We start from the raw sequence: 72,089 nt of genomic DNA on the forward strand, positions 1-72,089 counted from the left end.
TTGCATAATCGTTCAATGATTTCATATGCAGTAATTTTTTGAATGATTTCTATGCTTCAAAAAACGTACAGTACCTAAATTTCATGTATTTCAAGTACGCCTATTTCGAATGCATTTATGTATTTTGGGGTGGGCAATGTTACACATGCATCTAATTGCTTTAGTTTTAGTAATTTTGATGGACATGAATACGTGGAGTGGGTGTTATGTGTTTATCTAGGTTCCTGATCGATACTGTGACCTTATGCCCCTATTCGGCTATAAATCCATTTATTCCCTATATTGGCATAACCGTTCAAGTGCGATTTTCTGAAAAGTCATCTCTGGCCTCACACGAACAGAGCCACATTCCAGCATAGCTCTCTGCTACTTCCTTTGCGACCAATTAGTGCAATGACAGAGCAGAAGTCACTATCTGATATTCCTAGATTAACACTCCGAGTTCTTCAACAAGATAAAAACTCAGCAAACCTGGAAATCCCCGCTTGCTGTGTTTTGATTAGTAATGGAACTCTAATGAGCAACTGATAACTATCACTTCCTAGTGACATCTTTAATTGACGTCTTATGTCCAGCAAACTTGCGTCAAACCCGGCACCTGTAAATATTACCAATGTTGCCTTAAGCAATGAGCTACTGTTGCTGATGCCAGCTGCCTGCAAGACCCCGTGTTGGTGAAGCTAGCACTCTGTCGCTGCAGCCTGCTGTCCCCTTGGTGGTGAAGCTACTGATACCATTATCGCTGCTAAAGCGCGAACTATGGTGCAGTACGCTTAGGAGCTGAACAGCCGTCCCTCTGCGAAGACATCCAGCAGATTCCAGCTGCCCGCGGACGCTGTCCCCCCTCCTTCCTCGACGCGCTGAAGAAGAGCCGCTGCCTTTCTCGTGCAGAGAAATCCAGCTCCGGCGTTTCCGGTCTACCCTTGCGGGTGACTGGGATATCGAGCTTCCCCTGAAGGAGATACCAATCCTCCATCATTCTATTCAGAGGTATGGTGTTGACTAAACCCTTAGACGAGAATTCTTGAAACAAACCTTGGCAAAACCAACTTAACTTAAAGCTACTTACTTACTTCCCTTCCACGTGTTAGGCTTAGGTCAGGCACACTGGGGTATGCGTAGTTAGAAGCACCAGTTGAGTATTTTAGCCTAATGTATATATGAATGTATATATGTTTTATTACTTTCAAACCATTGTATGGCTAAGAAACCATATCAATGCTTTTACAGTTCTATTTCGCAATCCTTATCTTACTGTACGTACTTTTTATAATAACAAGTCTTGCAATTGTGGCAATACATTTCTCTTGTACGAGAAGAAAGACTGTTCAATAAATGTTAACCCTTTATTGACAAACGCCCGTCTCTCTATTCTCTACATCTCGTGAAAGTAAACTGCACTAGACTGACTGAGTGAAATACATGTCTATTGTTTCACACGACCCTAGAGATTGACTCTTGATCTGAGGAGCAAAGTTGTCATGTTGCACGGTTGTTGGAAAACTGAATCCCTTCTTGTCTGTGCCAAGGAAGCTGATCACTTCCCATGCAGAGAAGAAAGTTTCCAGTGACCTCTGAGCTAGTTGGTAACACAACCCAATTAAGTTTAGCATAGTCAGTGGAGGCCTGGAATATCCGCAGTTCCACGTCGATACTACTGTTTATGTTATTCCAATGCGCAGGGCCTAGTGGGAAACTAGGAACTACACTACAGATTGAGTTGGCTACCTGTGTGTGCTGTTGCAACTCCAGTCAGCCAGGTGGGGGCGGCAGTGAATAGTGCACATCCACACCTTTTGGGCCGTCCTCCTATGTGCACTATGTGACTCCCCTATGCCAGATGGGGGCTGCAGTTAAGAATAAGGGCCACCACTGCAGTGCCGCGCCCTGTCTAGAGAAGGGCTGTTACCATGCGCAGCGCTGTAACCCAAAGTTATCTTATTTGTGCTGCTCGTGACCCCCTTATGACAGGTGGGGCTGGGTGAAGATTAAGTCCTGTGGCCGTGGTGTATTGCAATATCGAGGGTGGCGTTGGCCTCTGCAGTGCTGTAATCTGAAGGGGCCGTCGCCCAAAGTGCGCTGTCACGACCACCCGTATGCCAGGAGGGGGCCTTGGTAAGGCGAGAGGGCACTGTGCAGCTGTGAAGATGGAGCAGGTTGTGACCCACAGAAGAAGAGCAGGGATTCAACTACCTGAATCCAGAAGTACCCAAGACATGCTGCCGGACTCAGAGAAAGACATACCACAGGACCAGACGAGTGCTGTAAATATGTGCTGTCCCCACTGCAGCATTCAGGCTTCTGCTCACCGCCATGCCGCAGACGCTCGGCCGGGCACTCTGAACCACCACTCTAGTGAGTGCGGGTAATACTAAATACTAGGCCCCAGAGCTCTGACTGACGCACTACAGCGCAGAGACACTTTGACTTTCATGGAACTTCTAAAATTAGAACTCACTTGTAGGGCATAGCTTGAATATCGCATCACATAGCTGGTGAATAACAACAGTCCTTAAATGGAAGGTAGGACTGGAAAATCTGAATCCAGTGAAGGTAATGCCAGTGAGCCTGCCTTAAGTAGACTGTATATAATTTTTGTGGTGCGTCATATTATACTTTGTGTTCATTAAAAAAATACTAGTTTTACATAAATTCAAGTATTTTTTTAGTTTTTTAAACAGATTTTATTTTTAATAGGCAAACGTATACTCAGCCTTCCATCACTCCATCCACTAACACCCGCCTCCTCTTTTTACCAGTTAACACAACCATACAATCCTTACACGCCACTCCACCACACAGGTTACCTATTCCAGTGATCAAATCTAACACAAACACTCATAACGTGTGTCCATCCCGCCTTACCCACCACATACTCTTCTCCAAAACACATCACTATCCCTGTACTATTCAAATACCGCTCACCGGCAGTGCTGCACATACAAATTGTTCACAGAAAACCACTACATCAATATCTCCTCTCACTACTCCACAAAAACAAAACACACAAATCTCAATATATCATATTCGTTACACATATATTCCCTTACTATGTTATCATCTATCTATTTATTATTTTAGTCCGATTGTACAAGGAAAAAAATGCTCTCTGAAAAGCTTTACTAGGTCCCACCATCACCCTACACCTCTATCAATTGATCCTCTCCCTTCACTCTCTCTCATCCCAAACCCTGTCTACTACTATGATCTCCAAATACCCCTTCCTAGGCTGCTCCCTCCTATGCATCTCCTGGCTCACCCCAAACATCACTTTACTACTGTAAAAAAAAATTTGATTGACAGAGCACAACCAAATAAAGTTGCAATAATAACTTGATTGGATACATGGTTTTTCCAGTAACGAGCGGCTTCCAATCCTGACGGGCTTTCCGACCTTGTGAGCGGCCAGAAGAGATTCATTATCAAGTGAGGCTTCCTGCCCAGACGTACAACTGACAATTACCGTAGCACACGTTTTTTAACATTTAAATACATTACTGTGCGTACCTGTTTCTACACGTATATGGGCTCTGTTTCAAACAGTGGATGGATGGGATACTACTGTTTTTTTAATATACGGACATCGTGATTTAAGAGCCCGGCTAATTTGTTATGAACACATCGTGTGCGATTCCGAAAGCGTCACTACACATCAAGTTCTGATTAAAACTTCAGTTCCTAGCCTTGAAAAAGTTGTTTCAAGACGAAACACGTGTCAGCTGTTCTTGTTTCTGTCTCTGCGGGTCAAAAGAATAAGACCTGAGAATAAATGAATTATGGCTACATATACTATTGGATCTGTTCTTGTCTATGTTCTTGTTGACTCACTGGAGTCTTGTTATTGCAACTTGATGGGGTTGTGCTCTGTCAATCAAATTTTTTTTTACATTGTGTTTGTATGTGGGTATCCCACATACATATTAACATTGTGGGTGGCACGGTGTCTGACATTGAGCACGCTGGAGAATATCCTTCTGACTTCTTTAACCTTAGGGCATAACTTACACAGAAGTGCTGGCTGCAGTTCACCACTGCCACCAAGTTCGCGTAGAATCGCTTTACTACTATGATATCCCAAACAACCGTACTACATTCTCCCTCATGTTATCTCTCATTTAAATCATCCCAAAACCTAATTTTTCCTCAGATCCTCTTTCTCCCTAATTCCTTTCTACAGGCTCTTCCCTCCAAATGTGTGACACTTTCTCACAAGTAAAACCAAGCAATGAAGTGCACGGAAAGAGATAAATATCAGAAATTTCACCCTTTTGAGCAATGAGAAGATCTACAATATCTTGAAACTGCTGCAAACTCCCTGAAATGGAAGGTTAACACTTCTTTTATAATGAACACTAAGGGACAGATGAATGAAGCTTTTTTCAATCCGCAAATGGCCCGACTCGAATCGGGCCTTTTGGACCTGAAAAAAGCTTTTTAAATGTACATAGCCCTGTTTGTGTTACGATAGGCTATTCCAGAATTGCATATTGGCTTTACAAGTCGCTATTAGGAAGGGGCGTGCCAAGGGCGTCCCTTCTTAATAACGAGTCTCAGGAAAATTTATGTATGAATGTTTTGCGACCGAACTGCAGTTGCAAAACATTCATACTTTACCAACTTCATGAAGGTGGTGGTAACCCATTCCCAAACGGGACCCCTTCCTCTTTGTGTATGTGGGCGCCAACATTTTTTAAGAGCACGCAGAACAACTGCCTACTCTTAAAAACTGAAAAATAAATGTTTCCTTTTTTAAATGCATCCAGTTGTCCTATAAGGAATAGAGGTTGCATTTCAAAATAAAAAACTGCTTTTTTTAGAAAGAAATCACAGACATGGTAGTCTGCTAACCCCAGCAGGCCGAACAGTGTTAGGTTTGGGGAACGAGATCCTGTTCCCTTACTAGAAGCACAGCTTAAAAATGAGTTTTGCAAAAAGAGTACCACAATAAAGTTCAGTTGTTTATCTTTTTAATCAAATTAGTTCCAAAGATACTCCATTTTAATCTGTCGCAAGAGAAGCCATATTTATGTATGTCTGATTCTGATACAGTAGACGTGTCCGACAGGACTTTCAATTTCTACGATAGGAATTTATACATAATTCATCTTCGGTAGTGAATAATATCCAATGCATTTCGGGCCAAACTTTCAGGCCCTTCGTCAGGGATTTCACTGAAAGTATAAAAGGGAACGTTTAAGTCTTATGCATATGCAGACAGCGAATTGTGCAGTTTCATGAAAGGTTCATTTACTCGTAGATTTTTAAAAAACGTGCTACACTCAGCATTTTCCCTCTAATTACTCATTATACGACTCTAGTGAGATGACTAACCTTTCTAATTTCCTAGTACTATTTCGAGAGGGAAACCCCTGTTGTAACACACATTATACCCATCTTTTCAACCTTACACTCCACTTATCATACCTGTTTCGCGTGCCGTAGCCTCGCCTCATCTGGGTTGAACTGGTAATCTACTTTCTAAACACCTATTCTCATTTTAACCTCATCAGTCGTAACTCCTCCTGTGTACGTTCCCCAATCAACCATAATACTACGATACCCATAATACACCTTAGTCGATATCCGTTGCATTACGTATTTCATAATCAAAATTACCCCGCCCATCCTTATGATGTTCATATCTATGCCGTTGTGCTCAACATATGTAAAAGTACAATTCAAAAAGTACACACATATATCGTTTGATCATTCTCAAAGTATGTAAACAAAAGCTGTTAAAATGTCATTGCCGATATTTCTTCCACGATGTCCGTGTCCTTCAAAGCTGTTTTAACTCCCTCCTGCGAAGAGAACTGGTTATCCATGCGACAATCCAATTTCCTTTGTGTTTTTCATGTAAATTGAGTTCCGTGGGTGCTACCTCGAAGAAGGGCCAAAGTAAATTCATCAAGAATGGAGAGGTCCGGTGCACACCATTTTAATCCAATTTATCGAGTTCATAGAGCAGGTCACCATCCCTGTGAGTGCTAGCCATTCCCAATGGAAAATTTTGGAAAAAAAAGAAGAAAAATCGTGCAAATTTGAGAAAGCAGGAAGGTTAATAAAGCAATTGTGAAAGTGCAGTTATTACATTAATAGATGCTATAACATAGGTAGCTGCTTATTCAGTATAACCACAGAGCTTCATACATTCCGTCCTATTATGCTCAGGTGCTGAATTCAGACTATAAGACTTTCAAGGAAATCTCAGCTCTAAGAGTAGAAGAAGTTGCACAGCAGTGTAATGGTTGCCAGGCACGTTCCGCAGGAGCGTCAGGAACTTGAAGAAAAGTCCACAGTCTTCCCCTACGGCCTTCCGACTCTATTAGACTCTAGAGTAATGAATGGCACACAAGGGGAAAACAGGGAAACAAAACAAGGAAAGGTGGGGGAAGAAAAACAGGTCTTGAGCGTGGGAACCTCTTCGTGAATTCTTGAAGAATAGGCACTGGCAGGCTGTAAAGGAAGATGTTACACTCTATTCTTATCTATACCAGAGAGAGTATGAACCAGCACACAGTTGTATATACAACCTACACAGCTTTCAGTCTTGGTTCTAGTAGACAAATGGTTAACATAGGTTGTACCCCTGTGCAACAGAAGGATAAGATTATGAGCACTATGGTCCAACACAATGTCAGTATATACAATGATAAGGTATGTATGGCTCACCACTCTATTCCTGGAGAGGAGTAAGAGGAGTGCGTATTCTTCTGTAGGTTATACGTTCAAAGAATAATCTGCCAGGAGAGAGTGGTCATAAAGGTCACATGAAAGTCTTACAATATACTGAATATAAAAGAGGCAGCGCAAAGTGCTGTTACCGTGATTCTAGTTGAGCTGAGCTTTGTACACACACTTCACATAGGTCCACGCAAGTACCCCAAACATAAATGGTATAAAGGTTTTCGCAATTTGCCAAGGGGAAAGGTTTGATAGGCAACAGAAGCAACGAATCGTTCACCCTGTGGGAGACAGGTCCGGCCAGTGAACAAAGGTGAGCAAATCTGTGTAGTCTCCAAATAGAACAAACACTACAAAACTTTTAAAAACAGAGATAACAATGCATTTCTTACCTCAATCAGAATTTGTTGTATTCAACAAACAAGTAGCAGCATTCACTTTTTGTAAATGAAATCAGCACGTCTGTCTTTCAGTGTTGCAAACCTGTCAATTACTTTCATGTTGAAGTTCGGTATCTTTTGGACTAGCTTGCTCTCTACAGATAGCACCGCCAAAGCATTTAGTCTTTCCTCTAGCATGGTGTTCCTGAGGAATGTCTTTATGCGCTTTAAGGCTGAAAAACATAGTTCAGCTTCTACTCTTGTCATTGGAGTCGTAATCACAATTTTTAGTAAAGTCACTGTCTCTGTAAGTGAGTTTTCCATATGCAGTTTATGAATTAAACTCAGCAAAGTCAAGGCGCTTGTGGCCTTCCGGTACACAGGCATTCTGTAGAGTACAGTTCACTCAGTTCTCAGCTGCTCTTTTTTTAGCATAGGATATGCTTCCACAGCCTGATTCAGAGCAAGCTCAGGGAAGGATTCATCATATTGTGCAAACTCTTTACTTTGCAACAAAGTGGCACTCACCAAATGTTTTGTGAATGAAAAACGTTCTTGTGCCTGCACAATTACAATGTCACATAACTCCTTTCCAATTCGAACCAGAGAGGTGATGTTTTGTCTGCGGTTTGCAAAAATAGAATGCTCCGGCAGTTTGCTCTCTGTGGGCCAGATGTAGGTGGGAGAATTTGGCCATTTACCGTCCGGTAACGGCCGAAATCGGCCGTTACTGACCGGTAAATGGCCATGGAGATGTTGGGGGATAAAAAAACATGCATTTTCGGTAATTTTACAGAATCTGTAATTTTACCGATTCGGTAAAATTACAGAATCGGTAAAATTACCGATTCTGTATATTTTACCGAATCTGTAAATATACCGGTCGCTAAAATTACCGAAAATGCATGTTTGGTATGTAGGTGCCAATTTTGACATTGACACAGGGCTTTGAAAATCGGTATTTTACCATGCAATACAATTGCATGGTAAAATACAGATTCAGGTGTACATGCACATCTGTGCATGTACACCTGTGCCATGTGGCACACACACATGCCCTTAGGGCATGTATGTGTACCACATGGTAAACAATCAACAGAAGAGAGGTTACATGTGTGTCTTGAGCCACAGTGACAGAGCCATGTAAACAACAGAATTGCCAACCCAATTTGGGAGGGTAGGAAGGCCCTCACACACCGACCTGGTCAGTGTCATGCTTCATCATAGGGCCCCACCTCGGAGGCCGAGTGCCTCCTCGGTGTGCTACGACGCCAGGAGACTGCGGAGCAGGTTTATGTGATAAGGCGTGCAGTGAGAAATATAGGTAAAAGTGTCTAAGGGTATCTCAAAAATTTTTTATTAGTAGACCCCTATAGCACAATTAAAACTTAATGTATGTGTCTGAATTTACAGCCAAAGTAATGAATTGGTTTAATTCAGTATTTATTAGTCAGTCAACATGTTTCAGCCTGTTAATTGGTATAAATTTACCTAGGCATTCTTCAGGACTAGTGTAACCCCGGCGGTATGGACTCTCTAATCGTCCACCCTAACCAGAGGACGTGAAAGTGAAAAACGAAAAATAGGTGAAAAAGTGCAAAAGATAAACGTAAGGGAGGGAAAAATGCCCAGTCCCAACAATCCTAATTAGGATATTATCTGCACTTTAAAATATGGCGCTAAATGCACAATGGGTCTCGGGAGGGGGGTAGGAACGTCCCTGACACATCGCCCTCAGCGCTCGCTACCCGCATCGGCACCTAGCTTCTCCTCACAACCGTACCAAATGGCACACAAGCCTAAAACAGGGGTGCCAGAGGGTGTCAAAGTGACACCCCCTGCACACTTGCAAAATTCGGTATTTACCGATTCAGTAAATACCGAATCGGTATTTGATATTGAATCCTATGGGCTTCAAGGCCCTTAGGATTCAATAGCAAATACCGATTTTTACTGATTCGGTAAAATTTACCGAATTGGTACCTACATTAGAAATACCTACTCTTAATTACCGAATCGGTAAAATTCGGTAATTAAGAGTCGGTATTTCTGATTTTGCTACATCTGGCCCTAAATCGTCAACCCCATCTCTCACTTTCATAATCTTTTGTACAAATGTAGATGTTTTGGCTTTCACAGAGACAGTATCTATGTCTTTTCTTTGCAACTGATCGGATAACACATCAACATGACTCATTATGTCATGAAATAAAAACAGTAAGAACTGAAACTCTTTGCCTTGTAGTGTTCTAATAAAGCCATGGGCTTCATTCTGACTTGTGTGATCAAAGTCTTCTCTGGATGCTATGGCGACAAAACATTTCTCAAGGCCCTCCCTCTGTTCAAAGATTAAGTTGATTGTACGAATGTGAAAGTTCCAACGAGTTGAGAATTCCCTTGGTACGCTTTTGTCCACAATCTCATGAAGGGCTTCTGTTCTTTTGGGGGAACGTGTGAAGAATGCTGCTATGCCTCCGATATCCTGAAAGAAAACTCGTGTCTCTCTGATCTTTGATACCGCCTGTTGCATAATAAGATTGAGTTGGTGGGCGTAACAGTGCACAAAATGAGCATTAGGGTACACATCTCTAATTCGTTTCTGTACTCCACTAAGGCTTCCATTCATTACGGACGCACCATCATAGCTTTGTGCGATAAGTTTTTGTTTTTGAGACAGGTCCGGGAAAATTAAGTCCAGTTGACACAGTATAGCTTCAGTGATGGTTGCTGCACTAGAGTCTCTTAAAGGCATGAAGCCATAGAACCTCTCCACAACGTTTCTGTCACTGTCAAGGTACCGAAACACTAACACGGACTGTGTTTTAGTGGCCACATCAGTGGTGTCATCAGCCTGAATAGCCACAAAGTCTGTGTTTCGCAACTCTTGCACAATATGGCTTCTTATAATTTCGAGCATACAGTCAAGGAGTTCATTTTGTATTGTATTAGAGGTGCCCTTAAAGACTGTAGCACGTGCTAAATGTTTTTCCAAATCCTGGTCTATCGTTGACATCAAATCCACTAGGCCTAGGAAGATCCCAGGTTTTGAGGAAGTTTCTGATTCGTCATGGCCTCGCAATGCCAGTTCGAAAGCACCACAGAAACGAATGCAATCAATGATCTTGGATAGATTTTGTCTGTTCTTATCAACAGCTTCATTGTGTTTTTGAATGGATTTGCGATATGCATCATTTATCTGCTGCTCAATTGGTGCGTCTTCCCCCAACATTCCCAGTCTTGTCAGGTTTTCCAGATGATTTTTTGTGAGCGCATGCTTCTTTATTTTTTCAGAGATGTGCTTCAGGTCAACCAAGCCTTGCCTTGTCCATGAAAAGTCACCGCCAAACAGCAAGCAGAACAGAGAATTTTTTATAGGGCACCCTGTAAGCCAATCAGCTTTTGTGTACCAGGCATTTGAGAATGTACGTTTTGACATTTTTCCTCTGTCCTGGGAAGTTTGCTGTAGGTTTATTTCAGGCTGATGAGGTCCTAATTGCTTTATCTGTAGTTTTTGTTCAAGTGGCCGTGACTGGAATGACCTTGTAATCAGCTCTTGTACTGTATTCATGATGGTGTGTTGCTGGCCTTACCAATATATAACTATTAAAGAAACCTGTCAATAATCAAAATACAACGTATAAGGTGCAGTGCAATAATATGAAATTTCAGTACAAATACATATATCTTGTGCATCTCGTAATACATCTCCAACCGCTCCCCTGCCCACAAAATGACTGCTAAAATACAGCCGTACTGCCTCCTGCCTCTCTGTGCCATAGTGGTTGCTGGAGGCACTGAAAGAGACACTGCTTGAGGGCCTGGAGAGTGACCACATACTACATAGCCCTAACTCCCATGTAAAAAAATATATAGCATCAGTTTGCTTACCTTTAACACTGGTGTTTGCTGGGTGGTAGATGGGGTGAAAGAGCAGCAAAGGAGGTTGGGGTCCTCTTGTTGTTTGCTGATAAACCTGTCAATAATCAAAGTACAACGTATAAGGTGCAGTGCAATAATATGAAATAAATACATATATCTTGTGCATTATCGTAATACATCTCCAACAGCTCCCCTTCCCACAAAATGACTGCTAAAATACAGCTGTACTGCCTCCTGCCTCTCTGTGCCATAGTGGTTGCTGGAGGCACTGAAAGAGACACTGCTTGAGGGCCTGGAGAGTGACCACATACTACATAGCCCTAACTCCCATGTGCAAAAATATATAGCATCAGTTTGCTTACCTTTAACACTGGTGTTTGCTGGGTGGTAGATGGGGGGAAAGAGCAGCAAAGGAGGTTGGGGTCCTCTTGTTGTTTGCTGATAAACCTGTCAATAATCAAAGTACAACGTATAAGGTGCAGTGCAATAATATGAAATTTCAGTACAAATACATATATCTTGTGCATCTTGTAATACATCTCCAACAGCTCCCCTTCCCACAAAATGACTGCTAAAATACAGCCGTACTGCCTCCTGCCTCTCTGTGCCATAGTGGTTGCTGGAGGCACTGAAAGAGACACTGCTTGAGGGCCTGGAGAGTGACCACATACTACATAGCCCTTACATACAGAGAAAAAAATCCTATAGGAAATCCCATTGGAAGCTAAATGGAAAACGATATTGAGCGATAAATATAAATATACATGTCCAGCCATTTTAATAATTTGCACCAAAATTTGGCATGCTGTAACGTATCCTACTTCATATTTGGTTTTTCAATGTTGGTAATGATTAGTCAAGAGGGTCAAAGGTATTAAGGGTGCAAACATTTGATTTCTTATTCAGTGTGGTTTCAACCTTAACCACAAACAAAAATGATGGACGAGTGCTTGAAATGATCTCTTTTACTCAGGGCAGAATTATAGTGCTTTGTTTTCTGCCCACCACTCCCTCTAAACAGAGATAAGGCATATATACACATCAGTCGTTGACCTGATCCAATAGTCCAGCCTGAAATCCAGGCCAGGTTCCCTTCAGGTGGTAACACAAGAACCTATAGACCAGTGTGGATTTTTAGGTCTTGTGAGGTTTACTTTGATTCCTGTGGCACAGTGAGCATAGGGACCTACGTCTTGGTATACCCATCACACCGAGGGCATCTACTGCCTCACTGGATTTAATTTTAGCAAACCTAAACCCAGTGAAACAATATTTTTGTAAATAATATTTGCAGCATGATATTTATCTCAGAAGCACTTGCTGGCACAAGAGTCTTCCTGTATGACGACAATGCCCTTACTCGAATACAGAAGATCCTTGTAAAGGCAATAGAGTTAGACTGTTTCTGAAAACATGAGCAGGCTACAATACTTGCATAACATTGCATACAGACCCCAATGCCTCACTGCTGTTAACGTCAATGACACAATAGTAAACATCACGTAGGTTACACTACACATGCACTGGGCCCAAGCAGCATAATAGACAGCATTTACTCAATCAATTTGAATTATTTTGAACATGGCAGACATTCCATGAACTCAGAGTTTACATTGTTAGGGTGAACATAAAATGCAAGCTATAAATGTAAGACGCTATTTACAGACCATATAAACAAGCAATATGAGCAAGAGTTTATCCATCACGTTTGTACTTTGTTCCAGTGTTCACACCTTCTTCTTTTTAAGGTAAAGGGAAGATAATTCCTGAGTGCAACATCGATTTGAGGGCCTTTGAGGGGCACAAATTAAACGCAAGCAGGATTGTAGCTTAGTTCCTGAGAGTCAGGGGGAGGAGTTGTGAATCTCAAATTTCAGTAGGCTGCAGGTGTGGAGGTGTGAGATGACAAGGATTTCTGATGATGGACTGTTTCCATGAGGAACAGGGTCAGTGTGATGTCAGGTCAGAGCAGCATGCCCAGCGCCAGGGTACCCAGTAAGTTAGTAGTAACCCAGCCATTTGTTGTTCGACTTGAGTCGTCACAGTGAGTGAGAGAGAGACGAGACCGACCGACGAGACCACTACTAGAAACCAAACCAAACTGCATTTCATTTCGTGGGGAACGGCCGACGGCCCGAGAAGTGAAGAGTCAAGACAGAGTGGCAAGTGCTGTGATTTTGTGAACCTCTGAATTCCTACGTTCCTCAATAGGTTTCACTTTCAGGCCCCGGCCTGATCAGTGTGTGTTTCATACAGCAGCCAGTGTATTCACAGTACAAAAGGACTTCGGGAGTATGAGGCTGTGAGGCACTTATAAAAGCAGTTTCAAATTCTCAGTGACAGAAGGCATATTATCTATTGCGTGCGATATATTATTGCAATGCATAATAATTTACATAAATCGCTGTTTTCATCTAATGAGAACCATGCGGCTTTTGGGGACGGTTAAAAACTCAAGACAAAAATGTGTGTGCCATAAAGGTCTTAACGTAGGTCTTACCCGTTACCTGCTGGGGTGAGCCAGAGCAGACACGCACACCGGCTGCAGTGCACAGCCTTTATTAACTGATTAGGGCTGGGCGGGTGCTGCTGCTTAGTTGTACCAGAAACAGAACTACCAGTACTGGTTGATGCCATCACCGCGCCACGGGGGAATGGGGAGGGGTGTGGAGCTTCGCCCGCACATGGGCGGGGGCAAGCAGCATAGATTCATGGGGGATATTTGAGTGTGGGTTTGCAGTTCTGCAGCACAAGGGGGCATGCAGCATAGATTAATGACGACGTTTGAGGGTGGGGTTTCTACAGCACGAGGGGCATCCGAAGCATGGGTTAATGGGGGTATAGCTGGGTAGGCACTTCTACAATAGGATGAGCTCTGGAACCACACAACTATATTTTAAAGTGGGGGGGTTCTGCTACAGAAGGAGGGGGGTGTGCACCATTGAGTAAGAGAGAATGTGGCCTTACGGCTTGAGCTGCCGTTTTTGGAGCTGGTGAACCAGGTTCGATTCTCCACGTGGGCTCAAAATCCTGTGATTCTAGGCAAATCACTTAATCTTCCTGCGCCTACCAAAAAAGCTCGCCAATACCTTCGGGTCAAGTTCGCGCTATATAAAACCGCAACAAAAAAAGTGTTATTAAAAGAGAGGGAACATACTGAGCGGGAGTGACTGCGTCATAGACTTGTGAGGGGGGGTCAGAGTAATGCTTCATCATGGTCAGTGGGAGCCTGGGTGTTCCTGTTCCAGTGGCGTTTTGGGTTGATATTTGGTTCTGACAGGTCAGGGCGACATGCTGCAAAGATAAGTTCGAGGGAGTCGGCAAGAGTGCCCACGCAGGGTAGCACAGATGGGATCGGGGGTGAGGGTCCGTGCCGTGAAAGCTCGCTGTCCAGCCGGAGGGGCATGCAGCGAGCAGTGAATGGTTAACTGGCCACGGTCGTCGGGTCGGGCTTTGGGCGGCCGGGGCCAGGGGCAGACTAGTTGAATGACTCGTCGTGGCCATTACCCTTCCCTCCAGCCCACTTCTGTCGCAGCAGTGCAACAGCAGCAGCCAGCAGGCCTCCCCTCAGAAGCTCGGAAGGGCAGGCTGGTGCCGGACCTACCTACTTTATTATTAATCGAACACCGGCACAAACAGGGAATCGACGATCCCGCACTTCGTCTTCAGTCAGCGAGTGGCGAGTGCGACTCGTGTCTCACAGATGACTCCAGAGAGAGAGCGCCCCCGTTAAGTCAAGCAAAAAAAACAGGTAACACTAACGGCGCGCATGGCCAATCACTGAATGGCTTCACAGGCTGAAGTCACAGTGATTGGCCAGCAGGATATAGTGCTGAGCGGCCTGCCTGAGCCACCCACGCGCGGCATCCAATGATGGATTGCCTGTCCTTGGCGCGGTGGACCAGCCAATCCTGGTGCTGCATAAGCGCCAGGATTGGATAGGGGGGCACACACAGCACTCGCCCTCTCGCCTTCCAAACGACGGGGCCGGCTACAGCCGCACCCCTTGGCCCCTTCGGTCTGTCTCAGCGTCTACATGACGCTGACGCGCATGCTCGGGCAAGTTTCTGCCCATAATTCCACATGCGCAACTCCGACTCGAAAACTTAAACTGACACAGTGTTTGTTTAAGTTTAAATGCCAGCCAGCCAGCCCGGCAGCCCTACCCCCTGCGCACTCCCTATTTCAGCGGGTGTGTCCTGGCCGGAACCCCTGCTGAAAGCGCTTTATATTTATATTTATTTGGGCGCTCGTTGTGCCGCAGCAGGTGCGTCCACCGGGCTTAGTGGGGCTACGCCCCTACGCCCCAATGGACGCACCGCTGCTGTCGCAATTTGAGAATTCGCAAATATTTGCGAATTCTCAAATTGCGAGGGCCTTCACCCTTCATGCATTTCAAAAGCAGATTTTCCGATCGCAAACGGCCGATTTTTGCGATTCGCACCGTTTGCGATCGCAAAATCCTTTGATGCATGTGCATGTATGTACATCTGGCCCTAATTCTCGACATATTTTGCGGCAGCCTATCTCATACTGTATGCAATACACTTTGAAAACAATGTGGGTAAACACAGTTAAGGTCATACCAGTAGCCCTGTTTGTTACCTAGAGAATTCCCCAGACCAGAAGAGGGGGCTGTGCTCCTCCCTTGAAAAGGCCAGGCACCTCTCAAAAACATCTAGCCAGGTCATGCTACGAATATAAAATCCTCTAATGCGGCATCATTACACTTACTGTGAACTTAAATATGTGTGTTGTACTGATTATTCTGAACTTGGAAATGCGTGCAGGCAAAAGAACGCATTTAAGTCGAAACCGTTGCATCAGTTTTGGAAGATGCCATTTCTACAACTACGACTGGGCACCGATTTCGACAAAGGAACTCTTTATCAACAGAAGAAGTAGAGGGAATTTTGGAGGGGAACACAACTGTGGTGCAATACTGACACCTTGTGGGCAGCCGCAGTACATACTTTTTATACTTGGAAGCGGCCCAGAGATTATATCACTGGGTAAATACTGCATGTTTCCCTTGTTGCCAGTTCTTAATGTGGGAACAAAAAAGCAAAGCGTTTTCAATATAAAATAGTTCTCTTATTTGCGAGCGTTTAAGCTATTCACATTGTAGATGACAATGCCTTTTATTTGTGTTTTTAAAGCGACACATATATAAAAGGCATTGGCTTTTTTTAATGCCAATAGCTCAAACTCTCGCAAATAAGACAGACCCCCCAGGATATAGCGGCATGGATTAGCAAATTTAGCCGCACAAAAATGGAAATTTAGCGGCACAAATATGGAAATTTAGCGGCAATTTTGCGGCATTTTATTTGGCCACTTTTCCTACAACAAACACAGATATCTTAGTTTTTTGAGTTATTTAACAACATGAATCTATGTATATTTGGTTTATTTACAATGTAGACACTTTATATTGGCATAGACACAGCTGTAGCTAATAAGACTCATGTTTAATAATGTTAACATGTTCAATAAAAAAAATCGTAATAGAAATAAATACATATATACCTAAAGAGTGACTTTCAGGCCGTCTCCATCTAGTGATCTTTTCAAATGTCATTCACGTTTCGGCCCCGCCCACCTATAGAATATGGCCTGAAACACTGCCCTTTTAACCATTGCCTAGCTGCGTTATCAGTGATGGCATTTTGCTCCAGCACATGTCTATATCTGCCTAGAAAGTAGTCCGCATAGCAGAGGAGCCGCCACTGTAATTGGTATCACTTACTACAACAGCATTTGTTTCATGACTTGTGGGAAGGCATTTCATCCTCTACACTGGAAAAATGTTTTATGATATCACTACTGTTTGGGGTTCATCATTTTAGACTGATGTAATCTGCATGCTCTCTGATCTTTTAAGCGCTAAATGAGAAGCAGAGTTGTTGTATCAGCCAACATGATTTGGCTAGCACTGCTGCATTTTGCGCATGATTGTTAAAGGTGAGGGAAAACACAATATTTTGTAAAGTAACCAACATCTTTGAAGACTGGAGGGTCTGGCCAATGCTCATCACCCATGAGACCCGGCCCACTTAAAGCCCTGACAATATCAGCAAACTGCAGGTCCTCCAAATTCTTCAGCTTGATTTCTGCTAAAGATTCCCAAATTCTGCTCAGTGTCTCTGGATATAAAAAACCTGCACTGGCTTCCCATTAAGCAAAGAATCGTTGGAGAGCAGCTGTGTGTTCTGAAAAAAGCAAACAAGGATTATGATGAATCCAGAGGATGGTTATGCTGCTGCATAACTATTTCACTTTGTTCTCTCCATTACATGCAGGAAATGGAATCAAGCATACAACACAACCTCCTGGCAAAAAAAAAAAAACGATATTTCAAGGCAATGCTTGCTGGGACTACGAAGTGCAAACAAACCTCAGGCACAACCACAGAGAAAGGAATTCAAGTGCAAGGTTTTGATTCAGGTGAAAAATCAAACGACGTGGAATGTATGTCTCCAAACGGCCAAGACATGTGGATGTCCCCGTGGGATAAGAAAATGTAAAGCCCATTGAGTCCGATGGCCAACTAGACAAGTTACATAAACAGGAACAAGGCTGTGGCAGCGTTAAGCATCCACTGCAGAAGGCTGCAGCACGCCAGAAATAAAATAATGGAAAGAAAGGGACTTACTCAAAAACAACTCATTCACGGTCATGCAAAATCATAAATTGCGAGTTTCATTGAGTTACATCTAAGTTAGATGTAACTCTTTAGTTCCCATTCCCAGCCTGTCCTTGGACATGCCTCCAGAGCCAGGCTCTCTTTGGAGTGACTTTAGTTCCCTTTCTCAGCTTGTCCATGGGCATGCCTCCGGAGCCAGGCCAGCAGTCTTGGTTTCTTTTCTTCTGCCTGTCCCCGGGCTTGGACCCTGGACAGCTGTGCAGAGGCTCAGGTTCCCCTGTCCAGACCTGCTGCGCGGTGTCTTTATTTCCCGTGCACTGTGTGCCTGGACATGCCTCCGGGGCCAGGCCGGCCGTGCAGTTTCTTTCACTGGCTGATCTTGGACACATTCAGCTCCTGCAGGGATAAAAAGGGCCCCTGTCAGATAATCCTGACTCTCCTTTGTGTAATGGCTTCGGGATCAGGGGGGAGGAGAGAGTTAACTCGCTGCGTGGTAATGGGGGGGTTGTGTGTTGTGTGTTAAATCATTAACTTTCCGAGTGGAGAGGAGGCGGGGCAGCGTTTATAAAAGAGGCTGGCAGAGGGTGGTGCAAATGCACAGATATCCTAACTGGGCGCTGCATTTTGTTTTCTGCAACAGGTCTGAATCCGGAGTTAACGACTGCCGACGATCACATCACACATTCCGCTGCTTGGGCGATGCTGGACTGTTTACAGACCCCCCAGGATATAGCGGCTTTTGTAAAAATGCAGCGATTTCTACGAAAGTGCCGATTTCGCGGGCACTTTAGTAAAAATCGCGGCATTTGTACAAAAGTGCCGATTTCGCGGCAAATCGCGAAATCGCGAAATCGCGATATCCTGGAGGGTCTGATAAGAGACCACTTTAATGGTGGCCGCGCCCCTTTCTTTAGACGCTGCTTGCCGTGTTGAGGTTACAGTTAGCAGCACCTAAAGAAAGGGGCACAGCCAATATTAGAGTGAAAGCATGCATCGTGCGCTTTCACCCAAAGCAAAAAAAATGTCATTCATTTAAAAGGTACTGTAGCGCTGCCATAAAGTGAAAGCGGCCCACGCTGTCAGTTAATTAAATAAGCGCGAGTGTTATAGCTAAAGCGGACCGTGCTATGATTTAAATACAACTAATATAAAAACAGGCGGCCTGCTGCGATGTTGTGGGTGGAATAGGGTAATATCATTAAAGAAAATAGTGCTCACCGACTTATAAAGCAGACCGTGTAACAACACAAGTAAAAAGTCCAGCCGTTATGGGAGGTTACAAATGCAGGAATTAACTGGCATGACCAAAGATGTTAGAGTAACATCCTGGGGCATCCATTTTGTTGGATATAGTTGCCTCACACACCCCGAAGGATGTCATGCTTCATCATTGGCGGTTGCTCCTCGTCGGGGAGGCGGTGCAATCCCCGACGGGCTCACCTCAAAGAGGGGCTCTTTGGCGGAGATCTTTTTCCAACAGCCTTATGGTGAGGTGGGGGTGTGTGGGCAGGGCTAGGTGTAATGATGTGAGGGATATTAAAATGTAGCAAGGGGTACCGGAATTCAGTTTATTCTGGGGGTCCCCTGGCTGTAGTTAAAAAGTGTGGGTTTAGCTCACTAGGTGTCAGCAGGTTAGGTCGGGTGACCCTAGATGAGACTAAGGGTGAAGATGGTCGACATGTTTCTCGCTGTGGGTCTAGTCACCCGCGATTCATCCGGACCTTTACAAAGTGAAGGGAAAGCATGCTAGTGTCATGTGTGCGATTATTGTTACCTCTGTGGGTTCTCCTATGCCTATACATAGAGAAAAAGGGGGAACAATGGTTAAATACAAATCTGCATTTAAAAAAAACAAGTCACGTCAATGCCAGGGCGTGTGTGTTTTACTTATAGCCACAGTGTATTACAAACGGTGCCTGTCACACTATTCCTGCCCATGTTACACTAGAGGAGCAGAACAGTCCTCCTAAGCTGCTGCAACTTTATGCTTTTTATTATTCTTTGAAACCTTTGTTTTTAAGCCAGCACCCCACCACAAACCTCCCCACAAACCTCCTCACGGACTCAGCAGTTGTGTGTGCTCTCCACTTTACACTTTGCACACGCAATTTAGATGGCATGCAGTGTTTGTGTTAAATTGCGATTCAGCACCAAAAGCATGCCACATTGTTTATACGCCCTGGCATTGACGTGACTTGTTTTTTTTTTTAAATGCAGATTTGTATTTAACCATTGTTCCCCCTTTTTTAAATGCAGATTTGTATTTAACCATTGTTCCCCCTTTTTCTCTATGTATAGGCATAATAGAATAAACTGAATTCCGGTACCCCTTGCTACATTTTAATATCCCTCACATCATTACACCTAGCCCTGCCCACACACCCCCACCTCACCATAAGGCTGTTGGAAAAAGATCTCCGCCAAAGAGCCCCTCTTTGAGGTGAGCCCGTCGGGGATTGCACCGCCTCCCCGACGAGGAGCAACCGCCAATGATGAAGCATGACATCCTTCGGGGTGTGTGAGGCAACTATATCCAACAAAATGGATGCCCCAGGATGTTACTCTAACATCTTTGGTCATGCCAGTTAATTCCTTCCTTTCTCTCCATAGGAACAGTTCAGCAACCCCCTATTGTATTCCTAGTGCAAGATACGGACACAAGCTGTTACTGGACCTTCCACCAACCTGTGTGGTAAATCGTGTCCGTTGATCCATTGATCAACTACCTTACCTCCCTCCTTTTTGATATAGGTTACAAATGCAGACAAGTCGGTACCAAGAAAGGACTACTAAGCCTATTTACAAATGAAAGGCAACGATTTCACAAGGACAGTTACAGGAGCCAATTGAAAAGATGGGCGGGAAGTGGGCGGAGCTTCTATGCCGTACCTCAATACAGCATGCCTCGCAGAGCTGCACGTGCGATGCCCAGGCTCGACCTAAAAATGGTGCCTGGGCTATCGTCAGGAGGCCACTGCAGCTTGCACCACATATTGCCCCTGCCATGCCACCAATGATAGCACCAACACAACTACTAATCATCACACTCCTACAAGTGTGACAATAAGGGCTATATCAGGCCCCCAAAACTAGAAGAATGGCTTGGGCAGCAGGTAATTTGTAATGTATTTTGAATTAATAATTAACTGATTTTATGGTCATCTCTAAATTAGCCAGACAGCACAACCTTGTGGCAGACTGTCCCAAACGCCAGTGTTCACAATTAAGTACCAGAAACCACTGGCTTAAATTGAGCACTGCTTGTTGCTAGCTGCAAAAGCTGGAATATTGTGGCTTTTTTGGAGTAAATTCTGTTAGTGCCCAAAACTTGATTACATAGGGGTCTTGAAGATTTGCACAGATACTCATGGGAAGGAAAGGCAGTTCTAAGTTGGCCCATATTTTCATTACTGAAGGTGTGACTAATGCATTTTAGAGCAGTGATGTGGCCACCAGCACTAAAATGTGTTAGTCTAACCCCAGATGTGTTGTACTTGGCAGGGCTGCGACTCGTGGGCACGGGCAGGTAGGGAGCTTCTACCCACTCTTTTCACAGGGTGGATGCCGTCTCCCCTGCCAATAAGTTGGGCCCCACATCATTATGGTGAATGTAGCATTTGCACGTTGTCTGCTTTCATTCTGAGCAGCAAGGTGCCGGCATGCAGGCTTTGTTATTTTGAATTCCAGCTGAGCCCACAACAAAAGCCAAAGTTAAGAAGGCAGTCATGCCTCCTATTTATTGAGTATCCTGTCTGTGAGCTATGTGGAACTTCACACCTAGCTGCAAATGCAATGGAGGGGAAACAAAAGCTCACATCTTGGCATACGTTTGGCTTTTTTCAGTCCCTGTATATAAGACATATGCATCCACTGTAAGAATGTCAGTTGTGTTGGTCTGACCCAATATTTACACAAATAGTAATCTAACTACCACCCTTTTGTTATTTTCCTTTATAGTGCTACTTATCCCAATCCAGGGCGTTGGAGCACCTTACATCACATGTACACATTATACATCGTAAAATTAATCATATGTGTACATCAATGTGCAGGATGTGTTACATAAGACAGTGAGAGCTACAAGGTGTAGTGACATGTCCTTCATAGCTCACTGTGCTGTATTAGAAGGATTCCAATTTATGAACTGCAAGAAACAAAAGAATCTCTGAGTTAAAAGGAGTAACTCACTTACCCATCTAGATAAAATAAAAATCGGTCATCTGTGTGTCACATGATGTGCTTTGCAGGAGACACATTACTCTACATGCTATTTTGGTCAAAACTGGGACTACACAAAACACAGATCATACCAGAAAGTGCATTTATCTCCAAAGTCATCACACCATTTTTATAATTCCCTGGGATTTGCTTGGTGTACAAAGATCTATGCGGCAGGTGCCTTAACCCCATAGGATGCTTTGGAATGCAGGCTTTGCAACCAATTAAGCAGACCAGATTTACTGCACCATTTCTTTTTGTTACCAATGTCTTTGTGGCAGAGTTGAAAAAAATAAGGGCCACATTTATGAGTGCCACAAGTCACCTTTCTGCGTGACAGGGAAAGGGAAGGATTTCACCGTAGTTAAAAGAAAACGGTGCATTCCTGCCTTTTCCCCTGCACTGGTGCCATTTTGGCAGCTTAGCACCAATGCAGGCACCCTTGTATCATGTTACGGTAAGATGGATTGTTTTTGTGCAGGATGGGTCACCTACCTGCACAAACACAATCTTCTTAGGCGTTTTCCTCCTTCTGAGGGGCATATTCTCAAGGAACTATCGCCAAGTTAACAGAACTTTATGGCAGCCAAAGTGGCGATAAATTTATCGCCCCCTTCACCAGCTGGTGCTAACAGCCCATATCACCAGTTTACCTGCGATAGCATAAGCAAAAAACATTGCCACAGATGACCCCCGTAACTATAGCTAATGAGATGCAGGGAAGGCGTTCCCGTGCAAAAAGCAGCGACAACAGAACTCCGCAACATTCTCAACGACCAGCCAGATCAGCGATAAGATCACAAAACGTGATAAGGCGCGTTAGCAGCAGGAAATCAACACCTGCTCTGACTAGGTATAAAGTCGGACAACAGTCTGCACCACAAAAGGGAGCCCAGCCCAGAGCCAGACCTGAAGGACAACAGATGCCATGGAGCCACCGATCATGCAACTGGGAGCCCCAACAGGGCCACAACAAGCACCGCCACCACCCCCAGGACCCCCCCACCCGAGCAAAGACATGTCACATCAACTTCACGAAATCATGTACCAAACATTTGACTGATGTTGCACAATCACATGTAACATGCATGTGTCCTCACAAAAATGAGCATCATACATTCACCTTCGAATTACAAGAAGAAAATGTATTCAAAATAACTCAAAAGAACATCAATGAAGACTCATGGTGGCTCTCCTAGGGACAATCTGTAGCTCACAGCCTGCAAGACAAAAATCCAGATGAGAAGGTGTGTCATGCGGCCATCAAAGGACAGAGAAAGAGTGAAGGAGCGACAGAGAGAAAGAGAGAGAGAGAAAGAGGGAGAGAGAGAGGAAGATGGAAATAGAGGGGGGGAGAGGAAGACGGAAAGAGAGGGAGAGAGAGAGGAAGACGGAAAGAGAGAGAGAGGAAGACGGAAAGAGAGGAAGACGGAAAGAGGGAGGGAGAGGAAGATGGAAAGAGAGGGAGCGAGAGAGGAAGGCGGAAAGAGAGAGAGAGGGAGAGGGAGCGGAAGATGGAAAGAGGGAGAGAGAGAGGAAGACAGAAAGAGGGAGCGAGAGAGGAAGACGGAAAGAAAGGGAGAGAGAGAGACACACAGAGAAAATAAGGTAGGGACAGGGAGAGAGAGTGCCGACACTGCGCACCCAGGCCTCACTGCTCACCTGCTGCCACTGGTGTGTCTTCAACCACGTGCCGGTATGTAGTGCAGTTCACCAGGTCCCTCATCTGAAACAGAGTTGAGAAACATAAATGGCAAAGAACATACAATTGCACATGACATCATCACCCGCCCCTGCGTACCCAGGCAGCTGCACCCGAGCCCCTCCCGTGGCCCAGAAACATGGCACCCTCCACATCATGCAGCCCCGTTCCGCGGGCCACCAGGGCGCACACTTGATTCTGGGTCTTGATTTCGCTATGGCAGAGGACATATCACTGCACAGGGCATCATCCCAGGCTACACACCCGCTCAGCCCTTTAGGTGCCACCAACTCTGTGACGCGCGAGGCAACGCCACGTAGCGGTAGGCCCGTGCTGCCCGCTGGTTCTGGCCTACACTGCGGTCCAGCAGGGCACACAAATCCTGAGCAGTCCGTACCGCTAGGACAGGGCTTCATCGCAGGCTGCACACCCTCTCAACACTTAAGGTGCCCCTACCTCAGTGCACAGAAAGTCACCGTCCCGTGGCGGTGTGCCTGTCCCATCCGCAGTGTATCTGGTGCCACCAAGTCTGTGCCCCGCAAGTCATGGACCCTGTATGATTGAGTATCATGGTGCGGACGACAGCATGTCACCTCCGGCCCTGGGGAATGTGATGTTGCAGGGCCCTAGGCCCTCATGCCAACATTAACACCACACGAACACACGCAGATAGAGAGTGGAAATGGGGTTGAGCATGTGTGCCCGGCTCTTTTTATTGGCTGGCTCACATGTTCTGTGATGCTTGTGCTGGATGGGTGTGGTGTGGGTGTACACCAGCCCTGAGGGAGTGGCTGTGACATGCTGGCATCTAGACCTGTGACCAGCAGATCATTACAGGGAAGACCTGGAACATGTAGTTTTTTTGCCCCCCCTGTGAGCATAAGCGGAGTGGACTGGCCTGGCGTATGCCAGTCCAGCGTAAGGGTTTGAACAATTACCCCGGGGCAGTGGCATGGTTCCATACTGGGCTGCACAAGGAAGTACTTAATGTGTGTTTCCCTGTTGTAGTGCTGGTGCCACCCGGTGAAACATTTGGCAATGTTTCACCCTGTGACCCAAGTTCAACAACATGAGCTACATGGACGTAAGGGGAAATCATTGAGCCTACATTCATCCATATATCCACACTTGAAAGACCATAGACATGACACATTTGTGTGATTATGAATGTTTAATGCACATTCAGTGGAGTCTTGCATCTGGAGCAGTACAGGGCCATGCAAACCTCACAATACAATGCTGGCCCGTGGAGGGCCAGCCAAAGTCCTTCAGGGAATGACAAGTCCAAGGGAAGAGAACGAGTTCAGTCCACAGTCTAATTGCAGTGTCATTGGTGATCAAACAGAATATGGCAGTCCATGTCGAGGTCCAAGGTGAGTGTCGCAGAGTGCATCGGGGGACAGTGGAAGTTGATGATGCAGAGGGCAGAACCAAGCAGAATCCGGCCATATGGCGGAGAGGAATGCTACTGCCTCCTTCTTACCATGAAGGCAGATTCATCCATATCTTTGTCCACTGCTGTTTTATGTGCCTCACGTGTGGGTGGTGGTGACCTTTCTCCAGCACTGTGTGGCAGTGACACCTCAGGGGCCGGAGGTGAAATGTCTGCTGCACTGTGTGGCATTGCCACTTCAGGGGGCGGAGATGTGGATGTTGTGGTAGCAGCAGCATGCATCAGCGCCAGGTCTTGTGGCAGCAATGCTATGAGGATGATCTTGAGGTCATTGAGGAACCCAGCTGATGTGCAGCCGTGGCAGCCGCTCTTTCCGCCTGCACCCGCTCCATTTTCTCCATTAACCTCCCCATGTGTCCCAACTCCGGTGTGACATCGCTAGAGCCACTCTGACTGGACAGTTGTTCTATTCTCTGAGTCAGGGCTCCAGCGATGTCAGCCATGGTCCATTGGAGAGCATGGAGCGGACTGTGGGTGTTCATTAGGGACCGTGAGTGGTCTTAAACACCCACGTATGGCATCTAGTTTGGCTGCCATGCGGTCGAAGCCCACCCGCACCTGTTCAGCCAGATTCTCCTTACACCCCAACACATGGCGTTGGAAGGCCATGTGTCCTTCGTGGGGGTCCTGGGAGGCAGCTGTGGTGGTGGGTGCTGCCTGCTGTGTAGTCTGTGCAGGGTGTGGGGTCTCCTTGTAGCATCTGGGCTTTCCTGCTCCTGGAGGTGGGCTGTGGAGGCTTTCCACAAGCTGTTGGAGGGCGTCAGAGTTGAAGCTGTGGTGGTCCTCTTGGTCATCAGAGAAGAGAGGTTTGTGCTGCTCTGCAGGAGGTGTTGCTGCTCCCTCTGCAATGTGAAGGGGCGATGCAGTTTAACAATGTGTTCACATGTATGTTGTCGCAAGGCCCTTACTTGGATTACATCTTTCCTGAAGGATAGAACTTTCCATGCGTTCGAGGGGGAGTGTACTTCAAAATGTTTACATCTCTTTTGCAGAGTCCCCCAGGGCTCGTCATTGAGTCCCACTCTTTTTAATATATACCTTAAACCACTGGCCGAATTAAGCCTACCTTATGGGATTCAAATTGTCACCTACGCGGATGATGCACAATTGGTGGTAGCCCTAAAGCACCCAACAAAGTCACCGATCAATATTGAAGCATATATGGAAGCGGTGGCCTTGTTGATGGATCAGTCTTGTCTCAAACTCAATGGAAACAAGATGGAGCTAATGATTTTAAGTAATCGCCCCGGGGTGGCTGTAGAGGCAGCAGGAATAAGCTGGCCCAAATGCCTTGGTCCTCCACCAACTCTGAAAGAGCAGATAAAAGGTTTAGGAGTATGGTTAGATCAAGCTCTTAACTTTAACAGCCAAGCAATTAAGCTAGCCGCCACATGCTTTCGAATTATCAGAAAGTTAAGGAAAATCCTCCCACTGCTCCCAGTCTAGGCTCAAAGAGTGATAGTACAGGCATTGGTACTCTCATTGCGGGACTATGGGAACTCTCTTTACTTGGGCACCACAAAAGCCACTATAAAGAAAATACAGGTGGTACAAAACTGTGCAGCTAGGCTTCTCCTGCCTGTGCCCCAAGATGAGTCAGTGAAGCCTGTGCTAAAAAAACTTCACTGGCTGCCAATTACAGAGTGAATCAAGTTCAAAGCTTTGTGTATAGCTCATAAAACGCTTTGGGGAACTGGTCCCAAGATAAATCAATCTCTGGTGGCTTTTTACCAACCCACGAGACGCCTCCGTTCTGCAGATCAATTTTTGGCAGTGGTCCCAAAAATTAAGAGAGTACAATCTGCATGTTCTCCTATAAAGCAGCTAAGCTCTGGAATGCCCTCCTGTTTCCATTCCATTCCATCCCACACCATCTTACCTTTAGTAAACAGTTGAAGACTTGCTATTTCAAATCTTGCTATAATCAGCCTGCCTTCTGACTTTTCTTGTCACTGATAGCGCGGGGATGTCTAAGGGTCGCCGGCGCTCTATAAATACTTAATAAGAATAATAATTGTACATGTTTTCATGCAGACTGCCTGACTGTGTACATTGTGGCTGTTTGGGAGGAGCTGCCTATTTGATGGGGGTCAGTGGACATTTCGACAACATAACGGATGTGTGTACTAACTCACATTTCGCTACAATGCCAAATGTGATTGGCCAGTGTGTAACACAAGTGGCACCAGCTGTGTCCTGTGTTCTGTTGTGGACGTGTTGCGGTTTGTACCACATTGTTGTCAGTGTTGATGTGCTCTGCATGTTATGTGTGTGTGCTGCATTTCTGGGGAATCACCCCTGCAGCTCTGATTTTGCTGCCCCTTCTCTATTTCATGTGATGTACCTTTGACTTCTGTGCCTATGAAGTGCTGGGATGTTGCATATTTGGGTACATTGGTCTCTTGGTGGGAGTTGGGGCCTGGGACATGGTTTGTCCGCAGATGTGCCTTACTCAATTGTACATGTGTGCCATTGCCCCCATCCCCCCAGTCCCTGGTCGTTACTCACACTGGTGCTGTTATGTCCGGTCCCCCAACTCCTGCCACCGTCTCCCTGCTGATGACTGTGGACAACATTTCCTCCATATCGTCCAGCTCCTCCTGTGGCGCTGGACTCCCACCTCCAGTCTGCATTGCTGCCTTCAGTTGTTGGCGAGTTTCAGCTTGGTTTTTCACTTTACATCATTCCAGCGCCTCTTGACCTCTTCCATTGTCCTCTTCAGCACTCCGACTGCATTCACCTTGTCCACGATGGACTGCCATAGTCCATGTTTGGTTGCCAATGGCACAGTGGAGGTGACGAACAGTTGTTGATGATGTTCCACCACCTCCCTTATCAGGATCCTGTTTTCCTGCGGACTGAACCACTTCTTCCTACTCTTCTTTTCCTTGGCCTACCCCAACCCGAGGTCCCAGGCAGGTCCTCCGGGGGGCTTGTGGGGTTCTGGTTGTCCTCCGTACTTGCTCCGGCAACATCCATTGTGCTTTGCTGTTGTTTGGCATTTGTTTGTCTGTTTTTATTTTTTTTATGGTGATTTTTCCCGCCTGACGGGTGCGAATTGCATGCCTGTTGCTGGTTTTCGCTGATATTTGTATCGCGATTGGCCTCATCGCAACGTTTTTTGTGTTCGTGTTTCGCATTTTTGCGGCATCGCATTGATTTAACACTGTCATTTGACGCATTATCCTGAAACTATCGCATGGTACCACCACCATGTTGAGAATACCACGTTAACATGGCGTTATTTTCCCACAATAGACTGCAATGTTGAAAGTTGCGTTACGCTAATTTTGCAATAGTTATCACACGTTCTTGAGAATATCCCCCCATGTGTGCTGCAGAATGCAGAAGATAGAAGACATAGAATGAGGAAAAAAACGAGGAGAAATAAAGATATTTCTCCTTGTTACACCTCACTTGGGGAGGAGTAGGTTTTGATGTATTCCCAGGTCTACCACTTCTGATAAATGTGGGACTACGTCAAAATCCATGGATGTTGCATGGGAACACCCATGGAACGCCTCACTGGTGCAGAGTAAGGTTTCACAGTGATTTCCACTGCGTTGCTTTACTCAAGATTTATGAAGCCATTCGGGGCCACGCAAGGTGGGCCTGTGTGGTTTCATAAATCTCAATTTTGAGTTGCGTCGCTCTTGCACTATGTTGCGTGGTGCAAGAGCGACACAACAGGGCTCGAACATATGCCCCTAAAAGTTGTGACCCAGATTTTGCATCTAGGTTGTGTCACTTTTTTGAAGCAACTCCGACACAAAATCTTGTTTGTTAACCCCTTGGACGCTGATGACGGAACCGCTCCGTCATCAGCTGCGGGTGCGCTGTGCTGATGACGGAGCGGTTCCGTCATGGCCTGCTCGGAACGCCTGCGCGGTGCGGATTCCGCGCCTGTGCTGAACGTTCTATTGAGCGGGGCGGGCCATGACGGAACCGCTCCGTCATGAGCAGAGCTCAACCGAGGCTGGTGACGGAGCGGTTCCGACACCAGCATGCGGCCGCCACGCGGCCGCCCCTCCCCCTTAGCACTGCGGCGGAATAGCCACCGCAGTGAAGGGGTTAAATATTGTAATGCACTCAAATGTCCTCATGACAGTCCTGCTAAACATAATTGTGAGGTCTTAAGATATAATGTCAGTTCTTATGATGCCGCCTCCTGTGAGGTCATAGGTTGTGATGCCACTTCATGTGATGTCACTTGCTACTATCACATAAGGAGACAGGTTGCACACCGTTTTTTCCAAAAACCATTTTTGTCGTAACTTTTTTCAACCATTATTTAAGTATATGGCGTGCTCACTGATTCGTGCCAAGCCCACGTAGCACGTGTAATACATAAACACAAAAGATGGCAGGGTATCATTTAGACCCCACCGCAGTGGCGACAGCCTCATTTTTAATGATGCCAATGCTTCCAATATTTTTTGATAGTCCTTGTTCTCATATCATATTTAATCCTTGTATATTACGCTGCGCGATCATTTTTCTTATAGTCATCTTTTTCAAAAACTCCTTATCATGCAAGGTAACTGCCAATTTCCAAATTTTCTCTTGTAATGGCGGGCCATCCGAACCTCTCAACCAAAAACACGTACTGATGCATGGTTCCATTTTAAGCAGTTTATTTTTCCAATGCATTTCGGACCCTTTCTGGGTCCTTTGTCAGGGAACATACTGTAAATGATGATAATACATATATTAGCAACCCATATTTTCAAACACGAACTCTTATATTCTATAAGAAAGCATTCTTATTGTGTACACCATGTTAACCATACGTATTACAAAACATCCTTCTTGTTACACTGTCTCAAGTGCCCTATTGTTAAAAAAACCGTCTACTGCCCGGTGCTCCTTTAGATTGTTTACAAAGTAATCAATAAAACCTGGGCTTCTTAACTCTCCCTGCGGGTCTTCACAATATCCTCACCGCTCTCTTTCCATCCTCGTTCTCCCTACCCTCTTCCCTCGACTGGTTTTCTTGCTTCTATTAACAAAACATAGCGTTTCTGTTAACAAAACATGGCGTTTCCCACCATCTATCATCTATGCCGGTTCCCTCCTGCTCTTTAACCACCCCCATCCTAATTTCACCAATCTCTTTTCATTCAACGTACCTGCTTAACTAACGACATCTACCTCTCCTCGGTGGGAATGAAGACTATCCTGACTGAGTTACTCGTTAACGTTTTTAAGTTGAGAACTTCCGCCTTCAAGACTAAGACCCGCCCCTTCTCTTAAACCCACAGTAAACACCTAACGCCTAGGTGAACAAACAATCTTAGGATGACTACCTTTCCCATAATCCTTCTGGTCTCTATGTGAGCGATCATGAGAGAATAACGTCACTGCACTCGAAATTATAATTATATGTGCACAATGAAACAGGATGGATAATAATTAATAAGCAAAAAAATGTCCACAATAAGTTGATCGAGAGTCCACAGTAGTATATATGTTATCACATTTTTCGCTGACTCGTTTGAAACAAACATGCTGAATGAACCACGATGTTCTACCTTGCATGCTGAGCTCGATATTTACTCATTGTTCTTATCAGAAAAGCTCATTTCTTCGCTGGGTGCTAACCCGTTAGGGCTAGATTCGACAATATCACATAAGGAGACAGGTTGCACACCGTTTTTTCCAAAAACCATTTTTGTCGTAACTTTTTTCAACCATTATTTAAGTATATGGCGTGCTCACTGATTTGTGCCAAGCCCACGTAGCACGTGTAATACATAAACACAAAAGATGGCAGGGTATCATTTAGACCCCACCGCAGTGGCGACAGCCTCATTTTTAATGATGCCAATGCTTCCAATATTTTTTGATAGTCCTTGTTCTCATATCATATTTAATCCTTGTATATTACGCTGCGCGATCATTTTTCTTATAGTCATCTTTTTCAAAAACTCCTTATCATGCAAGGTAACTGCCAATTTCCAAATTTTCTCTTGTAATGGCGGGCCATCCGAACCTCTCAACCAAAAACACGTACTGATGCATGGTTCCATTTTAAGCAGTTTATTTTTCCAATGCATTTGGGACCCTTTCTGGGTCCTTCGTCAGGGAACATACTGTAAATGATGATAATACATATATTAGCAACCCATATTTTCAAACACGAACTCTTATATTCTATAAGAAAGCATTCTTATTGTGTACACCATGTTAACCATACGTATTACAAAACATCCTTCTTGTTACACTGTCTCAAGTGCCCTATTGTTAAAAAAAAACGTCTACTGCCCGGTGCTCCTTTAGATTGTTTACAAAGTAATCAATAAAACCTGGGCTTCTTAACTCTCCCTGCGGGTCTTCACAATATCCTCACCGCTCTCTTTCCATCCTCGTTCTCCCCACCCTCTTCCCTCGACTGGTTTTCTTGCTTCTATTAACAAAACATAGCGTTTCTATTAACAAAACATGGCGTTTCCCACCATCTATCATCTATGCCGGTTCCCTCCTGCTCTTTAACCACCCCCATCCTAATTTCACCAATCTCTTTTCATTCAACGTACCTGCTTAACTAACGACATCTACCTCTCCTCGGTGGGAATGAAGACTATCCTGACTGAGTTACTCGTTAACGTTTTTAAGTTGAGAACTTCCGCCCTCAAGACTAAGACCCGCCCCTTCTCTTAAACCCACAGTAAACACCTAACGCCTAGGTGAACAAACAATCTTAGGATGACTACCTTTCCCATAATCCTTCTGGTCTCTATGTGAGCGATCATGATAGAATAACGTCACTGCACTCGAAATTATAATTATATGTGCACAATGAAACAGGATGGATAATAATTAATAAGCAAAAAAATGTCCACAATAAGTTGATCGAGTGCCCACAGTAGTATATATGTTATCACATTTTTCGCTGACTCGTTTGAAACAAACATGCTGAATGAACCACGATGTTCTACCTTGCATGCTGAGCTCGATATTTACTCATTGTTCTTATCAGAAAAGCTCATTTCTTCGCTGGGTGCTAACCCGTTAGGGCTAGATTCGACAATATCACATAAGGAGACAGGTTGCACACCGTTTTTTCCAAAAACCGTTTTGTCGTAACTTTTTTCAACCATTATTTAAGTATATGGCGTGCTCACTGATTCGTGCCAAGCCCACGTAGCACGTGTAATACATAAACACAAAAGATGGCAGGGTATCATTTAGACCCCACCGCAGTGGCGACAGCCTCATTTTTAATGATGCCAATGCTTCCAATATTTTTTGATAGTCCTTGTTCTCATATCATATTTAATCCTTGTATATTACGCTGCGCGATCATTTTTCTTATAGTCATCTATGTTTTGTTAATAGAAGCAAGAAAACCAGTCGAGGGAAGAGGGTGGGGAGAACGAGGATGGAAAGAGAGCGGTGAGGATATTGTGAAGACCCGCAGGGAGAGTTAAGAAGCCCAGGTTTTATTGATTACTTTGTAAACAATCTAAAGGAGCACCGGGCAGTAGACGGTTTTTTTTAACAATAGGGCACTTGAGACAGTGTAACAAGAAGGATGTTTTGTAATACGTATGGTTAACATGGTGTACACAATAAGAATGCTTTCTTATAGAATATAAGAGTTCGTGTTTGAAAATATGGGTTGCTAATATATGTATTATCATCATTTACAGTATGTTCCCTGACGAAGGACCCAGAAAGGGTCCGAAATGCATTGGAAAAATAAACTGCTTAAAATGGAACCATGCATCAGTACGTGTTTTTGGTTGAGAGGTTTGGATGGCCCGCCATTACAAGAGAAAATTTGGAAATTGGCAGTTACCTTGCATGATAAGGAGTTTTTGAAAAAGATGACTATAAGAAAAATGATCGCGCAGCGTAATATACAAGGATTAAATATGATATGAGAACAAGGACTATCAAAAAATATTGGAAGCATTGGCATCATTAAAAATGAGGCTGTCGCCACTGCGGTGGGGTCTAAATGATACCCTGCCATCTTTTGTGTTTATGTATTACACGTGCTACGTGGGCTTGGCACGAATCAGTGAGCACGCCATATACTTAAATAATGGTTGAAAAAAGTTACGACAAAAATGGTTTTTGGAAAAAACGGTGTGCAACCTGTCTCCTTATGTGATATTGTCGAATCTAGCCCTAACGGGTTAGCACCCAGCGAAGAAATGAGCTTTTCTGATAAGAACAATGAGTAAATATCGAGCTCAGCATGCAAGGTAGAACATCGTGGTTCATTCAGCATGTTTGTTTCAAACGAGTCAGCGAAAAATGTGATAACATATATACTACTGTGGACACTCGATCAACTTATTGTGGACATTTTTTTGCTTATTAATTATTATCCATCCTGTTTCATTGTGCACATATAATTATAATTTCGAGTGCAGTGACGTTATTCTATCATGATCGCTCACATAGAGACCAGAAGGATTATGGGAAAGGTAGTCATCCTAAGATTGTTTGTTCACCTAGGCGTTAGGTGTTTACTGTGGGTTTAAGAGAAGGGGCGGGTCTTAGTCTTGAAGGCGGAAGTTCTCAACTTAAAAACGTTAACGAGTAACTCAGTCAGGATAGTCTTCATTCCCACCGAGGAGAGGTAGATGTCGTTAGTTAAGCAGGTACGTTGAATGAAAAGAGATTGGTGAAATTAGGATGGGGGTGGTTAAAGAGCAGGAGGGAACCGGCATAGATGATAGATGGTGGGAAACGCCATGTTTTGTTAATAGAAACGCTATGTTTTGTTAATAGAAGCAAGAAAACCAGTCGAGGGAAGAGGGTGGGGAGAACGAGGATGAAAGAGAGCGGTGAGGATATTGTGAAGACCCGCAGGGAGAGTTAAGAAGCCCAGGTTTTATTGATTACTTTGTAAACAATCTAAAGGAGCACCGGGCAGTAGACGTTTTTTTTTTAACAATAGGGCACTTGAGACAGTGTAACAAGAAGGATGTTTTGTAATACGTATGGTTAACATGGTGTACACAATAAGAATGCTATCTTATAGAATATAAGAGTTCGTGTTTGAAAATATGGGTTGCTAATATATGTATTATCATCATTTACAGTATGTTCCCTGACGAAGGACCCAGAAAGGGTCCGAAATGCATTGGAAAAATAAACTGCTTAAAATGGAACCATGCATCAGTACGTGTTTTTGGTTGAGAGGTTCGGATGGCCCGCCATTACAAGAGAAAATTTGGAAATTGGCAGTTACCTTGCATGATAAGGAGTTTTTGAAAAAGATGACTATAAGAAAAATGATCGCGCAGCGTAATATACAAGGATTAAATATGATATGAGAACAAGGACTATCAAAAAATATTGGAAGCATTGGCATCATTAAAAATGAGGCTGTCGCCACTGCGGTGGGGTCTAAATGATACCCTGCCATCTTTTATGTCACTTGCTACTGCCTAACTTGGTTAGTTCCCTCACATCTGTTTTAGGATTTGTAACCCACATGAAAGTAATTTCACTTACGTAAAAAAGGTGAGAATTCAATAAAGAGAGGCTTTCTAATAGCAAAGCGCTTCTCTTAGTTTCATTCCTGTTTAAGTAGCTGCCATCAAGACTGCCAGCGACTGTCCTACTTCCACTGACATTCACTAGACATTGTAGCCATTCGTGGCCACTCCACTGTGGTATACAACTTCTGAGCCGTGCTTCCATATGTGTCCACTCACACACCTGAAGACTACCAGCAGGGGGCGTAGCTTCCATTGGTGCAGGAGGTGCAGTGGTACCAAGGCCCACTAAAGCCCGGTTGTTGCTCTATTTGCAGTTCAAATTGAGGCCCATTTCCTTCCAGTAAGGCCCGGGATGCCAAGGCTACAGTACTGACTACCAGCTAATTTACCTGAACAATCGGATTAAGGGCCAGTCGCCCAAAGGCAAATGTCGTTATCCTTACCAGGTTAATGGAATGATGGTTTACAACCCCCTTAGGGATGTTGAATCCATCCTTCTTTCCACATCAGGCAAAGTGGCCACTTGGGTACATTTTCTCCTTTTTATTTTTTATTTTTGGGTGGGGTTGGGGTTGTAGAGCTGATAAAATGCCTTCCTTCAAGCTGGGGTGGGTTTTGTGAACAAAAGAAAGGTCGCTCCAGAATTAGGTTAGGCAAAATACTCCAACCTGACCTTGACCTCCAACCGCCCTACCTCGGATGCCTCCTCACTGGCACTTAACTCAGGCTCTTTGTTCCCCCCACACAGTGCCTCGAAAATGGGCCGTAAGAACTCTGCTTCCTCAGCCACTCCCAGGCTTAGAACCTTCAGGCATGTCCATGAGAGGCACAGATCCTGCTCTCTCAGCCTGAGCTAGCTCCCTAAAGACACTGAGGCAAGTAATGGTTCCGTTGTTCGTGGTCTCCACAAGTGCCAAGAAACGCTCCTGGTCATTCACTGCGTAAGGAACACCAGTACAGGCAACGCGCTGGTGTTTCTTACGCAGTTACCTACACATAGGTTCTTCTGTACTGGGAGGGGGGTGCTCAGACGTCATCTGAATATTAGCACCCATTCCAAGGTGCAGAGCTCCAGAACAGGAGGTAATACCACACCTGGCAGAATCATTATTTAATGGGGTGGGGTATTGCCTCATATAATAACCGAAAAATAGCGCTTTGATGCCCAGTCAGGGGTCACAAGCGGGGCATAAATACATTTACAATTTAGAACTCCTGGAGAGGCCTAAATACGCTCAACAGTGTGGGTTAGCTGGGCAGAGGAAATCCAATAACCCAACCTATCTTAGAGATTGGAAGTTACTTGGGAAAAAAAGTGAGCCAGGGAGTGTCTGCGTGTGCATATCTTCTATCTTCTATTTTTGAAGGTGGCATGTGATGCACACACATGCCCATAGGGCATGTATGTGCGCCATATGCACACTCATGTACATTTCAGGGGTGCAGCAGGGTGTCTTTGAGACACCCCTGCACCCTTGAAATAATTCTCAAATTGTGATTAGCAAATTGCGAATTTGCAATTTGAGAATTATTTCGCAATCATTCCTATGGGCCTCCTGGCCCATAGGAATGCATTGGAAATGATTCCTTAATTGCGAATTCACAAAATGCGGTTTCGCAAATAAGGAAGATTAAGGAATCGCAAAAACAAAGCGAATTTCTTCATACATACCATTTTGCGATTCCTAAATAGCGATTCCTTAAAAATCGCTATTTAGGAATCGCAAAAGGGTTTGATGATACATATGGCCCTCTGTCTGTGGATGCAGGTAGGGGCTTGTGATGTGTAGAAGGGTTAGCATGTTCACTCTGTGACTGGGTTAACTGATAGATGAGTGAGTTGGGGTAGATAGGTATGAGGGTAGATGAAAATAATGAGTTTCTGTGGATAGGTTTTGGGTAGCTGTGTTAGTTTATGTTAGTGCGTGTGCATTAGTTGTGGATAAACAGACGAGTGTGTGTGGGGGGTGATAAGTGGGTTATTAGATGATGCATGTGAGTAGTGTGACAGAAGGAGGAACGTTACTCACAGTATATAGATATTTTGCAAACACGTTTGTGCTGCAAATGGCACAAGGCCATTACAATCCTGCTTTTGACAACGCCAAACTATGAGAACACTATCTTCTACCTTTGACAACACCAAGACCTGTGGCTTCCAAAACCTCTGCACCACACAAGTTTCAAAGGCAGAATACCTTTATTCACGAACACCAGTACAGTGGTGCAGTCGCGGCTGGTGACATTTGAAATAGGCGGGGCGTAAAATTGGCGGTGGCTGGACAATAATAACAGACAGCCTCATAATAATAAAATAATAAAATAAATGTAAAAAAAAACTTACCTTGGCTTGGCTTCCCGCTCTGGCTCTCGACTCGAGTCCTGTCCCGAGGGCCGAGACTGCAGACTCCTGCGCGCCATCCTGGATTTTTTTGAATGCCTCGTCGTCACTGAAGGCTGCAGGCAGCCTCCCTCCCCTCCATGGCAGCCGGCGCTGATTGGTTCGGCCGGCTGCCCTAAACACGTCATTCCTCTTGGTCTGCATGCTGCAGAACGGAGAGTGGGAGGAGGCTTGGGGGAGCGGCTTGCCCACTGTTGCTAATACTGTCTGTTTGGACAGCCTCTCAGGCAGGCTGTCCAAACAGTCCGTATTCACAACAGTGGGCAAGCCACTCCCCCAATCCACTCCCCCCTGCCCTGAGGCTCGAGCTCGAGGAAGTTTGCTGACTGATTTCTCGCCGTGCGAGAAGGGCAGGCAGAAACAAATGGTAGTTATAAATAAATAACTACCATTTGTTTCTGCCTTCTTCTCGCACGGCGAGAAAACAGGGGGGGCGGCGCCCAAACGCCCCCACGGTAAAACCGCCACTGCAGTGGTGTGATTCTTCCGTCGCCAGCCACAGAGCTACTGACTCAGGTAGAATCCCACATCCACAACACGCAAGCATGACATAAGATAATGATCTCATCTATACTAAGATCACTGAGTACTACACCCTCCTCCCTTCTACCCAACAACAAACCCAAACACTAACAAAAATATATATTTGAAAACAAAAGAAGAAAGATATACAAAACGAGCAAATAGAATGATATCCTCAATAAGCATCAAAGGGAAAAGAGACAAAGGAAAATTGCAACATGGAATATACTAACCATACATCACAGGAAATAAAGCCCCCACCCACCAAGAACACCCACTCCAAGAACGCCATCACACAGTTTGCACATAATCTTCCAAATACTGCGGGGACCTGCAAAGCCTGGAGGAGTGAAGTTCTCTGGCTCTATCATAGGCAATGGTGCCATCAATATTGGAAGCCCAGGCAGCAGAAAGACCATCGGAACCAGGAGGATGAGCATCTCTTACCCCACATTCTCTGCAGTCACCCCTGGTATAGTCTTACCTGCTGGTCAGCTCATCATCACTCATCAACATGAAACTGTTCAAGCCCCCCTAAAGACTGGAAGAGTCAGGCCCAGCCACCTTATTGTCCACACCTTCGCTTTTCTGGTATAACACCACTCTGCGTTTGTTCTACTTGTTACCATTGGTCAAGTGTCGCGGTTACAAAACCCCGACATCAAGACCACATAGCTGTCAAATACTTGTTTGTCTTTGAACGGGCCCCAAAACTTAGACAACCCTTTGCAGACCCGGTCATGCTTTAATTTTGACCTAGTCTCCCGCACTCACCCTTGACACCAGCACCACCATCCTCCTCATCAATCTTCTCATGACAATAACCTGTTAGCCACACAGGATTTAATTTTGTGTCTGGCTTACTCCCACACATTTTCTCGAAAGAAGAAATGCCAGTCAAATCATGCGCTGTAGTGCGAGGAGCCCACATCATATCATTCATCATTACTCTGACACCCTTCCTGCTTTGAAGAGCCATGCAAATGATACCCTTGACTAAGCGGTTGGCCCGTTCCACCATGCTATTGGCTTGGGGTTGTAAAGTGCTGTGTGATGGTGGGTGATACCACAATTTACCAGAAAAAAATTAATTTCAAGTGAAACAAGTTGTGTTGCATAGTCAGTGACAAGGATACGAGGCAGCCCCTCCTCCAAAAACACTTCTTTCAACACCTCCACTGTACGTCTGGTAGTCACATCTTGCATAAATCGGAACACCAACCACTTAGAGTGCAATTCCATCAAAACCATGGAATTCTTCATTCCCTCAGCCAACATTTGCCTAGGCCTTATAAAATCTAAGCAGACTGCTCTCCAGGGTGCAGGTACTCAATACGTTTTTGTGTTCTAAGGACCCCGGTCTTAAGCCTTTTTTCGCTCTCCTTACTCACTGCAAAATCCACAACCCACAACGTGATCTGATCATCCATACCAGGCCACCAAACGTTCTCCCTCACTCTTTTTCTTGTCATAGTCTGATCTAAGTGTCCCTTGTGGGCTAACTTAATAATTTTGCTTCTCAAACCCTCAGGTGATACAAACATGTTGTTTCTCATAATAACTTCTGTGCCACTTAAGGTTAATTCCTCCAGAACCTTAATGAATGATCTGCCAGAAGGGGCAACTATGCTGTCCCTACTCTCTCCATTCACCACCATCTGTTCAACACTCTTGAAGAGTGCATCCCGATCCATGTCCAAATGCCATTCATCCACCAAGAAAGAGCCCCCACTACACTCTTCCACATTGCACAATGAAGCCACAGACCCTTCCTGATCCTAGGCAGACCCACAGTGGTCATTTTCCACAGGACATTCCACAGACGTACGGGAAAGGCAGTCAGCTTGTGCGTTCTTCCATCCTGGTATGTGAGCAACATTGTAACAATACACCTGAAGTCTGGAAGCAAGTCTAGCCAGCCTAGCTGAGCCGTTGCTAGCAGCACCAGGACTCAGAACTTTCACAAAGGGTTTGTGATCATTGCGTATGCAAATACTTAAACCCCCATAAGAAGGTCCTAAAATGCTCGACAGGTCTTCAAATGCTCGACAGACCAGTCAGCTGCTAGGGCCTAGCATTCTATAACAGAATAGTTGGTTTCACATTCTGTCCATAAGCGTGAGGCGAAAGCCACCATTTTTTCTGTACCCACACGCACCTGGGCTAACACTGCCTCCAAACCATGCGCGCTGGCATCCATCATTAGAAAAGTTTTAAGTTGTATTTCAAAAAGTGCAAGGATTCCAGCCTCACAAATATCTCTTCTTACAAGATCAAAAGTCCTTTGTTGAGCATCGCCCCACATGAAAGTACACCCCTTTCCCAATAACATTCTAAAATCTTCAGTCTTGTTTGCAAAGTTGGGAACACATTTTGCATAGTATTCAATCAAGCCCATTAATGACCGTAATTGGTCTGTATCACATGGTATGGGTGCAGACTTGATAGCTTTCACCAAGTCAATTTTGGGTCGGTCGCCCTTCCCTGAAATGGCATGGCCAAGATATTCAATTTCCTCTACAAAGAAGGTGCATTTCTCCTTCCTTAAGGCAAGACCAGCCTCCCTTAGCCTACCCAACACAGACCTTAAGATGTTATTGTGTTCCTGAATGGACCCTCCAAAATCTAGAATATCATCTTGGAAAAACTTTACAATTGCTAGACCCATGAAAACCTCCACCATAATCCTTTGAAAAACACTTGCAGCTGAGGATAACCCAAACTGTATCCTTGTAAACCGAAATGTCCCCTCCATGGTGATAAATGCTGTGAGGTCCCTAGAACCCTCATATAGCCTGATCTGGTGGTGAGGATTTTTCAGGTTGAGTTTAGAAAAGTACTTTCCACGTTTAAGCAACAACAACTCATTTATGTTAGGAAGTGGAATTGTGTATGTTACCACATGCTCGTTTAAGCTGTGAAGGTCCACACAGAAACTGAGCTTCCCATCACTCTTCTTGGTAATAACTACTGGGTTGACTCACTCAGGCGCTTCCACAGGCTCTATGACTCCATCTCTAAGCATACTATCTAACATTTCGTGTACCTTGCCTCTCAGCACTACTGGAACTTACCAGCCGGAACAGCTGCCAGGGGAGGCTTTGCACGCCGAATCCACCGCCAAGAGTCACTTTGAGCGAGACAACCACACCATCGCCACTTGCGCAGCCGCCCCGGGACTGCTAATCCCGGCAGCCTCTGCGGCGGCGCGCTTCTAGTGACGCCACTCGAGCGCCAGGAGGCGCATAAAGACGCCAGAGACCCGGCGAGCACAGGGGAACTTACCAGCCGGAACAGCTGCCAGGGGAGGCTTTGCACGCAGAATCCACCGCCAAGAGTCACTTTGAGCGGGACAACCACACCATCGCCACTAGCGCAGCCGCCCCGGGACTGCTAATCCCGGCAGCCTCTGCGGCGGGCTTCTAGTGACGCCACTCGAGCGCCAGGAGGCGCATAAACACGCCAGAGACCCGGCGAGCACGAGGGAACTTACCAGCCGGAACAGCTGCCAGGGGAGGCTTTGCACGCCGAATCCACCGCCAAGAGTCACTTGGAGCGGGACCACCACACCATCGCCACTAGCGCAGCCGCTCCGGGACGGCTAATCCCGGCAGCCTCTGCGGCGGCGCGCTTCTAGTGACGCCACTCGAGCGCCAGGAGGCGCATAAAGACGCCAGAGACCCGGCGAGCACCGGGGAACTTACCAGCCAGAAGAGCTGCCAGGGGAGGCTTTGCACGCCGAATCCACCACCAAGAGTCACTTTGAGCGGGACAACCACACCATCGTCACTAGCGCAGCCGCCCCGGGACTGCGAATCCCGGCAGCCTCTGCGGCGGCGCACTTCTAGTGACACCACTCGAGCGCCAGGAGGCGCATAAAGACACCAGAGACCCGGCGAGCACGGGGGAACTTACCAGCCGGAGCAGCTGCCAGGGGAGGCTTTGCACGCCGAATCCACCGCCAAGAGTCACTTTGAGCGGGACAACCACACCATCGCCACTAGCGCAGCCGCCCCGGGACTGCTAATCCCGGCAGCCTCTGCGGCGCGCTTCTAGTGACGTCACTCGAGCGCCAGGAGGCGCATAAAGACGCCAGAGACCCCGTCTCGCGGGACGCCGGGCGAAGCCCGGGCAAAGGGCGGGCCCTCTGTGGCCCTCAGAGGCCGGAGAAGGACGGGACGGGCGCACCCCCTTAACATCTTTAATCTAAGGTACTTGACTGCCATCTGACTGTTTGCTTGTGCAGACGTACTGTGGATTATTGACATTATCTTTCCATATGTGCGTTGGGAGCACTAATACATTGATACATACCTAACTGATTTGCTTTGCTCTGCACATTGTGTGGCCGACTATACCTTTTGCTAGCATTTGTTCATTGAACTGTTTAATAGAACTGATACTTGATCTCATACTGTGATTGGTTTAGTATATTACTTGTTAATTTCAATATGTCTCCAAGGGGCAGCCGCAGTAGAACAGCAGCCGGGGGAGGCTCAGTGACTGGCCCTATTGATAATTTTATAATTAAGGCCAATGATGCTATAAACCAGGGTATTTCACTTCTAGAACGTAGGGTTTCACAAGATCTAGCCCATGCTAAACGTTCATCCCTCGGTCTTATTGCATCTGCCACCACACCTATCCAGGCTATGCCCAGTAATATTAGACCTTTAGTTGATGTATGCGCTGATATCCATACTATCCCATGTGAGGTAAATTTATCTGCCTCAATCCCATTGATAGATTCTGAGACAGATATAAGCATGGATTTGGAGAAGACCCCAGACCTGCATATTAATCCTACTCCAGAAGTAATATCAGTAGATAGCACGAGGCAACTAAGAGGTAGACTGGAGGGTGCTATCCAAAAACAAATACAACATGCATCGAAGCCCCGCACTCCTAAGGTCAGAAAACACGGTCTGCCCAAAAGAAAGACTAGGAAAGGTGCCAATTCCAATTCCCACCTAAGTACGAGCAGGACAAAGGAGACTATCGAGGAGGATGATAGAGAGGAGCAGCAGGGTGGGACACCAGATAAGGATGGCAAACTTGATGCCAACATTGCAAATGATCGCATGCTGGAAAGATTGGGTGAGCTACTCAGCATTTATTTGTCCCCCATAGAAAGTAGGCTCACCCGCATAGAAAAGCAAATAGCTGAATTAAGCATCCCCATTAAGAATTTATTCAAAGAAGGTGCTGCAAATGGCGCAGCAACTAAACCTAGTTCTACTAAAATAGCAGGCACTAAACCGAAGAATCCACAAGTACCAATTACAAACACAGTACCTAAACCCCCGCAGGTCCCACCTAAAGGGACTACTGCCAGCCAGTTAACAGTTAACCCTAGTACTACTAATGTAGCCTCAGATTCAAGGACGGATCAAAATACTAAACAATCAAATGGGACCACTGTGAGTCAACCTCATAACCCCTCAAATAGTTCTCCCATGGTCCAACCGCCACAAAAAACTATAAGGCAAGTCCCCTCACGTATCAACCTTCCACCTGAGTGTGGGGCATATGTGCTGGTCCTAGTTAATGTTTCAAAATTAAGGAAGGACCAAGATGAAACCCCTATATCCCTCAAAAATAAAACCTTACACTGGTTAATTGCAAATTGTAATTTCCCCATAGAAGGGGCAAGGGAGATCATCCACACCCAGAGAGTGGGCTGGATAGGCCCACTGAGGAAACAGTTTGAGGGTGACTGCGTATCAATAAATTTTAAAAATCCTCAATGGGTAGAGAAAACATTGGCAAGTGCCCCATTACCCTCACCATGGGAATTTAATACTACACTCCTTCCACTAGGCTATTTTTATAGACACTTGATATCCCCCAAACAAACTATGGTAAATAATCCTATAATTTCACATCAAGATTTGAATTTTGGAGCAAGGATTAAATCACCGCTCTATTCCCAAAACCAAGATTTTAATTACCTGAATGGCCACAATTGGCGGAATCAGGCCCCAATGTCAGCACCTTTTTCCCATCCCCTGCATTACCCGCAATTCCCAACTATGCACCAGTATAACTATAGAGATAGGTCTTATCCAGTTCCTGCTTCCAATCAGTTCACACCGATAATTGAAGCTAGGCCATTATTTAATATCCCTACTCACAATCGGTTTGAATACTTTTCCAACCTAGATGAGCAGGACTGACTGGACAAAATGGCTAAAAGTAATACTAATAGCCAAGTTATAAATAATAGACAAGAGGGACATTCAGCACTAGTTATAGAATGTCAGGATCTGAATAGTCCTGCGAACATCACGCATACTAACAGTACATTGCCTGTTGTTGTCAATACAACCAATGATAAAACAGGGAGTATTGGGGGCAAACCCAGTAAACGTTGTATTACCCATGGTCTATCAATTCTCAGCTGGAATGTGGCAGGACTGGAATCTAAGTTATTGGACCCTGCATGGACTGAGATAATTGATGACGAGGATATTCTTATGTTTCAAGAAACATGGGCTGTTGGGAACCTATACATAGAGGGCTATCACTGCTTTAGCTTAACATCACCTAAACCCAGTTTTGGCCGAGCAGTGGGTGGCCTATTCATTGGGATCAAGATCTTGGCAGGTGGTACAATTAGAGACCTGCCCAGCGATAACCTTAATATTCAAATCCTTGAATACAAGTTAAAGTCAAAGACCACGATTTATTTAATCAATTTTTATAATAATGATTTTTATTATGTACCGAATAAGAATTTTCAGGCATTATCAAAGGTTTTAAGCAAATTGGAATGTTTTTTATCATTAGACACAGAGTCAGGAATTCTAATAGGGGGTGATTTCAATGCTAAATTAACAAAGAGTCATGGGTTTGAGAATCAGACTTACCAAGATCAAGCAGAATGCAGGGGTACTGAATTGTTTAATATACTAACTGAATTCGACCTTGCTGACGCTATGAGAGCAGGGTATAGTCCTAGCTCCCCTCACGCCCCCACGTTCATAAGTAGGAACAGTAGCTCCACTATTGATTATGTATTCATGTCACCACTGCTAACAGATTGTATAGTAAAAACTTCTGTGGTAGTGACATCTTTCAGTGATCACAATCCATTAATTGTAATTTTGAATCTTGCACGGAGCCCGCTTTTTATGAATTTAAATGGTGCAAGGGACATTACACCGTCAATTGACGGTCTACGATTAAAATGGAGGGGAGTTGACTGTGGGGCCATTTTAGACAGTGTACAAATGTCACACCCACACTTGATTGAGTCCTGCCTGTCTTCAAGTGGTAACCATGATAATTTAATTGCTGACTTTGAAGTACTGTGTTCAACTATAAAAACCCTCCTGTCAGTCCCATTACCCAAGGAAGGCAAAGAGCCAAGGTGGTTTGACTCATCCTGCTCTTTGGCGAATAGGGAGCTAAGAAAGGCACTTTCTGCCAAACCTAGGTGCAAAGTGACGGTTCAAGCTGCCAGAAAAAATTATAAAGCCAAAACAACTGAAAGGAAGGCTAATCTGCTTTCTGAACAGTGGGAATCATTGGTGACCAGCGCAAATTTGGGTGGCAGCGGTCCATTTTGGTCCGCCGTCAGAAAAACGAGGGAAATGGGAAAGAAGCTTACCCAAATTAGTTGTAATATAACAAGCGTTGTATGGGAGACCCATTTCTCTAGAATTTATGCAGCCCCATTAGAGGAGCATCCTATTTTAAATCGAGGACAATCGTGTGGCCTACAGATCAAGGACCACGAAGTTAAAATAGCCATAAAAGAGAGTCTGGGAAATAAGGCGCCCGGACCAGATGGTCTTCCCATAGACATTATTAAACACAATGCTGATTTGTGGACACCAATACTTCTAAATGTTTTTAACAGCCTTCCAACAGCAGCTATGCCGGCCACATGGGCAACCAGTATTATCGTCCCAATCTATAAAAAGGGAGATAGGTCAGATCCTGCCAATTATCGCCCAATCTCCCTTTTGGACAACACCTTAAAAACTTTGGGACATATAATCTACAATAGAGTATTAGAATGGGCGGTAGACACAGACTTCCTGGACCCTTGCCAGATGGGGTTCCGGAGTGGGGTAGGAACAGTGGAGCAATGTTTAAACTTGAAATTAATAATTGATAAGTATAGCGTTGCCCGATCATCTCCTACCTACCTCGCTTTTATGGATCTTTCATCCGCTTTTGATCTAGTGAATAGATCCAAACTCTGGTCAATCCTTTCACTTAATGGCCTAGATGATACTCTTGTGAGATTTCTAGCCTATCTCCATACCGACCTGAAAGCACGGGTACGTATTGGGATGGGTGGAGAGGTCTCAGGAGCCATTGACATAGGTAGGGGGGTGAGACAGGGGTGCGTTTTAGCACCCCTGTTGTTCATCATTTATATTAATGGTTTATCCAACTGTTTGAAAAAAGTCACCACAGATGTTCCAATAATTTTAGGGAAACCTCTACCAGTGCTTTTATACGCAGACGATGCAGTGCTTATGGCCCGCACACCTAATGCTCTTCGTCTGCTTGTACATAGGTTTGTTAATATTATGGAGGGTCTGGATTTGAGGGTCAATTTAAAAAAATCTTTTGTTATGTCCTGCGGCCCTGGCAAAAGGAAACTCAACACTATACAGATAGGTACAGATAAACTTGAATCTGTTCCTACATATCCCTATCTAGGGTTGGTTTTCGCTGCGAACGGCTCGTGGAGTGGGCATTTGGCCCACGCCACAAGCAAGTTCTCGAAAGCCAACAACTCTGTTTTGAGTCTTCCCCGCCCAAAGAAAATTGGTGCCACCAAGGCTATTTTAAAGATTTTTAAATTGCAGTGCTCACCTGTTGCCTCGTATGGAGCGGAGGTATGGGGGTCGGGAAGCAGCCTTTGTATTCAACGAGAGGAAAGTCGCTTCTGTAGGAAAGTGTTGGCCGCCCCGATCTCTTCCTCTGATTTTATTTGCCATAGAGAATTAAATCTTCCATATATAAGTGATTTTATTAGAGCCAGACCAGCACTTTTTTGGATTAGAGTCTGGAGGAATGATGCTGCCGTTCTCACACAAAATATTATAAAGGACTGTTTAAACTGTGATTATGGAATGGCGATTCCATGGCTCTCAGAAGTTTCTAAATCACTTATTGCAGTGGATAGAGGCATCTTGTTCACCGGTCCTACGACAATTGAAATTAAGGATAAAGTCGAGGTTAAAAATGCACTGTATGCACTTCATAATAATGAACGGATAGGAAGTGAATTACAGAAATCAAGTGTTGTGAAATACCTAGGAAATGAATTGTATAGACAAACTCTCCCGACCTATCTCTCCCTTCCTATGACTAGTTGGGAGAGATCACTTTTGTTTCGTTTAAGGGCGGGTACTGTAAAATGTTTGTTGTCTTTTCCTTTGGGGTATCGTCATAGCGCTGACTTTAATCCGTGTCCCTGTGATGGTGTGAGTCCACAGAATGATTTGCACTTCCTATTTCTCTGTAAATTTTATCTTAGATTCATCAAATGGCTTTTAACTCCTTATTTTAAGAAACACAGACCACTCACACTTAAAGAATCGTATAGCATGTTGGTTTCCCTGGATACTGATGAACTAATTTTTCGCACCAGCACTTTTCTAAGATTGGCTATACGAGTGCGCAAAACGATGGAAAATCCCTGAAAATAGAAACTAGTCTTACTGGAGCCATAATGTAATGTACTGTATTGTTACTGTATGGAACCCTATATTATGAAATATTTTTATATTATAACACTTTTTCTTTTTGTATGTATGTACATTTAAATGAATTGTTGTTTTTGTCTGCGGTACTTTTATGAATTTTATGAAATTCGAATAAAGGTCTTTTGAACTTGAACACTACTGGAACTCTCCTTAATTTGTGTTTGACAGGATTGGTACCTTTTTCTAACACAATTCTATGGGGGTACCCCATCATTTCTCCCAGCTTCTCACTGAACACATTCTTCATTTCACTCAACACCTCATCAGTGGTAATATCCGTCACTGACAACACCTGTCCAGGAGCATGTGGATTAATAACAATATGTAAGTCAAATTGATGCCCCCACCCCAACATGGATGGACCATCTTCCGTCACTTAGACTTTTCCTACATTTTGTTGTTATTTAAACTTAATGGGAGACGACAAATATCCCAACACTTCTATTTTTTTCTCCCTGATACTCTCTAGGATTAATGTCTTTGGGCAGAAGAGTAACACGAGGCCACTCGTTTCCCCACATCTTCTTAGGTACGATTGTATATAAAGAGCCAGAGTCCACCATCAGTTCCACCTATCTGTCCAGTATCTGGAATTATGCCTTTGTTCGAATCCTTCTGACATTTTCCTCCAAGCCAAGGAGCACCATCAACAGTCGATCTTCATTCTCATCTTCCCAATCCGCACCTGGAGAAATCTCTCGCTAATGTCCCTCTCTGTGCTTTACTTTTATATTTGCTGGTTGTGGCTTTAGTTGCTTCTTCTTTCTTCCAAACTGCAGCAACCTCTCCAACAGGCTATTTCGTACTCATTTCCTTTATACAACGCCCAGATTCTTCAACTACTTTAGCAATGGAGATGGCATCCTTCAAATAAGGATTTTTTTCTACCCAAAGACGCTCTGGTGTTTTATTTTACTCATGCACTGGACGATAAGTCGGTCTCTGATCAACTAGTCGGTCACTTGACCGAACTTACATTTTATAGAAAGTTTGTGTAAGCCTGATACAAAGTCATCTAGTGATATGCCTGGCTTTTGAGGTCTGGTATACAACTTGTAACGTATCAAAACAATATCTTCTTCCTTGGCAAACCTTTTTTCCAGATGCAATTTGGCTTCCTGGAACATATCTTCAACAGGCTGATTGCCTGTACCCAGCATCTGAGTTAAATATTTGAAAATATGATGAGCCTCCTTGCTAGTGGTGCCTAACAACAATGTTTTCTTCTGCTCAGAAGTGAATTTCAACCCATCCAGTGCAATATTATTCAAAACCTGACACAATGAGGGTACTAAACCGTGTGCACAGTGAGATATTTAATCAAGTACTTTACACTTAGTTTATCCAGAATTTCACATTGACACTCAACTTGGAGCAGCCCACCGTCAAAGCCACTATGTTATTTATTTATTTATTTTATTTATATTTGAATTTATAATGCACATCAGCTACCCGCAGTGGGTTTCCCGGCGCAAGGGATAGACTGAAGAAGAAAACAGACACCTCAACAGCACCATAAGTCAAACAAAGCGGCATGAAGATCATTGAAAAAGTATAGTTTTCAGTTTTTTCCTGAAACAGAAAAGGTTGGTCTCTGATTTCAAAGTGATGGGTAGCGTGTTCCAGTATTTGGGGCCTAGATGAGAGAAGGCCCGACCCCCCCATCCTTAGAAGCTTGAATCTTGGGACAACAAAGTCGCAGTTGGCAGAAGATCTTAATGTGCGACTAGGCTTGTAGGGTTGGACAAGACTCTGCAAGTATTTTGGGGCCGAACCCTGCTTGATTTTAAAAAGATAACACAGGGCTTTGAATTGAATACGGCTAGAGACCCTGAACCAGTGTAGATCGCGTAGAGCCTGTGAGGCCGATGATCTCCTCGGGATGTTACAAAGAAGTTGGGCCGACGAATTTTAAACAACCTGGAGTTTGTTAATGGTAGCAGCGTCGGCACCTATATAGAGGACATTACCATAGTCCAGGCGAGATGTTACTAACGCCTGGACAACGGTTCTCCTGGTGGCATGAGGCAGCATCCATAGAATTTTCTGGAGCCATCGCAAGGTGGCAAAGCAGATGGCGGCCACCTTAGTGGCCTGCTGTTTCATAGTGAGTTTGTCGTCTATGAGAAATCCGAGGTTGTGAACCACAGAGATTGGCTGGGGGAGGGGTCCCATGTCACTGGGCCAGTGTTGGGGGCCCCAAAGATCTTTATGCTTCCCTAAAATGAGGATCTCGGTTTTGTCACCGTTTAGTTTAAGGAGATGCCACTGCATCCACTCAGCTATACGTGACCATCCGGTCTTCAGGATCGATACACTGTTGCACTCACTGCTGGAAAGGGAGAAAACAATTTGGGTGTCATCGGCGTATGAAAAAATGGTCAGCCCAGCGTCCTCCGCGATGGTAGCCAGGGGTCTCACGTAGATGTTGAACAACAAGGGGCTGAGTATGGACCCCTGCGGAACGCCATACGCCGATGAACATGTGGCAGATGTGGCTTTAGTGGAGAAGACCTGGAAAGTGCGCTCACTTAAAAAGGAGGCAATCGAGGCCAACGCCGGACCGTCCACTCCCAGGGACCAGAGAGAGTTCAAAAGGATGGAATTTGACACGGTATCGAACTCCACGCTCAGATCCAAGAGGATGAGTGCAGATGTTTCCCCGCGGTCGATACCGTGTCGTAAGCTCTCGGTCACCCCGAGTAGAGCGGTATCGGTGGAATAATGTGCACGAAAGCCAGACTGGGAAGGGTGTAAAAATCCCAAACTTTCACCGAGATGATTTAACTGAGTGTTAACATGCCTTTCCAGCACTTTTGGAAGAACAGGCAACAAGGATATGGGTCTGAAGTTGGCGAGATTAGACACATCAGCTCCTGCTTTTCTTAGGAGAGGAACAGGCCCGGACTGGTGCTTTCGGGCACCGGGCAATCCCCCGGTCGGCTGGAGGGGTTGGAGGCCGGTTTTGAGTCAGGAAGGGGCCGGTTTTGTGAGTGAGGGCCGATTTTCGTTTTCGGTCCGTCCGTCACAGGCCAAGCGTCAGCATCAGTGTGTCAGTGTCAGTCGTGTTGTGACTGCCTGCAGGCTGCAGCGCCGCCCATGCTACAGCGCCACGCAGCAGCAAGAAGCCTGATCACAAGCAGCAACCTAAAAAAAAGCGGAAGAAGCGTTTCAGGAGGGAGGAGGGACCGAGGGAGGTGCCTGTGCGCAGCGCGCAGTCATGCCCTGCCTCCTCCGGCGCGTCTGCGCGCCTAGGGTGCCCCCCCCGCATGCGCATTGCATTGTGGGCAAAAGAACTGCGCAGTCATCACCATCATGACGAGAGAGTCAGCCCGCCCTGAAAGGACCTCACCGGAGCGGGCGCGGCCATAATTTAATTATTACTGTGGTGGCTAGCCCGCTCCCGCCCCTGGAAGTACTAGCCTGCCCTCCTGTGTCTGCCAGTGCCACCCACCAACAGCAGGAGCCGGGCCGGCCCGACGTGACCGTTACTGTGACTGAGTAAGTGTATTTTAATTTTTTCCGCCCTGGGCTGGCTCCCGGGCCGTACCGACAATTACAGTTACTTTCTTTCATCATTAATGACTCATGATGACTTTGTCGTTAATGCCTGGTCTTCACTGAAGTTGGCGGGAGGGGCCGCGTCGCGCAGTGGTGGTGGTCAGTGGCATGGGTCCTGACTACAGGGTACCCGTACGGAGGGCTCGGAAGTTGGCTCAGCAATATTTCTTGGTTTACCAGGAACCAATTCCAACAGCGCAGCTAGTACAGCGAGTTGCTTCAGTAATGCAAGAGTACACACAGTCAGGTGGTGTTCGCCCATTTGGTGTATCATTGTTAATTGCTGGTTGGGATGAGGAAAGGCCATATTTATTCCAGTCTGATCCTTCTGGTGCCTATTTTGCATGGACAGCAACTGCTATGGGGAAAATTACGTGAATGGAAAAACTTTCCTTGATAAACGGTATAATGAAGAACTGGAACTTGAAGATGCCATTCACACAGCCATTTTATCATTAAAGGAAAGCTTTGAAGGACAGATGACAGAAGACAACATTGAAGTCGGTATCTGCAATGAAGCAGGATTTAAAAGGCTCACTCCAGCTGAAGTAAAGGATTATCTGTCTGCTATAGCATAGTACTTGTACATTAGAATAACTGGGAATTTGTAGAAAAACATATATTTCTACCACAGGAGAATTACAATGTATAAAATGTTTAATTTGCAGCTTTTTTGAATACTTATTTCTACATGGTTTGTCTGACGGACCTTTTTAAAATGGTATGCGTGCAAATCACAATAAACGAAAACCTTGAACTGTACATTCAGGGAGATGACTTCCGCAGCTACAGCCAATCAAAAAGCAAACTCTGCCCGCTGTCACCGTTAATACCTCTCTAATACACAGGAAATAAAGAGGGAAGAAACTCAACTCAACAATGCCTGCATACTGTAAGCTATAAGGAAATCCATGGTGTGAAATGGAAACGTAGAGGGTCGGTTGTAATATTTGGTATGAGAAACTGTTTTTCAGAGTTTACCAATAGGTATCAAATTATTACCTCCTCAAACAATTTTCCAGAGCAACATTCACAACCTGAAGAATGACAAAAACTCCAAATTGTTGCATATTCGAATTTTAATGCAAAACTAGGAGTGGCTGCTGATACTCTGGAACCAAAACTCCATGGACTCAAGGTTCCCCATATCCAATCTATAACATGAGACAAAAGTGGACGGGGTAGCGCAGGTGGCTGCTTTAATCTATCTAACATTGAAGCCCCACAAGTGTCAACCCAGGAAGCAGCCATTCCTCGAATGGACATGCCGTCACCTTGCCTGGTAAAACTATGTCATGTGAAACATAGGCCATGCTCATAGGAGTTCTAATCCAGTTACTCAAAGTCGGGGAGGAAGCTTTCTGCCCATATTAAAATATATCAAAATGAAAATATTTTCACACTATCTACAGTCTTGTGACCTCGCCAGATAAGACACATAGATCTACAGTGTCCTCAGCATATGCACTGTGTTTAAAGTATCCTTCTCAGGAATTGTAGATGCTGCAAAAGAAGACGGAAACATATTTCTTGTCTTCATGGAAAGAAGACATAACTTTAGGATGGAAACCTGGTCCTAATCTAAGAATCAGTCTATCTGATAAAAATCCTCAAAAAGCAGGGTTTAATAGACAACAGACCCAACTCACTTTGTCTACAGACTGATGTTATGGATGCGAAAGAGAACACCTTAAAGGACACATGTTTCCAGTGTCTACCTCCACCAAAGGCTCACAAGGATGAGACTATGAAGCTTTAAAGACTAGAGGTAGATCCCAAGTAGGACATGTTGATTTCATAAATGGTCTCATCAAAGAACGATCCTTTGAAACCTTACTAATCAAGGAATCCATGTCCAGAATACTCCAAGGAGCTCTTGCTGTCCTTATTGCTGTCCTTATTGCTGTCCATTGAACCATTAAAGTATTGAGTAGTGGCCAGACCTTTATCCAGAGCCAGCTCTAGGATGGTGCGACTGGTGCAACAGGGGGTATCATGTTTGCAAGTATATCATGGTTTGAAAAGCACCTGTTGCCCCGTTTCTGGCCTCCAGCAATTTTCAGGCAACAAAAAAATGGCAAGATAACACTGGTGATTAATGTTATTTCTAGAGAAAGATTGGAGGTTTGTCTAGTGGAAGTTTTGACTCAAATCAAATCCAAATCAAAACAAGCTTTATTCGATTTAAACGCTTAAATCATAAAAGCATAATACTTAAAAGAATAGAATCATATGTGACAAATCCATTAGATTACAAGTTATGACTCATGGTAAGGTAGCACAGTGAGTTAATGTGCCGGCTGCAAAGAACATGCACCGTGCAGATCACAGAGTGCCTATAATGTAAATAAGTCCTTGGGTTACTGCTTTTGAGAGATCCTATTGTTACTTGTTGAGTAAACACTCACCTACGTCGTCTGATATGATCTTTATAATAGTTCAATTTCCAGCTAACCCAGCCTCGGACTACGTCCCTCTGATGCAGGCCAAATGGACGTTAAATTGGGTACATTTGTTAGTAAGAACTCCTCTTATTTAAAACACTAAGAAGCTGCATAGGATTGGTATGAAGCGCTATATAAAAAAACTGATTATTAATGACTGCCAATGAGTATTTAATCTATATTGCAAGATTGAAAATACATTAGCAGCTGCAGAGCAATGTGATTCCAATCCGACAGTTACTGCAGTGTGTAACATACAGAGCTGTGCTGTGCATATACGGTCAGTGGTAAGTTGCCTACCACTGACCGTATATGCACAGCACAGCTCTGTATGTTACATGAGGCCTCTAGTCTTGGAGTCCCTCGGAGTCGTCAGCTAGAGCCTGCCCATAGCTGCCAAGGTTTCAGATTGCTATGTGTGACATTTTCATAAGTTATGCATGTTCTCAAATCGTAAAAATCTCTCTAGACTGCAGACCCTTGCATCTTTATTTCCAGCGCATTACTTCTGGATGTGTTTTCTACCAAGTGGAGGCTCTAGTGAGCTGCTTAAATCTTAGACGATGGCAAAGGAATTTATTTCGGCCCGCCGAGTTATTATTTCACTGCTTAAACCATGCTGAAACTAGTCCAGGCTGGCTGGCTGCTTTGTTCATGCTCCTACTTTAATCACGGCCTTGGCATGGGTTGGATTAATATTAGTGATCAGCAATTGCTGTAACTTTGAGGGATTGTGCATGGAATCTGTAGGCTGCACCAAGCTATTTTTGCTCTTAGTTTGAGAAACTATTCAGTGAGATGCAGACACACTTTATTGTTGTAAATCACTGGCAGAGCCAGAAAGGCCATCTTTGTAGTACAACTGTACACGGTGGTGCATCCTGCAAACCTGACCCCATTGTGTCCATTGAAATTGCCATATCATGTGCCTTTGTGATAACTCCTAACAGTGAAATCTACTTATTTTTGACTAAAACCCCAGTTGTGTCTAAACATTGGAGTTAATCGCATGATCACGCATTTGTTTGCACTTTGGGGACCAAAGGAAAGTGAGGCTGACAAACGTGCTGTAAAAAAAAGTTGTCTCTTCTTTTGGATCAGCTGCAGTTCACAACAAGTTTTGAAATGCTGACTCAGAGGCGTCCAAGTTTGGTCCAGGAAGGCTGGATCCTTGGCTGGTGTTGGGATAAGCACAGACTGCGTAATGTGTTCCATTTCAGACTCGGTGGATGTGCATTTATCTCATGCCCATAACCTTAAAACGTCTCTATGACTATGGACCTTTTGGTTTAAGTGTTGCCCGCTGTCAATATTGGGACGTACAGGTAGCACAGTCGTGCTCTGTCTGGCATGCATGCATGAAGCGGAGCCAGTCGGGGGTGTAGAGATGAAAGGAAGAAGAAAAGACAAATGCGGACAGAAAAGGGAACAGTGTGATCTCTCTCGCTCTCTCTCTCTCTCCCTCTCCCTCTCCCTCAGCTCTTTCTCTCTCTTAGCTCTTTCTCTCTCTCCATTGCTCTTTCGCCCTCCTTCTCCCTCCCTCCCACTCTTTCTTTCTCTTGCCCTCTCTCTCGCTCTCTCCCTCTCTCTATTTCTCTATCCCTCTCTCTCCCTCACACGCTCTCTATTTATCCCTCTCAATCTGTCGCTATACCTATCCCTCTCTCCCCCTCTAACTCTCCCCCTCTCTCTCCCTCTCTATCCACATATGTCTCTTACTCTCTATCCCTTTCTCTATATCCTTTTCTCTCTCTCCCTCTCTCTATCCCTCCCTCTCTCTTTTATATCCCTGTATTTCTGTCTCCCCTCTCTCTCTCTCCACCTCCCTCTCTTACCTCTCTCTCTCCTCTCTCTCTCTCTCCCCTCCCTCTCTCTCCTCTGTCTCCCCCTCCCTCTCTCTATCTCTTTCCATCCCTCTCCCCATCTTTCTCTCATTCCACTCCTTCCTCTCTCATTCTCTTCCTGTGTTTCTCCCTCTACTTCTCCCTTTCTCTTCTTCTGTCTCCCTCTCTCTCTCTCCCCCTCCCCCACCCTCTCTCTCTCCCCCTCCTCCACTCTCTCTCCTCCCCACGTACGAAACATAACCAGATCTATTGCTGTTTTGGCCTTTCTGTCTCCCAAATTTTCTTGGGGGGTAGAAGTTCAACCCCCCAAACTCCCCATAGTGGTTGCTCACGGCTACACACCATGTGGGGGGCTGGTCTCACTTTTACTTTGCTCTTTCTGATTCACTACTTGTGTCTATTTTTAGTGCTCTCTGAAAGAATGCCTATGGATACATATGACTGGGTGGGTAACCTGATGTTCTTTAAGGTCATCATCTACTGTTTACTGTGCTTTGAAAGTTGATACAATTTGAATATGTAATGAAAAATGTGCTGTAAAATTCACCATTTTGGTATGTCGTTTTTGAAAAATTTCTTGGGGGGAGAACCCCCCCAAACCCCCCTAATGGCCATCGGCCTCGCGCGCTGCGCGCGCTCGCTACGCATTGGACGGGGGCTGGCTCGCTGCGCATCGGACGGGGGCTGGTCTGGCAAAATTTGCCAGGGCTGCTTTCACTTCCCAGTCCGGCCCTGGAGAGGAACAACCATTGCGTGCTTCCAATCCTGTAGTACATGAGACTCTATTAATGATGCATTTAAGAGTCTCATGAGAACCCGCCGAGGTTCAAGATCCAGTAGTTTGAGACTTTTCGAAGGTACAGGATCACGGGGTGAGCCAGATCTTACACTGCTTAGGCAGGAGAAGAACAAGGTATCAAAGAACAGTTGCCAGTTTGTAACCTTCGCCGTTGGAAGTGGCTGTTCGATCCCTGCAACCTGTCCCGATTTATGTTCATTTACTGTCAAGGGAGCGCTCATAGAATCGTATATGCGCTCAACCTTGGCAATGAAAAATTTCGCAATAGAGTTACACTGGGCTTCCTCTAAAGCTGGGGGTGTCGGGATAGTGTCCGCTCCTGTCAATTTTTTGACAACGGAAAAAAGAGTACGTGGGCAATTCTGAGCTTGCGTCACTGTACTCATAGTGTAAGCATCTCTCGTAATTTTACAATGTGAGTGGTATTTCTTTAGGGCCTCTTTGTAAGCAGTCTTCCGTGAGACCGAATAAGAGTGCCTCCATTTCCTTTCTAGGGCCTTGCATTTGGTTCGTAAGGCCTTCAGGTCAGCAGAAAACCAAGGTGCCGGGGAACGTGCGACCTAAAATGTTTCGGGGTTAAAGGAAGGAGGGTGATTACAGCATTGGTAAGCCAATGGGAAACAACGGTATTCAATTCCATAACTGGAGCCTCACTGTCCTCAGGGCAGGTGTTCGAAAGGTGCTGGTTCAACTTTGTAATATCAAGTTTGCCCCACCGGTGTATTGATTCACCCTTATCGTGGCCACTCTTTACCAAGTTCTTAGTGTAGAGTAAAGAGAAGTGGACTGCGAAATGGTCGGACCACTCCAGTGGGCGGGCACTCTGAGAACAATCAAAAGGAAGATTGGAAAGAATAGGATCCAGTTGATGTCCAGCGGAGTGAGTGGATCCAGAATTAAGCAGCGAAAGGTTGAGAGCCTCCAGATCAGATAAAAAGCGCTTGCTGGTGGTACATAATGGATCTTCTAAATGCAAATTGAGATCACCAAGAATGGTGAAATTTGCTGCCCTAAGAAGTAGGGGAGCTATGGTCTCGGCAAGTGAAGATATCCAAGTGAGGGCGTTGCCAGGGGGGCGATAGACCAAGAGGCCCGATAAAGTAAGTTGGGGGTTAATTGCTAGTTTGTAGAGAGCAGATTCACTTCCGGACAGGGGAAAGGCTTCAAGCTTACAGGTATAAGTAGACTTGAAAATTATGGCAATACCCCCTCCTTTAAACTTGAGAACAACCTTAACCAAGGAGCATCAAATATAAATGTAGATTTAAAGCAACAATTTATGCCATTAATCAAGAGTCAATGATAAAAAAAAGTTCCAAGCAGGCTTTCTTCATCACTTTACCACTCCTTTAATATTGTCATTAGTTGACGATATCCACTGTATCGATGTTCATTTCATTTTCACAAAAAACTGTTGCATAGTCTATACACTTTCCACAGCTACAGCCTACGCGTTTTGTCCCTGCCGGGACATCATCAGGGCTGTGAAAAAAATGAAAAAACAAAAAGTAACCAATATGGTCAAACAACCTATAACCAGACAATTCCTCTTACAAACACATCTGCTTTATCCTGCCTTTATACCATTCTATGCATACTTATTCGCACTGTCATAGCCTGCCTATATGCCATTCTATAAGGTTAACAGTGTTACAGCTATGTTTTTCAATCATGAAACGCAGAACCCTCCCCATGGTGGTCAATTAATATGAATGAAAAAACATGCATCCTTTCCGTTCATGTTTATGAAAATATAATCTTTTCAATCAACAATTCACACTAATGGAATCATCATTCTTCTGTTCTGACAACATTTCTCACCTTAGATTATAATTATCCTTTCCCACATCCAACCAATGGTCGTATTAACTGTTTCCCAATATTCTTCTGACTTGTATGGTTGTTTGCGACTAGTATTCAATGACCATAGTACTTGAAAGGAAGCAAAAATAAATATAAGGACCACAATCAACTAGCTATACGCCAATCTCTAATTCAATCCGCTGACCTGAAACCTTAAAAAAATAATGACTTCTACTAACACGCACCTATCATATAGCGCGAGTGTGTTCGTCAATAAAATGATATCACGGTCACGGGTCGTCACAGATCAGGCACTCAATATTAATCATGTGCTGGTTTGTCCAGTCGACTGAACTCTGCCTGTTGTTCCAGAAAAGGGGGTGGCATCACAATTGAGGAATTATCCATAAATAACAGACAGTGGAGTCTGCCTGTCTACTGAGTCCAAACCTCCATTTGCCTGCCTACTGAACCTCCAACCAATTTGCTTATAGAGCTGGCACCTCCTAAATGCCTGTTTATGGAGTCAGAGTTTCCAAAGAGCATGTCTACAGAGCCAGAACCTGCAGGCCGCCTGTCTACAGAGCCAGAACCTGCAGGCCGACTGCCTCCAGCGCCAGAACATGCAGGCCGCCTGCCTCCAGCGCCAGAACCTGCAGGCCACCTGCCTCCAGCGCCAGAACCTGCAAGCCGCCTGCCTCCAGCGCCAGAACCTGCAGGCCGCCTGCCCCCAGCGCCAAAACCTGCAGGCCGCCTGCCTCCAGCGCCAGAACCTGCAGGCCGCCTGTCTCCAGCACCAGAACCAGCAGGCCACTTGCCTCCAGCACCAGAGCTTCCAGGCACCCTGCCTCCAGCACCAGAACCTCCAGGCCGCCAACCTCTAGCACCAGAGCTTCTAGGCTCCCTGCCTCCTGCACCAGTGCTTCCAGGTTCCCTGCCTTCTGGCCTTGAGCCTCTATTTTGCCAACTTTTTGACCCTGTGATTCCAGTTTCCCAGCCTTAAGAGGTCTCAATAAATATACATTCAGAGACTGAACCTCCAGCAGCAGAGACAAAACTCTCAACATGTAAGCCTCAAGGGCCTGGGCCTCCTGCATACCTAGTCACTTTTAATTCATTTTGTTTCGCACTGGGTGGTTGACGCTATAAGGGCAAGGATTCGATATTGATATGTATATTTGGCTTTTAGATTAATATGTGCAGCGTATGGTCCTGAAGATGGTCCTATGGATTGTTTTAACCAATCAAGGACCGAAACGTCGACGCCTGGCAACGTTTTGCTGACTACTGACACATTAGTTTGAGTATCAAATAATTGGATCATTGTGAAGTACTGTTGTTTTGACATGATATTCATCTTTTCATGTATATAGCAAAAGTTGCCTGATACTACTGTGAAAATATATTTTTTTACTTGTATAGTAGTATTTCTGTTGCCATATTTTAGATTTGTGTATCAAAAAAGAAAAAAAAAAAAAAAAAAGATCCATAAAACAAAAAATAAATAATTTTGTGTAATAAAAAACAGTTTAAATCTGTTTCTTTCCTTGCTCAAGTGTAAATGATTGACCACTCTTGTGGCAATAGTATTAATTTATTGAATAGAATTGAAATAATTCCTTCAGGGACACCTGTTTAATTGTTATTGATAATACCCAGTCCCTTTGGGAAGATTGGGTGGCTCTATTGTATTTAACATTGTTAGCGCAGACTCTTGTCTGCAAGGGCCCTTTTGAACGAAAGTGGTTTGTGTTTGTATATAGGTATTTGTCCGCCTTGTATACTGAATTATGTTAGTGGACCCACCTGTATGTGCATATATTTATTTGTTCTTTTGATTGTTTGCATGTAAATTTGGATATAATCTGTGATTAAGGTATTTTTCCCTATGTCTGAACAAGAAACCCTCACTTACACCGATGACTATATAACTAAAATAGCAGGTGGTCCATCATTGTTAGGACCACAAAACAGAGGGAATACCCTAAATATCCAACAGTCTGCAGCTCGGAACGCCCTAGAGCGATTACATAAAAAACTCATACGAACCGAGTTACATGCTAAATTCCTAACAGACTGCTTGAGCAATAACATTATACCCCTCGGACTACAAGTCCGTAATATACCAGCAATCTTCGTAGAGGACGAGGACTATAAAGTTGGCTTCAGTTTCGTGGGAAACAAATGTTCTAGAAGCTGGATGGTCTTGAGCATAGAGACGGCATTGAAACATATTGACAAACTAAGGTTGGAAATTGCAGAACTAGAGAAACAGGTCCGTGAAGATTCTGTGGCTACAGACACGGAGGAGTTTCTTAAAAAGCTTGACACTATTATCACTGATTTTCAAAAGAACAATATCATTAAAAAAAACTGAAAAATTACAAAAAGATTTAAAAAACTATAGTAAAGAACGGACGTATCCCTACTTGAAAAAAGACTTTTTTCAGTCTACTAATAATCAGACAAACCAGGTCCCTAGACATATCACCTTTTCCGAGACTGGGTCTTCAAGTTCTGACGAGTCTTCACATCGGGGTGGTGGTTCAAACTATAGAGGAGGAAGAGGACCCAACACCCCTGCTTTTTTAGGGAGGGGTACACAACATCAGAGAGGTCGTTCCCGGAACAACAGGAGGGGCTGGTACAGGAACCAGTATACCCCGGGGTTCCGCCAAACACGGAACAACTATTACGAATGGTAACTCTAGAATCAGATACAGAAATGTTAAATAACCAGAGTTTAGCCATTGTTCCGATCTTCAATTTATCCTCACATGAGTTGAGTTCACAGGAAGTAGAGATACTGAGCTATGGGCTGTCCTTCGTCCCTACCAATAGAAATGATGCTTTTCGGACATTTGTCGAGCTTTATAAGTTCTTTCGAACTATACGTTTGAAGTTCTTCTTCTCTGAAAATCCCCAAACAACATTCGAACCCAACATTAGTGGTCTAAAGTGTCCCTCAACCTTTTTTCCACCCACTCATATGATGCCAAAAGACCATATCACGTTCGAGAATGTGGTACTTAATGAAACCCAACAAATGTTTCTTAATAGAAAATATGCTAAACATAATTTTTCTAAAGACGCCAAAATAGTGCTCCAGTCCCTGTCCAATCTGGATGATCTTATAGTGAAGCCAGCAGATAAGGGCGGTGGGATCATTCTGCAGAATAAAACGGATTATGATAAGGAGGCCTTACGTCAGTTGAATAATCCTACACACTATAGAAAACTGAGAGGAGATCCCACAATGAGAATACGTAGAGAGATCTTAGCACTAACAACCGTAGGCCTGGATGGGCTTTGGTTAAGTACTAAAGAATTTGACTACATGAACAAAAAGGATTTTACAATACCAGCGTTTTATACGCTCCCGAAGATCCACAAAGATAGCCAAAACCCCCCTGGGAGGCCTATTGTGGCTGGATGCCAGTCCATACTCCAGCCCTTAGCGGAATATGTTGATTATTTCTTGAAACCTTTTGTTCCCTTGACTAAGTCATATACCCAAGACAGCAGAGATGTGATCACTAAACTTGAAGGCCAACCATTTGATTCGACTAGCGATATCCTAGTAACGATGGATATTAATAGTTTATATACCAACATTCCTCAAGCAGATGCTCTTTCTATTATAAGTGACGTTCTGGAGACACGCACACGACCACATCAGGTTCCCACTGATTTTATAGTACAATGTGCAAAAATTGCTTTGAATGAGAATTATTTCATCTTTGACTCTGACTTCTATTGCCAAGTCAAGGGCGTGGCAATGGGCGCGATTTTCGCGCCTGACATAGCAAATCTCTATGTGGCAACCTTTGAGGAAAGGGTAGTATATAACAACAATCCCTTTTCCAATAATCTACGTCATTACTTACGTTACATTGATGACGTTTGCCTAATTTGGAATGGTACGGAGACTACACTTAAAGAATTCCATCAATGGTTAAACAGACAAGACAGCAATTTGCAATTCACATTAGAGAGCGATAGTTCCACCATCAATTTTCTTGACCTATCTATTTACAATGATAATAACAGCTTAGCCATGAGGTTGTATACCAAACCTACAGCAAGAAATACCCTCCTAAAATATGAGAGTCATCATCCGCGTAGCTTACGCGATAATCTGCCTTTTGGGCAGTTTTTACGTCTTCGACGTAACTGCACCAAGAGGACAGATTATTTTCGCGAGGCGAGAGTACTACAACTAAAATTGATAATGCGGTCTTATCCACGTAGACTAGTTAAACGGGCAATGAAACGTGCCTGGTATTATGATCGAGAGGCCCTGTTGACAAAAAAAGAAGAAAAGTCTAACTTATCTGAGATCAACACAAGGCCGTTGACCTGTGTCACAACGTTTGGTTCTGAATCCCACCAAATCAAAACCATTATAAAAAAGAATTGGCACCTTATCTGTAAGGTTGAACCTCAATTGGAGTTACCCCGTTTCGCCTTCAAAAGAGGAAGAAACTTGAGAGATTATTTGGTGAGGGCTTACAATGAACCCTCGCCCAACACTATTCAGTCTCAATGGAGGTTACCACCAGTTATTGGGCATTTCCCATGTGGTTCGTGTGCAGCGTGCGGGACTACTAAAACACTAAAAAACTGTACTGTGAATGGTAAAAACATTACATTGTATCACCACTCAAATTGTAACACTAAGAACGTTATTTATTGTATACAATGCCCTTGCATGTTATCATACATCGGTAAAACCACACAGCAAGTGAAGAAACGAGTGTTACAGCATCAATCCAGAATAAGATGCAATGTCTCAACTGCCCCTTTAGTAGAACACTATCAGAAAAAACTACATATGCCACATGAAATGCAGTGGTTTGTGATTGATGTCATTAAGTGTACAAAACGTTGCCAGAATGTCGATCGCCTACTCACTCTGAGGGAGAATAAGTGGATCTGGACCTGTGACACGGTAGATAGAGGGTTAAATTCTCTCATCGAATGGCACACTGTGGCCGTGTTGTGAGTCAATTGAAGGTTTTTTGGTTGACCTCTTTTTGTGTCTTGTTTCCGTGAACGCTATGATGATGGGTTGTTTTTCCTGAAACGTTTGGGTGCACACTGTGCCCCAGATAATAGATGACCCTTGGAGTACCCCAACTTTCAATAGTGCTCTTGTAGTTGAGTATGTTAAGTCTACTCCTTATTGCATTGTTGCCTGACTTCGTTATATTTGTAGTTGATTTGACAGCCGAAGTGTGCTCCGCCCTAAGTTCCCTTCCATTGAACTTGTATGGTGCATCATTTTGCGGTGTTTTCCATGCTGATAGCATTAGTAGATTGCCGTTTTTTGCATTGTTTGTATTACTGTTCATTGAGTGATCTCTATATTAGAGTTGATGTCTGATTAATCCATGTCCAAAACTATATGCACAGCATCGATCCTTTTTTGATACGTTGTCTGGATATGCTCTCACTCGTGTAGTACTTACTCCTTTGGCTTCAGACTTCACCAATATGGCCTCTGCGACTAGGGACGGCATTGCGCTACAGACGCGTACATTGTAAGGTTGTTTTGCCCCTCGCGTGTGACGTCATCCCGTGCCGCACGCATAAATGCGGAAGTAGCCGGTGTTCTGGTGTTGATGCCGATACGGAGTGATTGACGACGGATCCTTGACCAACGCGATTAAGTAAGTCTGCTGCTAGTGACATGGAGTAGTTTCCTAAGCGTGCGTGCCTCTTTGCATACATCTACGTGATTCGGGTCTAAGCTCTGATTCTTGTGTGCTTTTCATTTATAGGTGTTGCGAGTGTTTTGGACTAATGCCTACATCTCGCGCCTGGTCTAAATTGATTTCCACATAATACATGAATCATTGGAGTTTGTATTCGAATTTTGGAAGATAACATCTATATTTTTGGGTAGGTGTATTGTCATGTGACTTTTGGGTGATTCTTGAAAGTGAGATTAGCCTATAGTACTTATGGTGATTTCTTTGTTCAGACAGGAGGTTTTTACAGTGCATAACCTTGTGACTTCCGGCTGGAGGTCTTGGGTAAGCTACCCCTGTTTCATTTTATATCTTCCAGATTTTAAGTGTGCAATGTCTTGTAATTAGTTTGTTTTTGGTGTTGGCACGTGGATAATGGTTTTGTTTTCTTCTCTTTGGTGTTGGTGGTTATTGGATGTCACACACCTAAGTCATGTGTCACAGGTTTAGTCACTTTTAATTCATTTTGTTTCGCACTGGGTGGTTGACGCTATAAGGGCAAGGATTCGATATTGATATGTATATTTGGCTTTTAGATTAATATGTGCAGCGTATGGTCCTGAAGATGGTCCTATGGATTGTTTTAACCAATCAAGGACCGAAACGTCGACGCCTGGCAACGTTTTGCTGACTACTGACACATTAGTTTGAGTATCAAATAATTGGATCATTGTGAAGTACTGTTGTTTTGACATGATATTCATCTTTTCATGTATATAGCAAAAGTTGCCTGATACTACTGTGAAAATATATTTTTTTACTTGTATAGTAGTATTTCTGTTGCCATATTTTAGATTTGTGTATCAAAAAAGAAAAAAAAAAAAAAAAAAAAAAAGATCCATAAAACAAAAAAGAAATAATTTTGTGTAATAAAAAACAGTTTAAATCTGTTTCTTTCCTTGCTCAAGTGTAAATGATTGACCACTCTTGTGGCAATAGTATTAATTTATTGAATAGAATTGAAATAATTCCTTCAGGGACACCTGTTTAATTGTTAGGGACATCATCAGGGCTGTGAAAAAAATGAAAAAACAAAAAGTAACCATTATGGTCAAACAACCTATAACCAGACAATTCCTCTTACAAACACATCTGCTTTATCCTGCCTTTATACCATTCTATGCATACTTATTCGCACTGTCATAGCCTGCCTATATGCCATTCTATAAGGTTAACAGTGTTACAGCTATGTTTTTCAATCATGAAACGCAGAACCCTCCCCATGGTGGTCAATTAATATGAATGAAAAAACATGCATCCTTTCCGTTCATGTTTATGAAAATATAATCTTTTCAATCAACAATTCACACTAATGGAATCATCATTCTTCTGTTCTGACAACATTTCTCACCTTAGATTATAATTATCCTTTCCCACATCCAACCAATGGTCGTATTAACTGTTTCCCAATATTCTTCTGACTTGTATGGTTGTTTGCGACTAGTATTCAATGACCATAGTACTTGAAAGGAAGCAAAAATAAATATAAGGACCACAATCAACTAGCTATACGCCAATCTCTAATTCAATCCGCTGACCTGAAACCTTAAAAAAATAATGACTTCTACTAACACGCACCTATCATATAGCGCGAGTGTGTTCGTCAATAAAATGATATCACGGTCACGGGTCGTCACAGATCAGGCACTCAATATTAATCATGTGCTGGTTTGTCCAGTCGACTGAACTCTGCCTGTTGTTCCAGAAAAGGGGGTGGCATCACAATTGAGGAATTATCCATAAATAACAGACAGTGGAGTCTGCCTGTCTACTGAGTCCAAACCTCCATTTGCCTGCCTACTGAACCTCCAACCAATTTGCTTATAGAGCTGGCACCTCCTAAATGCCTGTTTATGGAGTCAGAGTTTCCAAAGAGCATGTCTACAGAGCCAGAACCTGCAGGCCGCCTGTCTACAGAGCCAGAACCTGCAGGCCGACTGCCTCCAGCGCCAGAACATGCAGGCCGCCTGCCTCCAGCGCCAGAACCTGCAGGCCACCTGCCTCCAGCGCCAGAACCTGCAAGCCGCCTGCCTCCAGCGCCAGAACCTTCAGGCCGCCTGCCTCCAGCGCCAAAACCTGCAGGCCGCCTGCCTCCAGCGCCAGAACCTGCAGGCCGCCTGTCTCCAGCACCAGAACCAGCAGGCCACTTGCCTCCAGCACCAGAGCTTCCAGGCACCCTGCCTCCAGCACCAGAACCTCCAGGCCGCCAACCTCTAGCACCAGAGCTTCTAGGCTCCCTGCCTCCTGCACCAGTGCTTCCAGGTTCCCTGCCTTCTGGCCTTGAGCCTCTATTTTGCCAACTTTTTGACCCTGTGATTCCAGTTTCCCAGCCTTAAGAGGTCTCAATAAATATACATTCAGAGACTGAACCTCCAGCAGCAGAGACAAAACTCTCAACATGTAAGCCTCAAGGGCCTGGGCCTCCTGCATACCTACTTCCAAAGTCTCCTACATGTGGGCCTTCTGTATATTTTCCTCTAGGGCCAGAACTTCAGGTCTGCTTCAGGTCACCTTCTTTGTCTTCAGCCAGCTTGCCTTTGACCTCTATGGCTTCTGCCAATCCGTTATCTGCTTTTGACCCTACAGCCAATCTGTCTTTGTTTTCAGAGGGCTACTCTAGCCTGCCATCATCAGGACTTCAAACACCTTTAATGCAGGCTTCTAAGCCCCTTTCACTGGATTTGGACTCTTCAAGTTCTACCATCAATACTGCTGTTAATTTACAGACTATTATCCAACCCTCCAGAACATCACAATTTACCTTCAGTCCTCTGATAGAGTGTACTGCATCTATGATTGAAATGGACTTAATTCTTAGGAGCAAAGGCTTTGGATCCAGTTCCAGACTCCGGGAGACGGTCTTTGGAAGGGGAGTACTGTCACAATTTGCTCCCTGTGCTCTCATACCCACCACCAGGGGGCCGCATAGTGGGACTTTCCAGTCTTCTAATAAGCTTCCAGACCCTCCACTGCATGCATATCCTGACTTCCAGCCATTTGGACACTTATTGGAAACTGACATCTATTCCCAATCCATGCCGGGTTTTGTGAAAGCCAGCCTGCTTATACTTGAAGCCAGCCTACTCATGCCTGAAACTCCATTACCCAGAATTCCCTGCTCACTGCTTTGTCTCACCCCTGCAGGCCAAGGATGGATGGAGGAATTCAGCTCACCTGTGGCTGGCTGCTGCGTGCGAGCCTGCTCACACCTGATGCATATGATTACTGTGAGCCCTTTTAAGCCCCAGCTCTCTTCAGGCCTGGGTTGGTCATTGTAGCTGTTTACCGGTGAGACCGATCCTTGCTTCAGTGCTCCCTGAGATTTTTCTATTCTTGTTTCCAGTGTTTCCTGAACTTTAGTTATGCCTTGTTCCTGACCTGCTGCTGTTTTCCTTGTTCCTGAATTAGCACTGCCTGCAGTGCTACCTTTGCCCTCTGAGCCTTAATATTCCTTGTTCCTGAAATGCAGCAGTTTCCCTTCTCCTGCATTAGCACTGCTTGCAGTGTTACCTTGTTTCCTGAGTTCCTGAGCTATAGCTATTCCTTGTACCTGAATTAGCACTGCCTGCAGTGCTACCTTGTCTCCTGAGCTAAAGCAATTTCCCTGTTCCTGAACCAGCACTGCCTGCAGTGCTACCTTGACTCTTCAAGCTTTAGAAATTCCCTGTTCCTGAACCAGCACTGCCTGTAGTGCTACCTTGTCTCCTGAGCTAAAGTAATTTCCCTGTTTCCTGAACTAGCACTGCCTGCAGTGATACCTTGACCCCTGAAGCTTTGGTAATTCCCTGTTCCTGAACCGGCACTGTCTGCAGTGCTGCCTTGACTCCTGATCCTTAGCTCACTTCTTGTTCCTGCCTTCTATGCTACTTTGTTTTCTTGATTCCTTAACCTGCACTATTCTAGTATACCCTTCTGTATATCCTTTTTCCAGTCCCTGCCCTTCTTCCTATTTCATTTGTTCCAGTTTGCTATCTTTCTATTCTGATGTCTTGCTTCTGTTGCCTTGTATGTATGCTACCTGCTTTCTGCCAAGTGTGCCCTGTCATTTCCTTCCTTTCCTGTTAAGCACTCCTCCTTGCTAGCTCCTTGTCTATTGTGATTGAGTTTATTTCTACCCCTTTGCTGTTACTGCCTTACGTGTTCCTGTTTGATCACCAGGATCCGTGGGCACAGCTGACTACCTAGGTGGTGTTTCTTGTTCACTGTGAGTATTGTCTTTGAGTTGCATTTATAACATCACCCAAGGTATAAGCTCCACAGACCCTGCCTTTGCATGCAAATCCTACATGTGGGTATTTGCAGTCAGTATCTGTAACAGCAATTGTGGGTGAAGAGCTAACTGAGCTTCAGTCTTACCGTGTGGAGCTACTGAGTGCTTTACCCCACACCCCCCTTTATTGTTAATGTTGTTTCATATATATGCCTTGCACATTCGTCCTCGGTGTAGTTATTCTGAATGCTAAATTGCCTTGTGAGTTCCCTTCCTTTCTGAGTCTTACCCATCTTGCTCACTTGTACAGGCTTCCCCTTTGGATCTCTTTTTTCTCATCTGACTCCCTGTATGATCCTGGGCAATGCTGTACTCCTCTTCCTGTGTAAGTTTTCTACCCAGTTTTCAGTCCTAGCCTAAGTCCCTGACTGTGTTCCCCTCATAGTCCCGGACAGTTCCTGACACATGAACAGTGACACTCCGCCTTCAGGACAGTGCAAGCCACAGAGCAGAAAGAAGACTCCTCCTTACGAGCGTGCTGGAGCAAAAAATGATAAGAAACTGCACACCAGGGATGAAGGGTCTCAGGGGCCTATAGCATGGGGTAGTGCTACACAGCAGTGAGTGGGCAGACGCCACAGGCAGTCTGGCGCGCCCAATACTTACTGCGATCTTGATCGTCCTTCTTCTGACACGTGCAGCGAAGCCAGTAGTGTGACACACTCAACACGGCAGTCAAGCAGAAGCCCAGGTACCGTGGGCAGAAAAGGAGAGTTAGACCACCCGTACCACATTTCAGTCAGTCGCGTCTAATCTTAGCAAGAAGCGCTGACATCCGACACCTCTATGAGCCCGTATAAGGCTCCAGCACCAACTCCACTCATACCACAGTCTTGTGTCACACTCACAACATGTAGCTGGCGATCGTCTCCAAAATCTTGAAGTAACTGCACCGCACAAGTTTCAAAGGTGGAATACTTTTACTCACGGACACCAGTACAGTGGCGTGATTTTCCCCTCGCCAGCAACGGAGCAACTGGCTCGGCTAGAATCCCGCACCCACAACATTCCAGCATGACATAAGATAATTTATTATTTATTCCGAAGTTTTATATAGCGCTGGCCAGACCAGAGGGTATCGGAGCATTTTACAACAGTTGTTCTGCAAAAGATCACAAAATACAATAATGGAAAAAAAAACACAAGGACAGAGAGCGGATTGTTTAACCAAGGGGCAATGAGGACTTGGAACGCCTTCAATGAGTGCCATAGTCTTAGCCAGAGCTCCTCTTCCACGGAGTGGTGTTGTCAGCGCTTTTGCTGCTCCGCTCCCTTCGCTAGGGAACAATCTAGGAAAAGGTTTTTGAGCTGACCTTTAATTTTGAAAAGGATGGGCTAGTTCTGATGTGGGGGAATAAAGGTCCAGATTTTGGGCGCGTTACCCGCAAAGGACCGTGTTGCAGTTTTTTGTTTGCCAGCCTTCAGCGGGATGAGTAGTAGTTTGTTCGAGCTCCTGAGGGTCCGGTCTGGCCGGCTTTTTTGAGTTTGGAGGCCAGGGGTCAGATTTACAATAACTGGCGCATCATTGTGCGCTGCAGCTACGCCACCCATGGTGCGCCACACTTACAATGCGGCGCACCATGGGGCAAAAACGGCACAGATGCGTGACGCATCTGTGCCGTAAAGGTGGCGCATTGCTGGAGTTGTGTTGCAAGCGCAACGCAACTCCAGCAATGCTCTGGGGGGCCCTATCTGTCCAATGCTGCGTCAAACCTTATGCCTGCTTTAAGCAGGCGCAGCGTTTTGACGCAGCATTGGCCTAAAAGTGACTGAGTGAAATCTTGTAGATTTCACTCAGCCACTTTTCGGAGGTGTCCCTGCGCAGGAACGCCCCCCCTGCACCGGAACGCCTCCTTATGGCGTAGGGTTTTACAACGTGACGCATCTCCCAGATGCATCACGTTGTAAATACCCCACACCATGGCGCATCTTTTGCGCCTCCGCTGCGTCACAAAAAAGATGCAACGGCGGCGTAAAAGAGGCACAAGGGGCTTGTAAATCTGCCCCCAGGTACTCAGCTTTGCCTGTGTGAAGGGCTTTATGCGTGAGCCCGGCTGTTCTGAAACTAGCACGCATTTCAACTGGTAGCCATTTTAGTTTTCTGAGTGTGGTGGAGATGTGGTCGAATTTCTTCACTCCTGTGACCATTCTGGCTGCTGCGTTGAGAGTTGTTTTGAGGGGAGCGAGGTGAGACTTTGATGTACCTGTGAGGGCTGCTATTCCATAGTCTAATCTAGACAACACCAGTGCTTGAGTGGCTTGTTTGAGGTCATTGGGCGGGATGAAAGGTTTTATTTTGTTTAGTAGCTTCAGGTTAAGGAAGGCGCTCTTGGCAGAGTTTTTAATGTGTTTGGTCATGTCCAGGTTCGGGTCTGGAGTGATATCTAGTGATTTTACAGAGTCCGCCAGGGTGAGATTGCTGTTGAGCGCATCAATGGCTTTTAGCTATTCAGTAATTTGGGGGTTCTCTTCTTTGTTAGAGATGAGGAGTATTTCAGTTTTTTCCTGATTGAGTTTTAGGTGGTTACTTGAAAGCCAGTGTTGGACTTCTCTTAGTGTGACATTAAGTCTCTGAATGTCCTCAATGGAGGTGGTTTCGAGATACATCTGTGTGTCGTCAGCATATAGATGGAAGGGGATGTTAGCTTTCTTGAGAAGGTTTGTGAGGGGTTCCATGTAAATGTTGAAAAGTTGCGGGGAGAGCACTGAACTTTTGGGGACACCCCTGCTGACCAGGTGTAGGTCGGACGCAAAGTTTTTGATTTTTATTCTTTGGTTGCGGTTATGGAGAAAGGAGGAGAACCAGTGAAGGACCACCTCTTCAAGGCCTGCCCTTTCTTGAAGCACCTTCATGAGAAGTTTGTGGTCGACCGAGTCAAAAGCTGCTGATAGGTCTAAGAGAATGAGAAGGCAGAATTTGTCTGCATCAAAAGATTTGTGGATATCATCAATTACGTTGAGGATCGGGGTTTCAGTGCTGCAGCCTTTTCTGAAACCCGATTGGTGGGAATCAAGGAGGTTGATGCTATCTAAGTGCTGAGTTAGTTGAAGGAGCACACAATTTTCCAGGGTTTTGGATAGGAGAGGTAAATTGGAAACTGGTCTGAAATTATTCATGTCTTTTGTGTCTAGGCAAGGTTTTTTTAGCCGTGGCGTGACTTGACCGACTTCGAGGCAATCAGGAACAACTCCGGTTCTCAGGGAGATGTTTATGATCTTGCACCAGTGAGGAGCGAGGGAGGATTCCAGCTTTTTGTTCAGTTGTGAAGGTAGAGGATCTAGAGCGTGGGAGGAGGGATTGGATGTGGTGATTAGTTTGATTATCTCTTCTTCATGTATCGAGTTGAAAGATTTCCAGGGCTTTGTGGGGGGCTTTGATGCATTGTCGATTGTCTCAGCGAGATGCTCTTGCGGGAGGGGATGATGTTGAAGTCCATTGAGAGCTCAATCTTGTTGATCTTCTCCTCAAAGAAGTTGGCGAAGTTGTCGCAGAGCTCTTTGGAAGCCTGCATTGAGGAGGTAGTGGGCTTGGAGGTTTGCTGTCTAATGATGTTAAAGAGCTCCCTGGGCCTGTTTTTGCGTTGTCTAGGGCTGTGCAGAAAAATTAGTTTTTTTCTTTCTGGATATGTTTGTTATACTTCCTGCGGGCTGCTTTGAGTTGCTCCCGGAGGATAGCGGAAGGATTGTTTCTCCAGAGTCTCTCTGTGGCTCTTAGTTGTCTCCTTTCTGAGTTGGTGCCAGTGTTATTTCAGAGGGGCTATTTGATCAAGAATTGACATCATATTCGAGGTGTAGTGTGAGGTGAGTTCAGTTGTGGTGAGGAGATCAGAGGTGCTGGGGAGGATCGAGCATATCCTTTCCTCTAGGTCGGCTAGGGGAATCTGGGTTAGATTTCTAGATCATTTGGGGGGATCTTGCGAGGAGGGCTGGAAAAGAACCTTTTGGTTGATGTGGAATAGGATGTTGTGGTGGTCGGACCAGTCCACAGGGAGGATGTGGTCGATTGTAACTGCATCACGATGAGCGATAATGGCATCTAAGGTTGCTCCTTTATTGTGCGTTTCTACTGAACAGATTTGAAAAAAATTATTTTCCTGGAGGAGATTGTTTAGGGTTTGAATTAGTTGGTTGTTAGCATCATCCCACCGTAGGTCGAGGTCTCCGAGAATTAGGTTGTTTGATTCAGCAGTGAGCAATCAGGTCAGAGAGGTGTTCCCCGAATGCGGAGGTGTTGCCTGGGGGATGGTATAGAAGGTGGCAGAGTATTGCTCTATTGTCATTTGTCTTGATGTTGGCGGTAAGACATTCAATAGTGCTGTAGTTGAAGGTGTTCACTTCCATAATGGCAATGTTGTTCCTATGAGTGATTGCTATACCTCCACCCCTTTGATCTTTTCTGTCCTTGTTGATTATAGTGTAGGCTGGGGCACCAACAGATCTAGGATTGGAGTGGAGAGTTCATTAAGCCAAGTCTTAGTGATGAACGTGATGTCAATGTCAAGGGAGAGGATGGTTTCTGTTAATTCTGTTGCTTGTTT

Source organism: Lissotriton vulgaris, chromosome 11, assembly GCF_964263255.1.
Source record: "Lissotriton vulgaris chromosome 11, aLisVul1.2, whole genome shotgun sequence".
In the NCBI taxonomy this organism is placed as follows: domain Eukaryota; kingdom Metazoa; phylum Chordata; class Amphibia; order Caudata; family Salamandridae; genus Lissotriton; species Lissotriton vulgaris.